Genomic DNA, 72,089 nt, shown 5'->3' on the forward strand with positions numbered 1-72,089 from the left:
ATTTAGAACAACGATGCTTATCAAGAATGTAGCACTTTGAGCCAAATACTTGAAAGTATCCAACTTGGGGTTTGTTACCGGTGAGGAGCTCGTATGCCGTCCTGCCGAGTAGCTTGTGAAAATACAAGCGATTTGTTGCATGACAAGTTGTCTCAACCGCTTCCGCCCAAAAGTGCTTTGGCGTTTTGTACTCATCAAGCATCGTTCTTGCCATCTCGATAAGAGTCTGGTTCTTCCTCTCAACAACTCCATTTTGTTGAGGTGTGTACGTAGCCGAGAACTCGTGTGAAATCCCTTCTTCGTCAAGAAAGGTGTCCACATTTGCGTTCTTGAACTCTGTTCCGTTGTCGCTCCGAACCTTCTTGATCTTCACGTCAAACTGATTTTGGGCCTTCCTAGCGAAGTTTTTGAAAATCTTCTGGACCTGTGATTTGTCATCAAGAAAGAACACCCACGTAAATCTTGAAAAACCATCAACTATGACTAGACCAAATGAGTTACCACCAAGACTCTTGTAGGCATTTGGACCAAAGAGATCCATGTGAAGTAGCTCGAGTGGTCTTCTTGTGGTCATGATGTTCTTTGCGCGGTGACTTCCTCCAACTTGTTTTCCTTCTTGACAAGCACTACAAAGTCTATCCTTGTCAAATATGACATCTTTTATTCCAAGGATATGATCACCTTTAATAAGCTTATCAAGATTTCGCATACCAACATGACCTAGTCTTCTATGCCACAACCAGCCTTTAGAAGATTTAGCAATTAAGCAAGTTTTAGGTTGAGCCTTTTTAGTGCAATCAACAATGTAAATATCTCCTCTACGTATACCAGTAAAGACCATTTTATGATTGTCTCTACGAAACACTTGGCAATCTACTTCAGTGAATAGAACATTGAAACCAAAATCAGCAAGTCTGGAAACTGAAAGTAAATTGTATCCAAGGGATTCAACGAGCATGACATTTTGTATGGAGCTATCATGTGAGATGGCCACCTTACCAAGGCCAACCACCTTACCCTTTGAATTATCACCAAAAGTGACATATTTTTGAGGGCCGTTGTTTTCAGCAAGCTCACGGAACATCTCTTCATCTCCGGTCATATGATCAGTACATCCACTATCAACGACCCATTCCTTTCCTCCAGCCATGTAGCCGCGAAGATTTGCCATAAGACCAAAATGTCTCATTGCATCATCAAGATCATCTTCATCATAGTATCCATGTTCAACATCATCTTGTGATTGATCAATTCCTAGAGAGGGTAATTCATTAGATAAATGATCATCACAATGGTTACCTTTATGAATTCTAATAGCTTCGGATATGATATCGCTAATGATCCCAACATTTCCTATGGCACGCATGAGATTGGTAATCTTAAATAGACAATCACCAAAGCTAGGATCACTAGAGTTCATCTTACTCAAGGTAATAGACTTATGGAGAATTTCGTCTAATTTTTTCAAGGAATAATCTGGAAATCGTTCCTCAAGAAATTTCCATATAGCATAGGCACAATCAAGAGTAGGCAAACTAGCAATCAAATTTTTGGGCAATCCTCTTATGATAAGATTGATGGTTCTAAGATTGCGAATCATGTCAAGATCTTCTTCGGGTGTGGGATGCAAGGGATCAATATGAGGTGCACGAGGACTAGTAATGTACTTGTTCAAATGATATTCATTGAAAATCTCAAGCATTTCATTTTTCCACTCATGAAAATACTCTCCATCAAGAATAGGCACTCTATGTCTAAGACTCCCTAAAGTAGACACATCCATATTCCTCCAATGGTGTTTAAACTAAGGCAATGGAGACCAAAGCTCTGATACCAATTGAAAGGATCGAGAAGAGGTGTCTAGAGGGGGGTGATTAGACACTAAGTGCCAAAAGTTGAAGTTTTTAATATTCTTATGTTTAAGTGGAGTTTAAGCACAAGTTTAACAAACACAATACATATCAAGCAAGCATGCAATGAGTATATGAGCAGCGGAAAGTAAAGCATGCAACTTGCAAGAATGTAAAGGGAAGGGTTTGGAGTATTCAAAAGCAATTGGAGACACGGATGTTTTTGTCGTGGTTCCAATAGGTGGTGCTATCGTACATCCACGTTGACGGAGACTTCAACCCACGAAGGATAACGATTGCGCGAGTCCACGGAGGGCTCCACCCACGAAGGGTCCACGAAGAAGCAACCTTGTCTATTCCATCATGGCCGTCGCCCATGAAGGACTTGCCTCACTAGCGGTAGATCTTCACGAAGTAGGCGATCTCCTTGCCCTTACAAACTCCTTGGTTCAACTCCACAATCTTGTCGGAGGCTCCCAAGTGACACCTAGCCAATCTAGGAGACACCACTCTCCAAGAAGTAACAAATGGTGTGTTGATGATGAACTCCTTGCTCTTGTGCTTCAAATGATAGTCTCCCCAACACTCAACTCTCTCTCACAGGATTTGGATTTGGTGGAAAGAAGATTTGAGTGGAAAGCAACTTGGGGAAGGCTAGAGATCAAGATTCATATGGTTGGAATGGAATATCTTGACCTCAACACAAGTGTAGGTGGTTCTCTCTCAGAAAATGTGTATTGGAAGTGTAGGTATGTTCTGATGGCTCTCTCCACGAATGAAGAGTGGGTGGAGGGGTATATATAGCTGAGGGAGTCCCGGATTAGGGGGTGTTCGGATAGCCGGACTATACCTTCAGCCGGACTCCAGGACTATGAAGATACAAGATTGAAGACTCCGTCCCGTGTCCGGAAGGGACTTTCCTTGGCGTGGAAGGCAAGCTTGGCGATGCGGATATTCAGATCTCCTACCATTGTAACCGACTTTGTGTAACCCTAACCCTCTCCGGTGTCTATATAAACCGAAGGGTTTTAGTCCGTAGGACAGAATCTCAACATACAACAATCATACCATAGGCTAGCTTCTAGGGTTTAGCCTCCTTGATCTCGTGGTAGATCTACTCTTGTACTACCCATATCATCAATATTAATCAAGCAAGACGTAGGGTTTTACCTCCATCAAGAGGGCCCGAACCTGGGTAAAAACATTGTGTCCCTTGTCTCCTGTTACCATCCGCCTAGACGCACAGTTCGGGACCCCCTACCCGAGATCCGCCGGTTTTGACACCGACATTGGTGCTTTCATTGAGAGTTCCTCTGTGCCGTCGCAATTAGGACGGATATCTCTCCCCGTCTTTAAAGACGGCGCTGTTATTAAGGGAGCCTTGGCTGTGGGCCAAACTCTCCGGCTAGGCGGTTTTCTTATGACCGCCTGTTCAGCTGTTGTGCCGACGGTGACCTCTCGGGTCATCAAAAGCAATCTTAACATCAGCTCGGAATTCGTCGAGCAGTTGGATCCAATGGGGCTCTCTTCCATAAACGAGCTCTTGGATTGCATCACCGCCCTGGGGGTCACTACGGATTATGACCAGGTTGGGCTTAAACCCGATCTAAGAGAGATTAATTCTCCCCAAGTCACCCATCATGTTGCCGTGGTAGAGGCACAGTGCGGCGACCCTTCATCTATCTTAAAGACTAGCTACGTCCGGATTCCCGATCCCTCCAAGCCGGATACCCGCGGAGGGGAGGACGTAACTCAAGACCTGAACTTAGAATCAGGTAACGGGCTAGATTCATTGGACAACATCCAAGAATCCAAACTTCAGAGTTCGGAAACTCCTTGGGTGAGGTTTCGGATTTAATTCCACCCACCCACCCGAACATAAGCGATCTATCCCAAATCAAGCAAAAGCCCGAAGAAACAGTACATCATTACTGGGCGAGGTTCCTCCTGATTATGAACAGGATAAAGGACTGCCGCGAGGAAGACGCAATCTCAATCTTCTGCAATAATTGCACGGACAAGGGAATCCTCAATGCCATAAGTCGTCGTGATATTACACGCTTTGCTGACTTGGCGTCCATAGTACAAAAGTTCTGTGAGATGGAAAGCGCCTGGAAAACCGAAATAAATTTTTTGGACAATCCGGCCCTGAATAGAAACCCCGTCCGAAATAAAAGGGTGCATCATCGTCAGACACCCGGGTTAAAAACCAAAAAACCAAAACCCTCTACAGGGCATGGAACCGTACTGGAGGGATGGCTTAATGGACCCTGTAAAATTCATAGTACAGAGGACGCCACACCAACTCACAGCCTTAGAGCATGTTGGATACTCCGGCAGGTGGCGAAAAGGGGCGAAGCTCTCGTAATCCCGGAGGCCGCAGAGAGCCACCTCGGGGATCCCAGTACAGTCTTAACAGTCTTCGAGACTTTCGCATCAAATAATATGCGAAAAGAACACTCCGCAGCCTCGCCGAAGTCTATCAAGTAGCAACAATAAACCCATGGAGTGACACGGCTATTACTTTTAATGCCAGTGACGGACCTAAATTCCGAACAGCTAGAGCACTAGCCGCATTGGTCCTCAGTCCAATTGTGGACGGCTTTCGCCTCACCTAGGTACTCATGGATGGAGGCAGTGGATTGAACCTCATTTACGAGGAAACCCTTCAAAAAATGGAAATAGACTGGAACCGCATCGAGCGAAGCAGCACAACCTTTAGAGGAATAATTCCCAGTCGGGAAGCACGCTGTATAGGAAAAATCACACTAGATGTGGTGTTCGGCACACCGGATAATTACAGGTCCGAAGAGGTCACGTTTCAGGTGGCCCCGTTCAGTAGCGGATACCACGCTCTGCTAGGGAGGGAAGCATTCACAATCTTCCAAGCAATACCTCATTACAGGTACATGAAGCTCAAGATGCCCGGGCCGAACGGAATTATCACTCTCGCTAGTGATCCGGACATAGCACTCCGCCCCGAAAACAAGACAGCCGCATTAGCCCTTGAGGCACTATCCGAAGCCCTAGCGGCTGAGGAACTAACTGCGCTGCGCTCCACGGTCAACAGGGACGATGTGATACTCGACAAAAGATCCAAGTCCACCTCCTTCAAACCAGCGGACAAAATAGTCAAATTCCAGGTCCATCCAATGGACCCCAATAAAACAGCTTCCATCGGGGCACGATTGAACCCTGATGTAGACGCTGCACTGCGAGAGTTCCTACGTGAAAACTAGGACATTTTCGCCTGGCACCCCTCAGACATGCCAGGAATCCCACGCAGGCTGGCCGAACACAGCTTAAATATCCTAAAAGGATTCAAACCCGTCAAACAAGCTCTTCGGCGTTTTTCTGAACCCAAGAGACAGGCCATGGGAGAGGAGCTAGCCAAGCTATTGGAAGCCGGATTCATCAGAGATATAAAACATCCGGACTGGCTAGCAAACCTGGTTATGGTACCAAAGAAGGACAAATCCTGGCGCCTATGCGTTGATTTTAAAGACCTTAACAAGGCTTGCCCAAAGGATCCCTTCCCCCTCCCCCGCATCGATCAAATCATCAACGCTACCGCAGGACACGATTCGTTGTGTTTCCTCGACGCGTACTCCGGCTACCATCCAATCAAGATGGCCGAGTCACACCAAGCCGCAACGGCATTCATCACACCATACGGCCCATTCTGCTTCAACACAATGCCCTTCGGGCTCAAAAATGCCGACGCAACGTATCAGCGCATGATTCAGACATGTCTGGCAAACCAGATCAGCAAAACAGTGGAGGCATACATGGATGATGTGGTCGTAAAAACAAGACATGTCGAATCTCTAGTAGACGACCTGAGGCTTACATTTGATAACCTCCGAACATATGACATCAAGCTCAACCCGGAAAAATGCGTTTTCGGTGTTCCGGCCGGAAAGCTCTTGGGCTTCATTGTATCCGGTAGAGGAATTGAAGCAAACCCAGCCAAAATCCGAGCTCTGTCACAATTGGATATCCCAAAAGACCTCAAACAAATACATAAGCTAACCGGATGTGTGGCGGCTCTAAGCCGCTTTATCTCCCGCTTGGGAGAAAAGGCACTACCCCTTTATCGCCTTCTTCGACGCACCGAACACTTCGAGTGGACGGATGCCGCCACGGCCGGACTCAATGAAATAAAAGGCATATTGGCAACAAACCCAGTCCTGGCCGCACCAAACATCGGCGAACCAATGCTATTATACATTGCAGCAACCCATCAGGTTGTCAGCGCAGTACTCGTCGTCGAACGGGAAACGGACGGACACAAATTCCCCCTTCAAAAGCCGGTCTACTACGTGTCCACGGTCCTCACTCCATGCAAATCACGGTACCCGCATTATCAAAAGATTGCATACACGGTATTCATGGCATCCCGGAAGCTACGACACTACTTTCAAGAGTGTTCGATAACAGTAGCCTCGGAAGTACCACTCAGCGATATAATGAACAACCGCGACGCAACGGGCCGGATTGCAAAATGGGCCATCGAGCTCCTCCCGTTCGACATAACTTATAAGCCATGGCGAGCTATCAAGTCGCAAGTTCTGGCCGACTTCGTCGCAGAATGGACGGAGGCCGAACTCCCTAAAGAGTACGGCACATACTCAAACTGGATCATGCATTTCGACGACTCCAAAATGTTGGCCGGACTAGGGGCTGGCGTTGTTTTGACGTCCCCCACAGGAGACACATTTCAATATGTACTCAAGATTATGTACACGGACTCCAACAATGCAGCCGAATATGAGGCCCTTTTACATGGTCTCCGGATGGCAGTATCCATGGGCATTCAACGCCTAGACGTGCGCAGGGATTCAAACATCGCGATATCCCAAATAAATGGAGACTTCGATGCCAAGGATCCAAAAATGGCAGCTTACCACAACGCCATCTTAAAAATGTCAGCTCGGTTCGAGGGACTCGAATTCCATCATATAGCCCGCGAGAACAATCAGGCGGCAGACGTCCTGGCATGCATTGGCGCACAACGCGATGTAGTCCCCCCTCCCTCCAATATCTTGTTGGAAAGGTTGTTCAAGCCATCCGTAGTATGGGAAGGGGAACCTGGTAGTACCAGCCCGGACCCAACCGCACTTCTCGACACCGAACAATCTGACATAATCGGAGGCTCTGCCAATGAAATTACACCTTTGGCCCATGTAATAATGGCCATCATCGCCCCGTGGACAGAGCCACTCCTCACCTACCTTACTAGGCAGGAGCTCCCAGAGGACCAAAACGAGGCACGCTGCATAGTGCGGCAATCCAAAGCCTACAAAGTCCATGAGGGAGAGCTTTATAAGAAAAGCGCTACCGGAGTCCTTCAAAGGTGCATCTCCGAAGAAGAAGGGCGTAACCTTCTGGCTGAAATTCATGCCAGACTCGGTGGTCATCACGCTGCAGCTCGGTCCCTTGTAAGCAAGGCTTTCCGTACAGGCTTTTATTGGCCGACGGCCCGGGCAGACGCTCAGGACTTAGTCCAACGATGCATTGGTTGCCAGCTTTTTGCAAACCAAAGCCATATGCCACCCACCGCCCTCCAAACTATCCCCATCACCTGGCCTTTCACGATCTAGGGGCTTGACATGGTTGGACCCCTTAAAGGTGGAACCAATAAGAAAAAATACTTACTGGTCATGGTGGACAAGTTCACCAAATGGATCGAGGCCAAGCCTGTTAAGACGGCCGAATCCGGACCGGTGATAGACTTCATATCCGGGGTCATACACCGTTATGGCGTCCCCCACAGCATCATCACTGATAACGACACGAACTTCACGGCCGATGAGGTAAAACTCTGGTGCAAAAACATGGGCATCAAGCTCGATTATGCTTCCGTCTATCACCCACAAACTAACAGTCAGGTCGAACGCGCAAATGGTCTAATCATGAGCGGCATCAAACCCAGATTAGTGCAATCCCTTAAGGAATCTAACACGCACTGGGTAGAGGAGCTAGACTCCATACTCTGGGGGCTGCGGACAACGCCGAATCGCACCACCGGATACACACCCTTTTTTATGGTGTATGGCGCAGAGGCAGTCTTGCCCTGCGACATAATTCATGACTCACCTCGAGTGCGCATGTACGAAGAAAGAGAAGCTGAGCTCGATCGGCAGGACGGCTTGGACGCCTTGGAGGAGGAGCGTGATGTGGCAAAAGCCCGCTCCGCATTCTATCAACAGCAGGCTCGAAGATATCAAAGCAGAGAAGTGCGGGCCAAAAATTACAACGTTGGCGAATTAGTTCTGCGCCTGCCGGACAAGAAAAAGGACAAACTCAAGCCCAAGTGGGAAGGTCCCTTCATAATTGACCAAGTCCTGACTGGCGAAGCGTACCGCCTGCGAGATGCCTCGGATAACCGACTCGAGCCGAACCCATGGAATGCAGCCCGTCTCCGAAGATTCTACGCCTAGCGCCGGACTCTGTGTTCATCTCCTTCCTCTGTCCACTTTTTACATTTTCTGTCTTATATTTCTCTCCTTCCCCTCTTTTCGATTATAGCCCTTAAAGGCTCATCAAGTGACGCGCTATCCGTGCTCATTAAACCTGGGGCTTCTCCAACAGAAGCTTATTTATACGGGCTTCATGCCCAACACATGTGTCAAACTTCCGCATGTACCTTTTATTCACCATTATATGCATCGATATGACTTAAGTTTTGGCCAAGCTGGGTTGCCTGACTCCTGTGCTTACCCCTACGTTCCCGATTGTTCGGATAGGTGGTAAAGGGAGCACCTCTGCGATTGTTACTGCCGGGTCAGCCGGACGTGTACCTCAGATTGGGTGAAGCCTAAAGCTAGCGTTCTTAAGGGAATATTCGGTCGGTGAACTAAAGATGACCTTTTTTATTTATTTATGCGCCCCAGACGCTTTTCCTGCATTTGCAGTCCGGACATGCACTTTAGGGCATGCCTCCCAGAGAAAGGAACCCCTAACAGAACTATTCTCTCTGGAAGATGTTTCTTACTAACCATGTAATATAACATAACTAGTTGGGCACTTGTCTGATAAAGCACTAATGACCCCTACGCCTGGTCTCCATGCATACCCCGGTTCTTACATAACCGCAAGGGTATTCGGACACACTCCGGACCGTCAAGTCCCGAGGTCGAAGCGAAAAGGTCGGCAACGAGAAACGATCTACAATCCGGCTAGAAGGCATTACAAATGTCAATCGAAATTACATAGTCATTATGACTGATTGTATTCCTCTTCAATACCATCCAACAGGCTGTCTAACTTACAGTCCTGCTGGGAATACTTTGCGGCCAATTCTACTTGGTCATACACTAAGCTTACAGGGATCTCCTTCCCATCGGGCCCCACAGGTCCGACCTCGGCCATGTGGTTTGGGTCAGACTTCGTGTACCGCGTCTTGACCATGGCCCAGGCCTCCCTAGCGCCTTGACGGCAGGCCGATATCTTCCACAATCGGAAGCGCCGCCGAGCTCCCTTAAGCTTCTCCGCAAGCTCTCCAAGGCCCTCGGGCATGGAGTGGGAAGACCATAAGGCTTGGGAAACGCCTCGCATCGCCTGCCGAACTCGCTCGTGCAGTTGCGAGAGCTCGGGAAGAAGGTCACCCGTAGAACCGGGCATCTCCTCTGCAGGACGACCTGTTAGCATACCTACAGACATTACTCTGTTAGTCGACTTCCTCGCCGAACTCTTTTCTTTCAAAGTTTCGTTTAAGCACTTACTAAATATGCCGCGTCGAAGCCGCTGATTCTCCTTAGTGGATTCTGACAGCTGGCCACGAACATCTTTAAGTTCAACGTCCAGCTTGGTGTTGGCATCCTGAAGGTCATTCTTCTCCCGCCTCACCCTTGTCAGCATACTCTCACCGGCCTTTAGCCGGCGCAAGAGTTGTTGCCTCTCCGGATCTAGTCCGGCGCCATCTGTAATTTTATTTGTTAGATTGGCACACACGCCGCACAACACTTATCTTCTTGAAGCACATATTACTAGAGGGGGTCTCTTTGGGCTCCCCGGTCGCGGCTAGTGCGGCCTCAAGTTGGGCTTTGCACTCTTTTAGCTCCTGGGACAGTTGGGTATTCTCCTCTGAAAGAACCTGCATATTACATGATCCTTAAATCAATTATTCTAACTGTTTCAAGTCCCGGGGGCTACTGATATATACAACCATTAAAATTCTTACCCGTGTGTCTTTTACATATTGCTCCGTGGCTCTGGCTAGACCATTTTGAGCGGCACGGAGATATGCATCTCCAGAATTAAAGGCATCTAACGCCTCTTGGGAGAAACAAGCGTCGCGGAGAACTGTCCGGCGGCACCGGTGATTCATGGCGCTCTCCACCTCGGAACGGGTGGCGGACAACCTATCTGCATCCTCTGTCGGAGGAGCATCCATCGCGTGCCTCGTGCTTGCCTCTGCCTCCGGACCAGGCTGTGGAGCCTGGCTAGTGGACGCACGATTGGCAACCTCTCCGGATATAGTCCGGCGAGGTCTCTTTGTCCTGCACAAGGGCATGAGTGTTAACACGCCTTACGAGAACAACACCTGGGAATAAGTAGGCGCTCTATACCTTTGCGCCGGCGCCTCAGTCTGGACTACATTTCTTTTTACCCCACAGGGCCCTGCAGCTCCTCGTTGGCTAGTCGTCGCAGGCGCGGCCTCCTACCTCTGGAACCTCCCCTGCAAAACACGGTTGTCAGGAAACTGAAAGCATGTGAGGATGGATCCCTTTTTGAGGTACTGGGATTTCGGTCTCACTTACTTGGGAGGCCGGGATTAACCCTGGGTAATCAGCCGTAATGGCTACCAAGGCATCATCCGTACTCAGTTGATGGAACACCCCATCAATCAGCTCCACGGATAAGTCCGGATCCTCTTCGGAGGCCGGATCGAGGGCTCGCTCTGGATGCTCGGGCTGTGGAGGCAGACTATTTATGTCCTTTACCTCCTGACGCGGTTCCTGCAGTTAAGTCATTAGATGTAACGCCCCGAGACCGATGTGCCAGGTGTCGTTCAGTTATTCACCGTTGTTGCCTTGTCATTGCTTGCGTGTCATGCATTGCATATCATGTCATCAGGTGCATTTCATTTGCATACGTGTTCGTCTCATGCATCCGAGCATTTTCCCCGTTGTCCGTTTTGCATTCCGGCGCTTCGTTCTCCTCCGGTGGTCTTTTCTACCTTTCTTTTGTGTGTGGGGATTAAACATTTCCGGATTGGACCGAGACTTGCCAAGCGGCCTTGGTTTACCACCGGTAGACCGCCTGTCAAGTTTCGTATCATTTGGACTTCGTTTGATACTCCAATGGTTAACCGAGGGACCGAGAAGGCCTCGTGTGTGTTGCAGCCCAACACCCTTCCATTTTGGCCCAAAACCCACCTTACTCTGCTCCATCATCTAGAGCGTTCGATCACGATCACGTGGCCGCAAACCGCACCTCATTTGGACTCTCCTAGCTCCCTCTATGCCTATATATACACCCCCCTCCGAAATTCGCGGTTCATTCTTCCCCTAACCCTAAAAATTCTCAGATCCGCGCCGCCGGACGTTTCTTCCCACGCCGGACATGTTCGCGCCGCCCGCCGCGACCAACCACGGCGTGCCACGTCAGCGCCGCCGTCCTCTCTCTCCTCCTCCACCGCGCCAGGCCCGCCGGGCCCGGATCGGACCCGCGGAGCCCAATCGGTCGCCGCCGCCCGAGTCTCCCCGCCGCCACTCAGATCCGCCGCCGCCCGAGTCTTCCTCCGCCGCCGCCTCCGAGCATCGTCGCCGGCACCGACTCTCGCCGCCTTGCTGCCTCCGTCGCCGGATCTTCACCACCGCGGTCGGAAACGGACGGATCCCGTCCGGATCCGCACCTCAGGGGCCTCCTCTGCTCCTCCCCGACGGCAAGCCGCCGTTGCCACCTCGTCGTTGACCTCGGGCGCCGCCGCCCTTGCCTCCTGGGATCCCATCGGGATCGAGGGAGACGAGCGCCTCCGCCTCCTCCCCGCATGGGCCGAAGCTCCAAGGCCCAGCATCGCCGGCCCAGCTTCCCGCAGCCAGCGCCAGGCCTCCTCTCCAGTCGCAGGCGCCAAGGCCCAGCGCCGCCTTGGCCTCCCAGGCCAGCTCCATCCGGCCCAGCGCGCCGCCCCCGCCTCGGCCTGCTTCCCCTCCAGCCGGGCCGAAGCCGTGGTGAGAGAGCACCCAGCGCCCCATTTTTTCCCTTCTGTTGTTGGGCTTGCCCAGATTCGGCCCGATTCATGTTTTTTTCTGCGGAGCGATTTTGCCCATTTATCCAGGGATTGCCACTTTTGTAGAATAGTCCCCCTAGTTCATGCATTTAATAACTCACTAACCGTGCATCGGATTAAAATGTTTTAGATATGAAACTTGCTCAGAATTTTGTGTAGGATAATAATATCCAACTTTCATCTATGTTTAAAATATTTAAAATGTTGTTTGCATTAATTTGCTCCTATGCCATGCTAAAATGATTTAATTCATAACTAAATAACCGTAACTCCGAATTTAATAAACTTTATATGTAATTAGGGTAGAATTTTGCCTAGTTTATCATGGTGGCCTTACTTTGCATGTTTAACAACCCTAAAATTGTGTTTAGGGCAGAACAGGACCTAATCTAAAATATGCATATGAGGAATTTCCGGAATTGTTGTTCGTTGCTTCCGGCCTCATTTAAACTTGACTAGATAGGTAGTTTTGCTTTGCTTCACCTCTTGCCATGTTAACAACATTTAATATTGTTGGGTACATAAACGAGATCGAACTAAATAACTTGATGTGGTGTTTCGTCAATATGCAACGAGTTGCATAATGAGCTCCACTTAATTTGTAGGATTGTTTGTGCACTTTGCCATGCCATGCATACTTAAACCGGACATGCATCATACTTGGTTGTGCATCATGCCATGATTATGTGGTGGTTGTTTACTATGTTGTTTGCTCTTTTCCGGTGTTGCTTCTTCGGGTTGGTTCCGTTAACGTCGAGTTTGTGAGGACCCGTTCGTCTACGTCCGTTTGTCTTCTTCATGGACTCGTTCTTCTTCCTTGCGGGATTTCAGGCAAGATGATCATACCCTCGAAATCACTACTATCTTTGCTATGCTAGTTTGCTCGCTCTTTGCTATGACAATGCTACGATGCCTACCATTTGCTTGTCAGCCTCCCAAATTGCCATGTCAAACCTCTAACCATGTCCTAGCAAACCGTTGATTGGCTATGTTATCGCTTTGCTCAGCCCCTCTTATAGCGTTGTTAGTTGCATGTGAAGATTGGAGTCGTTCCTTGTTGGAACATTGTTTTACTTGTTGGGATATCACGTTATATCTTATTTAATTAATGCATCTATATACTTGGTAAAGGGTGGAAGGCTCGGCCTTATGCCTGGTGATTTGTTCCACTCTTGCCGCCCTAGTTTCCGTCATATCGGTGTTATGTTCTCGGATTTTGCGTCCCTTACGCGGTTGGGCTATAATGGGAACCCCTTGATAGTTCGCCTTAAGTAAAGCTCTTCCAGCAATGCCCAACATTGGTTTTACCATTTGCCACCTAGCCATTTTCTTTCCCTTGGGTCGGCCAGCCCAAGGGTCATCTTTATTTTACCCCCCCCCCCAACCCCGGGCCAGTGCTCCTCTGAGTGTTGGTCCAAACTAGAGTCCTGTGCAGCGCCCCCTCGGGGAAACTCGAGGTTTGGTTTTAGTTTTATGGAGCGCTCATCTGAGTGTGCCCTGAGAAAGAGATATGTGCAGCTCCTATCGGGATTTGTCGGCACATTCGGGCGGTGTTGCTGGTTTAGTTTTACCCTGTCGAAATGTTTTGTTGTACCGGGATACCGAGTCTGATCGGAACGTCTCGGGTGGAGGTCTATTCCTTCGTTGACCGTGAGAGCTTGTGATGGGCTAAGTTGGGACACCCCTGCAGGGATTTGAACTTTCGAAAGCCGTGCCCGCGGTTATGGGCAGATGGGAATTTGTTAACGTCCGGTTGTAGAAAACCTGAACTTGACCTTAATTAAAATGAATCAACCGCGTGTGTAACCGTGATGGTCTCTTTCCGGCGGTGTCCGGGAAGTGAACACGGTTGTTGGAGTTATGCTTGACGTAGGTAGTTCAGGATCACTTCTTGATCATACTTTTATCGACCGTGCTTTGCCTTCTCTTCTCGCTCTCATTTGCGTATGTTAGCCACCATATATGCTAGTCGCTTGCTGCAGCTCCACCTCATACCTTTACCTTACCCATAAGCTTAAATAGTCTTGATCGCGAGGGTGCGAGATTGCTGAGTCCCCGTGGCTCACAGATACTTTCAAAACCAGTTTGCAGGTGCCGATGAGTCCGTGCAGATGACGCAACCAAGCTCAGGAGGAGCTCGATGAAGATCTTGTCCTTTGTGTTGTTTCGTTCTAGTTGATCAGTAGTGGAGCCCAGTTGGGGTCGATCGGGGACCTTTGTCGCATTTGGGGTTCTTCTTTTATTTTGGTTCCGTAGTCGGACCATGAGTGTATTTGGATTGATGTAATGCTTTATTCATGTAATTGTGTGAAGTGGCGATTGTAAGCCAACTATGTATCTCTTTCCCTTATTATATTACATGGGTTGTGTGAAGATTACCTCACTTGCGACATATGCCTTCAATGCGATTATGCCTCTAAGTCGTGCCTCGACACGTGGGAGATATAGTCGCATCGAGGGTGTTACAAGTTGGTATCAGAGCCTTCCCCGACCTTAGGAGCCCCATTGCTTGATCGTTTTTAGCGGCCGAGTTGTGTCTAGAAAAATGTTTTGAGTCATTTAGGAATTATATATCGGAGAGTTTAGGAATTCTTTTTACTTCCCAGTCTCCTCATCGCTCTGGTAAGGCATCCTGACGTAGAGTTTTGACTCTTCTCTTCTCAAATTTCACTAAAAAAATTTAGGATCACGCGGGTATCTTGGAATCGTTCCGATGGTTTATGATGAGAACATTGTCTTGGTGCCTCCTGTCAGGGGTTTAGTGGAAGTGTCCCGGGGAGTTGAGCTCTGAGGTGTTGTCGTCATAATTTTATCGTTGCAATTCTGGAATACCTGAGTTTAGTACGCCGACATCGAAAATCTCTTTTATGCAGTTCGTTGGTGAGATAACCTCGACGCCACCCAGTACTGGGGCGGGAGTTCGGGAGTATCGCCATAACTTGTATAACGGATGCTTTTCGAAGGTTGAGGTAGATGATTTCCGAAGGTTTCTTGGTTATGTGTTGAAGGATGGATACAGCTGGATGTAGGATTTGCTAGTTTGGGTGAGATATTATGCTTCCCCTGTATCCCCAACACCTGATTGCATAACCGGAAAATTTCGGGAGTTTCATAGGTGGGAAGTCAAGTAGCTCTTAGGATATCTTTTCGACAGATGTATGATATGAAATTGGGGTTCGACGTCTAGTGGTCCGCCTATTCACGGTCGGTTTTACAGTGGTCTCGTTGTGTCTTAAAGAGTCCTTGGCTATGCCTACTCGGGGACGCTTCGTATGTCATGTGCACTGCCTTGTACATGATGGTGATGTACGATTGAGCCCGTGTAGGCCCCACCACGAAAACTTCGGACGAAATCTCTATGTTTGTTCTGGCTTATTCCGCAAGCCAACCCTTTGTTTTGTTTTGAGTTGTGATATTCGAGTTGCTTCAATGTCAAGTGTTGATTCCATACCTTTCCCCAAATGGTGTTCTCATACTCCGATGTGAATACTAATCCTTCTGGATAATCGAGATTGTCATGCCAATTTCTTTTAAACCAGCATGTTTCTCTTCAAGTGGATCCGATCATTTCAACTCCCGCAAGATCAATTATCACTTCTTCTCAACGGTGTTTGTTTCATTCGTCCCAAGCTGCCTTTGTTTTCCCCTCCCTCCCACCCTTGTTTTCTTCAAGGACTCAGATTTCTAATAAAGTAACCATTTTATTCTTGTGAAGTCTCTTCTTTCTTTTCAATCAATGTTCTTATCCGGTGATTCTCATGAAGATTCTAATGGAGCTTCAAGTTCATCATTCTTCATTCTTTTTCTTCTCCGGTGTTGTCAATTCTAGTTTTTGGTGTTGATCATATCCTTTTTTTCCTCTTTTCAAGTACCTTCTCTTACCGGTGCACCTCTTAATAATTAATTTCTCGCTATTCAATTGTTCCGGAGTGCTCAAGATATCTCAATGGGCTCGTCTTGTCATTCAAGATCCGTTCAACCTATTTCGAGAAATATTATATCATTCAAGCCTTTTAAATTCAACCGGTGCATTCTCCTTTTCAAGTAATCATTCAACGGTGTTTCTTTTGAGTGGGCCCTAACCCACAGGTCTTTTCCCAGGATCTTACCTGACTCTTATTATTTTTCCCGAAGTTACTCTCAAATTCCTTTTAAATTTTGACGTAAGAATGAATTTATCATCAGTCAACTGCCTTCTCCTAGATCTTTCACAATTCTTTTCATCGTTGGCTCTACCTCTTCGTTTGATTCTTCCGGAGTGTCTAAATAATTCATGGTGGTGTCTCTCATCGTCTTTCATAACACTTGAAGACCGAAGAAGAATTTTTCCTCCATATCTTGCTCCATTCTCTCCAAGATTCATGGTGCTAGCTTTATGCCATTCTCTCTTAATTGTTTTTGGTTGTGAGAATTCTTTTCACCCTTCCGGAGCAATTTAAGAGTCTCCTCAGTTTGTTATCCGGAGTCCATCAATTCAGATTTATTCATTCTCAATTGTCAGTTATCATTCTCCTATCTTGACGGTGCATCAATCAAATATCCTCTAATCAGTTCTTGATCTCTTCGTTTTGATGTATCTAAATCCCCTCAAGCTTCTTCGTGCATTTGCTAATTCTTCCCGGTGTTTTCTTTATCTTTTCTTCAATCGTTTTCAATTCTTACGGGGGTTCGTTCAAGAGCTCTCGTCATTCGTTTTCTTATCATTTATTCGTTGTTTCAACCCTTCCGGTGGTTCGTGCAATACTTTCTCAAGTTTGCTCCATACCTATCTTAACCCTTTCTACGAGAATAAGTAATATGTCAAATCTGTTGATTGCCATCAATTTAATTGGTAAAGGATACGCATAACATAATTCTTATTCTTGTTCCATCCAAGTGATTAATTCCTTTTTCCGGAGTGGTTCATTATATCATATTCTCAGTTCGAGATGCTTTACCTTTTCTTTATCGGAGTTCCAAGCTCTAATTATCATGGAGATCCATCTAAATCATTGCAAGGATTCACCTTGTGTTTTCAATTTCTCTTTCTTTTCATTCCTTTTGTTTACCGGAGTTCTTCATGAAGGTTCTACATGATGGTTCATCAAGGATTTAATTCTTTCTCGAAGTGTTCATCGAGATTCTTTTCAAAGTAGCTCAAGCTTTCTTCATCTTGCTATCCGGAGTACAATTTCTTTCTACCGTATCTTTGGAGGTGGTATTATGTCCTTGATAATTCCCCTTCGTGCTTCGTGAGTCACAAGTTATCAAGAATGAGATATTTTAAATCCATCAATCTCTTCTTTGGAGTTATCTTGGGTTATTTTTCACCTAAACCCTTCCCTAAGGATTGTTGCTATTTATGGTGCGTATAAATGACCCAAGTTCTTCATATATCCTTCCGGTGATAAGTTTCTCGTCTCCTTGTTCATATCAATCCAATTCTTTTTCCGTGAGTGGCAGGTTGTCACCTCATAATTCGAGATGTATTCCATAAGACCATATCAAACTTATCATTTTCGTTGTTGGTTTTTCAACAACTCCGTTCTAGCATTTATTGTAACCGTGCTCTCTCAAGATATTGTTTTCCCTTCGTCCGGAGGCATTGGATGTTGCTCTCTTCAAACCATCTTTTGTTTTGTCTAAGATCTTGTTCTTTTCATGATTGTCCATTTAACCGGAGTGTCGTGCCCTCTTTTCAAGTTCTATCTCCTTATCAAGTTCTTATTCAATTATTTTCATTTCAATCGGAGTGCTGCCCGAATTCGGTCTTCCTTGATCCCCTTCTTTAACCGGAGTGTTTTCAATAAATATCTTGCCCTTCAACCTCAAGGTTTTCCGCAATGTTCTTTGTCCCTCTTTTCTAACGGAGTGTTTTCAACTTCATTTATCTCTGTTGTATTCTTTTCTCCAAATGTCTTAACCTTTTCAAGGTTCGTGGTTTCACTCGTTTGTCAAAGAAGCAACTTAGTTTTACCTCTTCTCTTTCTCCTCCGTTTTTCCCTCCGGTGCCATTCTAGATCTCGGGACGAGATCCTCTCGTAGTGGTGGAGTGTTGTAACGCCCCGAGACCGATGTGCCAGGTGTCGTTCAGTTATTCGCCGTTGTTGCCTTGTCATTGCTTGCGTGTCATGCATTGCATATCATGTCATCAGGTGCATTTCATTTGCATACATGTTCGTCTCATGCATCCGAGCGTTTTCCCCGTTGTCCGTTTTGCATTCCGGCGTTCCGTTCTCCTCCGGTGGTCATTTCTACCTTTCTTTTGTGTGTGGGGATTAAACATTTCCGGATTGGACCGAGACTTGCCAAGCGGCCTTGGTTTACCACCGGTAGACCGCTTGTCAAGTTTCGTATCATTTGGACTTCGTTTGATACTCCAACGGTTAACCGAGGGACCGAGAAGGCCTCGTGTGTGTTGCAGCCCAACACCCTTCCATTTTGGCCCAAAACCCACCTAACTCTGCTCCATCATCTCGGTCGTTCGATCACGATCGCGTGGCCGAAAACCGCACCTCATTTGGACTCTCCTAGCTCCCTCTATGCCTATATATACACCCCCCCTCCGAAATTCGCGGTTCATTCTTCCCCTAACCCTAAAAATTCTCAAATCTGCGCCGCCGGACGTTTCTTCCCGCGCCGGACATGTCCGCGCCGCCCGCCGCGACCAACCACGGCGTGCCACGTCAGCGCCGCCGTCCTCTCTCTCCTCCTCCACCGCGCCAGGCCCGCCGGGCCCGGATCGGACCCGCGGAGCCCAATCGGTCGCCGCCGCCCGAGTCTCCCCGCCGCCACTCAGATCCGCCGCCGCCCGAGTCTTCCTCCGCCGCCGCCTCCGAGCCTCGTCGCCGGCGCCGACTCTCGCCGCCTCGCTGCCTCCGTCGCCAGATCTTCACCACCGCGGCCGGAAACGGACGGATCCCGTCCGGATCCGCACCTCAGGGGCCTCCTCTGCTCCTCCCCGACGGCAAGCCGCCGCTGCCGCCTCGCCGTTGACCTCGGGCGCCGCCGCCCTTGCCTCCTGGGATCCCATCGGGATCGAGGGAGACGAGCGCCTCCGCCTCCTCCCCGCATGGGCCGAAGCTCCAAGGCCCAGCATCGCCGGCCCAGCTTCCCGCAGCCAGCGCCAGGCCTCCTCTCCAGTCGCAGGCGCCAAGGCCCAGCGCCGCCTTGGCCTCCCAGGCCAGCTCCATCCGGCCCAGCGCGCCGCCCCCGCCTCGGCCTGCTTCCCCTCCAGCCGGGCTGAAGCCCGTGGTGAGAGAGCACCCAGCGCCCCATTTTTTTCCTTCTGCTGTTGGGCTTGCCCAGATTCGGCCCGATTCATGTTTTTTTTCTGCGGAGCGATTTTGCCCATTTATCCAGGGATTGCCAGTTTTGCAGAATAGTCCTCCTAGTTCATGCATCTAATAACTCACTAACCGTGCATCGGTTTAAAATGTTTTATATATGAAACTTGCTCAGAATTTTGTGTAGGATAATAATATCCAACTTTCATCTATGTTTAAAATATTTAAAATGTTGTTTGCATTAATTTGCTCCTATGCCATGCTAAAATGATTTAATTCATAACTAAATAACCGTAACTCCGAATTTAATAAACTTTATATGTAATTGGGGTAGAATTTTGCCTAGTTTATCATGGTGGCCTTACTTTGCATGTTTAACAACCCTAAAATTGTGTTTAGGGCAGAACAGGACCTAATCTAAAATATGCATATGAGGAATTTCCGGAATTGTTGTTCGTTGCTTCCGGCCTCATTTAAACTTGACTAGATAGGTAGTTTTGCTTTGCTTCACTCTCTTGCCATGTTTAACAACATTCAATATTGTTGGGTACATAAACGAGATCGAACTAAATAACTTGAATGTGGTGTTTCGTCAATATGCAACGAAGTTGCATAATGAGCTCCACTTAATTTGTAGGATTGTTTGTGCACTTTGCCATGCCATGCATACTTAAACTGGACATGCATCATACTTGGTTGTGCATCGTGCCACGATTATGTGGTGGTTGTTTACTATGTTGTTTGCTCTTTTCCGGTGTTGCTTCTTCGGGTTGGTTCCGTTAACGTCGAGTTTGTGAGGACCCGTTCGTCTACGTCCGTTTGTCTTCTTCATGGACTCGTTCTTCTTCCTTGCGGGATTTCAGGCAAGATGATCATACCCTCGAAATCACTACTATCTTTGCTATGCTAGTTTGCTCGCTCTTTGCTATGACAATGCTACGATGCCTACCATTTGCTTGTCAGCCTCCCAAATTGCCATGTCAAACCTCTAACCCACCATGTCCTAGCAAACCGTTGATTGGCTATGTTATCGCTTTGCTCAGCCCCTCTTATAGCGTTGTTAGTTGCAGGTGAAGATTGGAGTCGTTCCTTGTTGGAACATTGTTTTACTTGTTGGGATATCACGTTATACCTTATTTAATTAATGCATCTATATACTTGGTAAAGGGTGGAAGGCTCGGCCTTATGCCTGGTGTTTTGTTCCACTCTTGCCGCCCTAGTTTCCGTCATATCGGTGTTATGTTCCCGGATTTTGCGTCCCTTACGCGGTTGGGCTATAATGGGAACCCCTTGACAGTTCGCCTTAAGTAAAGCTCTTCCAGCAATGCCCAACATTGGTTTTACCATTTGCCACCTAGCCTTTTCTTTCCCTTGGGAGTCGCGCTCCTAAGGGTCATCTTTATTTTACCCCCCCCCCCGGGCCAGTGCTCCTCTGAGTGTTGGTCCAACTAGAGTCCTGTGCAGCGCCCCCTCGGGGAAACTCGAGGTTTGGTTTTAGTTGTAGGAGCCTCATCTGAGTGTGCCCTGAGAAAGAGATATGTGCAGCTCCTATCGGGATTTGTCGGCACATTCGGGCGGTGTTGCTGGTTTAGTTTTACCCTGTCGAAATGTCTTGTTGTACCGGGATACCGAGTCTGATCGGAACGTCTCGGGTGGAGGTCTATTCCTTCGTTGACCGTGAGAGCTTGTCATGGGCTAAGTTGGGACACCCCTGCAGGGATTTGAACTTTCGAAAGCCGTGCCCGCGGTTATGGGCAGATGGGAATTTGTTAACGTCCGGTTGTAGAAAACCTGAACTTGACCTTAATTAAAATGAATCAACCGCGTGTGTAACCGTGATGGTCTCTTTCCGGCGGTGTCCGGGAAGTGAACACGGTTGTTGGAGTTATGCTTGACGTAGGTTGTCTAGGATCACTTCTTGATCATACTTTTATCGACTGTGCTTTGCCTTCTCTTCTCGCTCTCATTTGCGTATGTTAGCCACCATATATGCTAGTCGCTTGCTGCAGCTCCACCTCATACCTTTACTTCACCCATAAGCTTAAATAGTCTTGATCGCGAGGGTGCGAGATTGCTGAGTCCCCGTGGCTCACAGATACTTCCAAAACCAGTTTGCAGGTGCCGATGAGACCGTGCAGTTGACGCAACCAAGCTCAGGAGGAGCTCGTTGAAGATCTTGTCCTTTGTGTTGTTTCGTTCTAGTTGATCAGTAGTGGAGCCCAGTTGGGGTCGATCGGGGACCTTTGTCGCATTTGGGGTTCTTCTTTTATTTTGGTTCCGTAGTCGGACCATGAGTGTATTTGATTGATGTATTGCTTTATTCTTGTAATTGTGAGAAGTGGCGATTGTAAGCCAACTATGTATCTCTTTCCCTTATGTATTACATGGGTTGTGTGAAGATTACCTCACTTGTGACATATGCCTTCAATGCGATTATGCCTCTAAGTCGTGCCTCGACACGTGGGAGATATAGTCGCATCGAGGGCGTTACATTAGACTACATATTTTATCATGGGAATGTAAAGCGGGTGGGCAAGTGAAATTGTTCACTTACCCAACTTGGAGGATTGTACATAGTAAATCCACCCTGTGGGTTGACGCGGAGGAATTCCTCCTCTTCTCCCTTGTATAAAGTGGACAAGATCTTTACTAGAGCGGCGGCCGAGTCCGGCCCCTTACGGCCGCAACGGGTGGCGTCATCTTCCCCGTTAAAATCCCACATGGGGTGACCTCTATACTGTAGCGGTTGCACACACCCCCCCCCCCGTATAACGCATGCGGCCATGACTCCAATCATGGTTAGTCCGGAGTGAGCCAATAACTTTATTCGACCCATCAGGTAAAGGACGTCCCTATCACTTTCTCTCTAAGAGCTCCGTGGACGCCAGCTTAGGCGCTTCTTCAGGGGAGCACTGCTAAACTCAGGGAGGCCGATCCAGATAGGATTCGGCAGCGTGACATCTTCTATATAGAACCATTCCGAAGGCCAGTCCTCGGACGCCTTCTTAGGGGTTCCGGATAGATATCCGGTCCCGGTGATGCGCCATACTTCGGCTCCGCCCACTTGATATATTGACCGCTCTTGAGAACGGGGCACCAGGCAGAATAACCTCTTCCACAACGCGAAATGAGCCTCAACGCCCAAGAATAACTCGCAAAGGGCAACAAAGCCCACGATGTGCAATATGGAGGGAAGCGTCAGGTTGTGCAGCTGGAGACCATAGAACTCCAGAAGCCCTCAGAGAAACGGATGGATTGGAAATCCAAGTCCTCTTATTAGATAAGGGACAAGGCATACCCGCTCTCCTTTGGAAGGATTGGGGGCGCTCTCCGCTTGCTCTCCGCCATCATAGGTGGCGAGTCCGGCTCGGACCAGGACCATATAGGCCGGAGGGAGGAATCCCTTGGTCTGAAGCGATACTAGCTCGCTATGCGGGATGGAGCACCTCTCCTAGTCCCCAGGCTTAGGACTGGAAGGGCGAGAGGAGGAGTCGCGACGGCTGGCCATGGTGGAATGGGCCTTTTGCTGGATGCACTCCGATGACTACTTGCGGAAGGGGGAAGGTGTGGTTTGGATCTGAATCCCCGCCCCTTTAAATGGGCGGTTCATTTACGCGGCTAGGGGTGTGAATGTAAAAACGCCCAGACTTTTCGTATTCATTTGACACGTGGAAGGTGGCCATTATTGGGCGTGGAAGCCAAGGAGCGTTACATTTATAAACCAGACATTATCCAGCAGGTACACGGAATTCGGAGGAGAACCCGCCTTGCAATGCCGAAGACAATCTGCGCACCGGACTCGTCGTCATTGAAGCCTGGTTCGGGGGCTACTGAGGGAGTCCCGAATTAGGGGGTGTTCGGATAGCCGGACTATACCTTCCGCCGGACTCCAGGACTATGAAGATACAAGATTGAAGACTCCATCCCGTGTCCGGAAGGGACTTTCCTTGGCGTGGAAGGCAAGCTTGGCGATGCGGATATTCAGATCTCCTACCATTGTAACTGACTTTGTGTAACCCTAACCCTCTCCAGTGTCTATATAAACCGGAGGGTTTTAGTCCGTAGGACAGAATCTCAACATACAATAATCATACCATAGGCTAGCTTCTAGGATTTAGCCTCCTTGATCTTGTGGTAGATCTACTCTTGTACTACCCATATCATCAATATTAATCAAGCAGGACATAGGGTTTTACCTCCATCAAGAGGGCCCGAACCTGGGTAAAAACATTGTGTCCCTTGTCTCCTGTTACCATCCGCCTAGACGCACAGTTCGGGACCCCCTACCCGAGATCCGCCGGTTTTGACACCGACAATAGCCTCCACACAAAATCTAACCGTTACACACAATTTGCCAAACTCGGTGGGACCGAATGGTTAAACTCGGTCGGACCGATTCAGCAAACCTAGTGACCGTTAGGATTTTCGGTGGGACTAAGATGCAACTCGGTAGGACCGATATGGTTAGGGTTAGGGCATAACGTAATCTTGGTGTGACCGATTACACAAACTCGGTGGGACCGATTTTGGTAATAAGCTAACCAGAGAGTTGGTCAGGCAAACTCGGTGAGACCGATTACACAAACTCGGTGGGACCGATTTTGGTAATAAGCTAACCAGAGGATTTGCATTGTAATCTCGGTAGTACCGATTGCTCAAACTCGATGAGACCAATTTTGGTAATGGACATACACAGAGAGATTACAATCCCATCTCGGTGAGACCGAGATCCCTATCGGTGAAACCGATTTGCTAGGGTTGTGGCAGTGGCTATGACATCTAAAACTCGGTGGCGCCGGATAGAAAGAATCAGTGGGGCCGAGTTTGACTTTTGGTTTAGGTCATATGTGGATGTGGGAAGGTAGTTGAGGGTTTTGGAGCATATCACTAAGCACTTTGACCAAGCAAGCCATTAAGCAACACCTCATCCCCTCTTGATAGTATTGGCTTTTCCTATAGACTTAATGTGATCTTGGATCACTAAAATAGAAAATGTAGAGTCTTGATCTTGGAGCTTGAGTCAATCCTTTGTCCTTAGCATCTTGAAGGGATTCCACATCCTCTAGTCCATGCCACTCCATTGTTGAACTTATCTGAAACATACTAGGTAAAAGTGTTAGTCCAACAAGAGATATGTTGACATTAATTACCAAAACCACCCAGGGAGCACTTGTGCTTTCACTTTCCCGCCGCTTGGCCTAGCGAAAATAGGCCTTTAGTACCGGTTGGAGCCACCAACCGGTACTAAAGGCCCATCCTATATATATATATATAGCACTTACGAAAATTTCAGTTTCATCCCCCACTTCGTCTCCAACCGCGCGCGCCGCTCGATCCCGTCGTGTCGCCGCCCGTCGCCCGTCGTCCGTCGTCTTCGTCGCTGTCCCCCGCCGCCGCCCGTCGTCATCGTCGTCTCGCCGCCGCTGCCCCGAATGCTGCCGCCATCTGTCGTCGTCGCCGTGGCGCCGCCCGTGCGTCTCTTTCCTCGCACCCGCGCGCCCCGGCCGGCCCGTACGTACGCTGGCGCCCCCGCTCGTACGTACGGGGCGGCGGCGTACGGGGCGTGCTGCACATACACACACACACGTACGTATACACGCAGTACACACACATACACACACATACACATTTTTTTTACTTATATTTTCTGTTATCTGTTTTTTAGAAAAGTTAATTAGATGATCGAATGTTAGATTAATGTCAATTGTTAGAGATGAATATAGCTAGATATTAATTAGGTATATGAGATTTGAACTAGTTGAATAATTAATATAACTAGTTTATTTTTAGTAAGAAAATAATCGAACTAGTTTATTTTTAGTAAGAAAATTTAGGTATATGAGATTTGATGATCTAATTAAAATATTATTTGTTAATGAGTTTTTTTGTTTATTTATTTTTTATATATATTTTTAGTTTATATAAATGTTAGATTAATGTCGAATGTTAGATGAATTAGATAGAAAAGTTAAATAAATATTAATGTCAATTGTTAGAGATGAATATAGTTAGATATATTAATGTCAAATGTAGATGAATATATATTTGAATTAGCTAGATATTAATTAATGTTAGATAGTAATAAGTGTTTAATGTTTTACCTATATGAACATAGGAAATGTCATCTGACGACGAAAAAGATTTCATTATGTGCGAACACTGTGAAGACCAGCGTGGCCTGTGCGACAGAAATTTCCTTGTTGATGATAGGCGCTTCAGCATCAAGCTGGATGAGACATTCGAAGTGGATACAGTAAGTCACAACGGCAATTATTTTTTGAATGCAAAACTTATAACTTTAAATTATAATTTTAAAACATGACTTATGCTTCATTTGCTTCAACTTATAATTTTAAATTTTCACTATTCTACTAGTGCATCCCCTGCCATGCAAGAATTTTTGTCTTGGATAAGATAGGTTTTAGTGCTATAGATGATATGGAGTTAAAGAGAGTTTACTTGAAGACCGAGCATGGGTATACTTTCAACGTCAAATTATACAATGGAGACACATACACACATTTTGAATGCAAAACTTGGCAAGCACTATGCAAGGCTTATGCATTTGAGCCTGATATGGTTATCACCTTTGATATTCATCCGGAAGATGATATTGAAGGTAATAGAGACATCTGGGTCGATATGCAAACGCCTCCAGTTCTACCATTATGTGAGTTTTTCTCAACCATGCATGCATATGTTTATGTCTTTGATATTGTTTATTCAAAAATAGTTGACAACTAATTTGTATTGTCAGCTTATTTCGGTTCAAGCAAACATGTCCGGCGCTTGGTAGACAGGACCTACTACTGCCCCGGGGCTGAACTAAACTGCGAGGAGATAAGTCATTATGTTTCATGGCTTGAGGATCTTCATACTGTCAAGACAAATTTTCTTCCTGCACTTAGAAATGTTAGTACTCAAAACGTGCGACCAATAGTGATCATATTGAACTACGGTCACATCTATAATGGAAAGATGGTAAGATTTTTACTATTTGTCCTTAGTGCATCTTTTGCATACATTATTTTTGAAGCTAAACTTTCATTGGTAAGTATATTAATTACTATATACTATGTTCTTCAACAGGGACTCCCGATGACAGTTGTGCCTCAGTGGATCGAGACAAAAGGTCGCATGTCAATGGTTAGCTTACGACCAAGATATCCTATTGCACATGAGTGCATTCAGGATTTCTGAAAGCGATGAATGCTTAATAGTGAAAGATTGGAGAAAAATTGTTAACGATCGCAGAGAAGTACGGCAAGGAGAAGCGCAAGCCATGATTAGGGGACAGATTCATCTGCATGCTCCAGTATGATGAATCGGGAGAGCCATACATGTTCTATGCTATTCTACCTAAGAGGGAGCAGCTGGAGTGATTTAGCTAGTTCATGCTCTTAGTACTTGTCCTCTCATGTCCGTATTCTCATCCTGAACTTAATTAATCTCAAATAGTGATTTTCTTGTGAACGCTTATAATATCATGACCATATTGAACTCGATGATATCTTTGCTTCTGTTATAAGTGAATGTTTCTTCTTTAAGCTAGTGTTGGTAGTGATTAGATAGCGGTAATGACTATGATGATTAAATAGTGGTAATGGCGACTACGATGATTTTTAGCTAACTAGTATATATATATATATATATATATATATATATATATATATATATATATATATATATATATATATATATATACGGCTGCGCTATTATAAGCGTGCGCGTATTCTTTCTTACCCTGCGCTCCGGCCGCTTTTAATTAGGCGCGCGGGTCACGTGGAGAAGGCCACTCTCCACCGCAAAAATATTTGAGGGTAATGTCATGTACAAAAGAAAGTAACACATTTAATTCTATTACCATGTGGTTGTCCGTTACGTCCTAATTCTGGGGTCACTATTCATTGCCAGTAATATATGTAGTATAGATGGTAATGGGCCTTGGATTTTTACCAGTCAGTGAGACATCGATGGTTTCATCTCTAAACATAGTAGTAAAACATTGCCGAGACATGTAGTAACATATTACTAAATGCTCTGTAGATAGGTTGTACTTTCGTTACTAGCAACCATCTGTGGACAGTCAATGCAAGTAATGTTGTTACTATTCCGTGCAGACTCAGTACAAGTTGGTTGGGCTACCATGAGGTAGGTAGTAATGACATTACTACATATTTTTACCTTTGTTACTATCGATTTAAGGAGGTATGCAGTAATGGCGTTACTAGATTTTTTTCTCTGTTACCAACGATTTACTGTTAGATTAGATAGTAATGACATTACTATATTTTCGCCCTTCGTTACTATCGATCTACCACATGGATGTAGTAATGGAATTACCATGTTACGATCAGTTTACCGCATCGACCAGGATGGTTGGCTTAGACTAGTTAGAGGAAGGGTCGGTTAGTGGTGCGCTTCACAGTGGTCGGAGCGTACGTTTACTTACAATGCGCTCAGGCTTAGTTTAGCGTGTCTATATATATATATATATATATATATATATATATATATATATATATATATATATATATATATATATATATATACTGTTGTTGGTGATAATATGATGCAAGAGTTTATTTATTTATTAATATGTGATGATGATGATGAGTTATTATATATATCATTTATGAAAGAAACCGCAAATTAGTTTGAACTGGATGGATCCTAGCTAAGTGATCAAGTATATATATATGCCATATCCATATCCATATCAAGTATAACAAGTCATTATAACGTAAAACAATCCTAAATTAAATTGATAACACAAATTTAAAGGAAAAATAAAAAATAAAACCAAAACCCACAAACATTTAGTACCGGTTGGTGTTACCAACCGGTACTAATGATCTACCGCACGCGTGGCCTGGCTCATGCCACGTGGTGGCACTTTAGCGCCGGTTCATGCCGAACCGGTACTAAAGGGGGGGCCTTTAGCGCCCACACCCACCTTGTCGGAGTCCATACTCAATGCTGCATCCGTATTGATCTTGACCACACCTGAATCCGGTGGTCTCCATCCATGACCTAGTAGCAAAACAACATGAGACTGGGGGATGTCCAGCAATGCCAAGTCCTCTCAAATCCGCCTCACCGAAGTAAAAGGCTCCAGCTAGTCATCATCATGAGTCACCCGATTTCTCGAGTGCCAAATTGCCCACATAACAGAGATCATTTGGGCCCTCTCAATGTCCGTGAATTGATCACCACTTATGATATCACGAGACCATGTGTCGGGATGTAACCACGGCCGTCTAATGCCAAAGAGGCCGTGGGCTTGCTCCCAGAAAAGTTTGGCATGAGAGCAATGCACTAAGAAGTGCATAAGATCCTCATCCATTGCATGGCAGATATTGCATCTGCTTATAGGTTTAATATGGCGATACCGAAGAGTGCACTCGTCTGGAAGAATGCAACGAATAACCCACCACCAGAATACACGTACCTTCGGCAAGACCTTGAGTTTCCAAAGTGACTTCCACATCCGTTCATCAGTTTGTGAGGAGTTTGTAACCGTCCCTTCCTCTTGAGCTGCACGCTCTTTCTGAGTCACGAGAGCACGGTAAGCATATTTTACAGAGTAGATGCCGCTTCTTTCAAAAGCCCAAGCTAGAAAGTCATCACCTCCACCACGGCATAAGGGGATATTTAGAATGGCGTCGGCATCTGGTTGAATGAACATACTGTGAATCAGTTCCCGCCACCAAGTCCAGTTGTCATGGTCGATGAGCTCATCGACGATGGCAAGGGTCGTCCCTCCCGGCATCACCGTAGGGGACAAAGAGGAGAGGCCTGGGATCCACTTATCTTCCCAAATGGAGATAGTGCTGCCGTCCCCCACCCTCTTAATGAGACCAACACAGAGAACTTCCCTCCCGGCGATAATAGCTCGCCAAATAGCTGAAGACGTCTATGGTACCGAAGCCTCCATGAAATCACAATCCGGAAAATAGCGCCCCTTCATCACTTGGGCACATAAAGAGTTAGGGTTTGTAATAAACCTTCATCCATGCTTGCCAAGTAGTGCCAAGTTGAATAACTCAAGGTCGCGAAAGCCCATTCCACCCTAACACTTTGGTGATGCAAGTTTCTCCCAAGATAGCCAATGCATAGATCGTCGATCAAGAGATCTACTCCACCAGAATTTAGCCATACTAGCAATGATACCTTTGCATACCTTCTTTGTCAGACGGAAGCAACTCATACTGAATGTTGGGATGGCCTGGATCACTGATTTAACAAGCGTTTCCCTCCCAGCGCAAGCTAGTAACCACTCCGCCCAGCCATTCATTTTACTCCTGGATCTGTCCCCGATGTGGTCAAAAGTCCCGCTAGTGATTCTTCCAACCGTAGTCGGTAAGCCTAGATATCTGTCACTGAATGCTTCGACATGAACACCAAGAATCAGCTTGACTGCTTGTCGTCTTGCATGCGGTGTATTGGGCGAGAAAAAGATGGCACTCTTCTAGCGATTAACTGCCTGACCCGAGCATGTAGCATATATCAATAATATCGAATTGAGCCGGTCCGCACTCTCCTGTGTTGCACTGACGAAGATGAGACTATCATTGGCAAAAATAAGATGACTCACCCAAGGCGCCCAATAAGATGCACGGATGCCCCTGTGGCCCTGTCAATATGAATACCACCATAATAATTGAGCAATGACGTGAGTCCTTCGGCACAAAGTAAGAAAAGGAATGGGGACACGGGACAGCCCTGCCGCAGCCCCCTAGACGGGGTGAAGAATGGCAGCAACTCCCCATTCACCCTCACCGATAACCGGACAGAAGAGACACACTTCAGTACCAGGTTCACGAACTGAGCACTAAAACCAAGCTTGACCATGATCGCCTCGAGGTAATGCCATTCAACTCTGTCGTAGGCCTTCATCATGTCTAATTTGACAGCACACAAGTAATTCTTTCCCTTCTTCCTTCATCTTATTGTGTGGAGACTTTCAGAGGCCACCACCACGTTATCAGTGATCAGACGACCAGGGACAAAAGCACTCTGTTCCTAACTAACAAATGCGTCCGTCAACTCTTTAAAGCGATTAGTAATCATCTTGGCAGCAATTTTGTAGGGTACAGGACATAGAGAAATCGGCCGGTATTGAGTGATGGGCTGAGGATTTCGTACCTTAGGTATAAGTTTGATAGACGTATCGTTAAATCCATAACGTAGCTCACCACCATTCAAAAAACCAAGAATCGCCGGCACTAGATCACCCTTGATGAGAACCCAGTGTCGTTGAAAGAACCCTGCGGTAAACCCATCAACGCTTGGTGCTTTGGATGGAGACATCTGAAAGAGGGCATCGCGGACCTCGTTCAGCTTGAAGGGTTTATCCAAGGAAATATTCATGTCCTCGGCCACACGTGTCGGGACAAACTGAAGCAACTCATTCATATCATTATAGCCTTGTGATGAATACAAGTTCTAGTAGAATGATTGCACCTCCGCCTTGTCTTCGGCCTCGGTCGCGCATGTAGAGCCATCTGAGCACTGAAGATGGGCAATGCGGTTCACCCGCTTCCGCTGCGCTGCTAGGGCATGATAATAGGCCGTATTACGGTCACCATTCCGTAGCCATGGCACACGTGAGCGTTGCCGAATCCAAACCTCCTCCTGCCGCATTGCTTCCCGCAGTTGCAGCACGGTCGCTCTTTCCTCATCAGAAGGCCCTTGACCAATGGACCTCCTCCTTAAATTTTCAAGTTTCCCTTGTAACTTTCGGACCCTCTTAGCGAGGCAGCCGAACTCCCTCGCGCCACACGCCCCAAGTTCAACTTGGAGCTGTTGTGTATTATAGATTTCTAGAAATGCATGGCCAATATGTTGTTATGTATTGACACTTGCGCTTATGAAATTTTTCACGTGTATTTTGAAGTTAAAATAAAACACTATAAAAATATGTGCATACAGTCATTGCTATGAATGCACACATGAACACCCTACCTCTATGAGCATCTCTGAGAGACTGACCCGATGGGTCTATTGGAGATACGAGCTTGAGCTTCTCGACATGCCAACGTCTAGTAGTCACATCAGTGATCCCACTTAGTGTGATAGAAGATGACCCCAAGAAATTTCCCGTGTGGTCATGACAGAGTAAATACGCTGCGGAGAAAACCAGAAAATAATAACAGTAGCACAGGGTATGTGTGTAGCAGTAGCATGGCCTTAGCAGTAGCGCGTCATAAAAAACGGCGCTGCAACATTTAGCAGTAGCTCGGTATTCTAAAACGCGCTATTGCTATATACGGACAGCAGTAACGAGGAGGCATCAGCGCTACTGCTAAAAGTTAGCTGTAGTGTCAATACCAGTAGCGCGGGTACCCACACTACTGCTAGGTTTTTAGCCCCCGCTACTTACGGGTCCGTCCGTGATGCCCCCAGGGCGCAAGCAGGGAAGAGAGCCGGAAGTGGAAGGGTCCGCAGAGGCTGCGTCGAGGAAAGGCCGCTGTGTGCATTCCCTGTTTGGAACCGGAGGCAGGAGCTCCCGTTGGTGGACCAGCGGTCAACAACAGGTCAGGCGGAACCGGAATCTGCTTGACTTTGCTGACGATGGACAACGTTTGTTTAACTAGTGATGAAATGGCCTCCCCGCACCAGCGGCAAATTTTGGGGGGAAACAGAGGGAAGCATTTTCTTGTTGGTTGAATACAATAGGGAACGACTGCTGAAATAATTTCTTTTCTGATACACCGGAAGAAGTGCACGCACATGCACTTATGGACGTGGCGCCGGCCGGTCATCAGGTGAACGGTATCAGCTAGCAGCGCGTTTAATTAATTTATCAAACCAAAAAAGAGAGTTTGTGCAGTGATGAAAGAAACCAGATTCTTTTAGACCAAAACCCCCAGTCGATTCTCTCTCTTTTTTATTGAGAAACTGCGCGGTCGAAATACAGGCAGCGTGTGTCAGGATGTGGGGCCATGGGGGTGGGGGTGGTGCGGTGTGTGTGTGGGCGTGCTCCTAGCTTGTTTCAAAAGAAAGAAAAACCCTGCGTCCCTCCTCCATATGCTGTGTGGTGCGGTGTGTGTGTGAGAGAGAAGAGAGAGGGAGAGAGAGAGAAGGGAGGGGAAAGAAGGAAGGAGCCCCAAATCCTCCCTCCTCCTCCTCCACCCCGGCGACGGCATGGAGAACCAGCCGCCGCCGGCGCAGCGGTAGGGCTGGCCCATAGGTCGGGCAAAAGGGGCGACCGCCCCGGGCCCCAAGAGGGGAGGGGCCCAACTAAAACTTACACTAGTAACATCTATTAAGTATACATTACATCTGAAAGATTATTAAATGGATAAAATAGAGCCTCAATTAGCATAAGTATAAGTTCACACCACATACTGATAAGTTATACCACGCTTAGGCAAACCAATCTGACTGACGAAGCTGAGTTCAAATACATTAGTCTCTCTTTTACGATGCATGTCTTAGTATCATAATGAAAATTATGATATCTCGATTTCAATGGTTAAACCAATGCACAATTTTTAAATCGATAAACATCTAGGTATCTCATTTGCACCAAACCAAACCAAGTGAATCTGGACGAGCATGTTAGGTAATCGAATCATGCGTAAAAGTATAATCAACAACATTTTTGGTTCTTAGAATTACTGAACCTATCATGCAAGCCACATTTTCTATGCCCTAGAAGTTTCCATGAATATGACCGCCTAATATACATTAGAAATTGCTGTAAAAATATTTATTAGTATGTCTATAATTTATAAATCTCTATCATAATATTCAATATAACATGAAAAGATATACGAACACACGCATGTATATGCAAATGTGTATACACTACATCGTTTATGAAATATTAGAAAAATAAATATGAAAGATTGTCTTAACAATAAAGAAAAGTTTTGGTACATCATAAATTTTTCATTTTGTAGAATTAAAATTTTCAATTATATACATTACAGATGCATACCAATTAATAATATAAATGTTAGTTGAAAACATTTTATGTGGCTAAGTAATAAAAAATATTAATTACAATTGTAATATGCTACACTTAGTTTAAAATAAGTATAAAAGTTTAATATAAAAAATAATTATGTTACATCGCCCCGGGCCCAAAAATACATTGGACCGGTCCTGCGCAGCGGCGGAAGGTGAAGCGCCTGCCACGCGCGACCGGCCCGATATGCTCGCCAAGGCAGCGGACCGAACTTGTAAGCACAACCTCTCCCTCCCCCTCCTCCCCCCAAACCCCTGTCTTCTCCCAAGGGCGTTGTAGGTGGCCACATCGGCACTCTGCTTTCTCATCGCTAGCGTCGCATCGACGTGCTGTGCGTTGTTGCTAGTATGGGGTTAGTCGGTGTTGAGCTGAAGGCCGTGACGCCGTTCCAGTTCTTGGTGCAGCGCCACGGGCCGGGGCGAGGACCAAGCTGCGCGTCCTGAGCGCTGCAGCGCCAAGACAGGGCGAGACCTCGTGCTCCCAGCCGCGGCGATGCACGGACACGAGCGGGGCGAGACGCGCTGCAGCCCAGCCCGCATACGACGGGCGGGGTCGAGGCATCTCGTCCAGGAAGAGCGGGCATGGGGTTGGGGTTTTAGCAAGTCCTCTATTGTACTATCCGTCACTGTGTGTCTGTCTTCTGCTTGGCCAAGTTGCCTACTTTGCATAATTATAAATTCGACGCGATTCAACTGTTTCTTCTCTGCATCAATACCCAAGTATCGCACTTTATGCTGCAAAAAAATTGCTACTGACAACCGGAGATGCTAGTCCCTGCTCCTGCATTGTGTTTTGCACATTTTTCACTTGTACCGCTTATTTGTGCAGGAAATCCCAGTCATTTTCTTCAATGTGAATGGTCGGGCAAGCGACTATGTCACATTCATGAAAAAAAGGGTCAAAAGGAGTGGTCTCATCGCGCCGTTGAAGTACAATAGTGTCCCGGTGACACCTCATCGAACCCCCAGCTGCAAAGAGGGTGCTGAGAAGGAGGATGATGAGAAGAAGAAGAAGAAGGAGGAGGAGGAGGAGGAGGAGGAGGAGGAGCAGGTGGTGGTGATGGATGAGGATGATAAGGGGAAGCAAAAGGTTGAAGAAGGAAGTGAGTGCAACATAGATCTCAATGAGTATGAGCAGGTGGAGGATGAAAAGAAGGAAGAGAAAGAGGAGAGTGAGGAGGAGAAGAAGCAGAAGGAGGAGGAGGAGGAGCGGCAGTGGGAGGAGGTGCTCAAGAAGGAGAGAGGAAAGAAAAAAACAGGAAGGAGTTATCACATCATTCAACTATATCACTCAGGTGATCCATCAAAGGCGGTTCAGTTACTGGTTTGTGACTTCGATTGTTACATGGTTGGCTTGAGACGGCTGAAGCCAGACGGCACTTGGGGTCGCTGGGGAAGACTGAGGGGTGAGCATATGCCAAGCTGGCTAAATTCGGAAGAGATAGCCATCTATGGCTCCCACACAAAGAAGTAAGTAATTTCACACCTTGGTACTCACCTCTAGTGACCACGGTGCTCTAAATTGTCTCTAACAAGTAACAACCATGTTGTTGTGTATAGGACCAAGATTGGAGGTTCAAACAGTATAATCAACATGTTCTATACATTGGCCCGTGAGGATCGCAGTTTGGATGAAACCAGGGAGGCAATTCTTCTCGCTGTGATTATGTTTTGTGAGGCACTGCGGCTATACTGGATCTGGCGGCTCATCATCAAAGCAATTGCTGCTGACATTGAGGCAACAGCCCTGGAGTCTTACTATTGGGACATAATCAATAACTGGGGTCAACTCTCAAAGTTGGCATTGCATCTTGGCAAGTATGGTTCTGTAAAGCCTGCTATCCTTGAGCGTCTCATGAAAAAATGTCGTTACTCTACCATCGATGACATCATTGGGCCCAAGGGCGACTTGGCGCTGTTGATGAGGGACGATGTTATTCTGCTTGATCAAGCTACCAATGAGTTGCTGGAGCAAGATGGTGCCGGAGAAAACATTGAAGACCCCAAGTTTGGTTAGGTAGTTATCTGTAAGCCAATTGATGCCTTGCTCAGGATTTTGGTTTTGCTTCTCTTGGATGATCCTATTACTATTCTGCTGCTCGGGTGTGTGGTCGCCCTCTCCTGGAGCTACCACGACGAAGAGAATCAAGAAGGTGTCGTCGCTGGTGTCAGTGGAGTCCCCCAGGAGCGTCTTGGTGTAAATAAGTCCCTGCCTGCGTGCAGACGTTTTGCTCTCTGTTTTCAGGCTTACCAGTTCCTAGTGTTGCTTGGATGATGTTTACATACTTCTCTGAGCCCCTCCCCTGATCTTCTAAAGAAAACTATTCTGTTGCTCCTATGCATTGGCATGTTAAACTGCGATTGACATATCGGATGTAGAATTTAGTATCGGCTGTACTGTCATGCTGAATTGCCATTCATTGCTGCCTCCAAGAGATTGTACACTTGTGCTGCCTCTCTTTATACTGCAGCTTTTGTTTGACATTCCATGATTATGTTCATTTGCTTAGTTTAGCTTTGTTATGTCAGTTTGCTGGTAGTGTTGGCTGATGGTGTCTCCTTCTGTATAAAACCTGTACCTGCAATATCTGCAAACGCAGCGCTGGAGGCAACATGCAGTGATGCCCAGGCAACACAAATGGAACTTGTTGTGCCAACAGGCCCATAAAATGTGCACAGATACAATATATTTCTCACTCTCCTTTTGTTTCTATTCGAACAACAGAGGGCGCCACCAACCACCAATAAGGTTACATAAACTGATCTTACACTGAACTTTCAGTGGAATGCATTCTCTTTTTCTTCACAATTAGTCATATATATAGCCCACTAAATTATCTATCAATCAGTTCCTTGGCCAATTTTCTATTGTCAGTAGTATCCTCGTCAGATTTTTGACAAGAAAACATGATAACATGTAAATCAATCATGGTATATTGGCAGCAGTTAAGCAAACAGATATGATCTGGAAACAGAACCTTCTACAATGTGGCCAAATAAAAGCGAAAAACTTCTGAGCTAAATTTGTGAAGTTGCTCCATAGGGCAAATTGCTCTCCCATTGAAGGTGCAAGCATTGCAATGATTCCAGAGTCAGCTTTTAACTGGTAGGAGGGATAGCTTGATGCTGATGGCTAGCCACAAGAAGTTCTTCCAATATTCATATTTGCCATGCTCCCATCAGGGAAAGGTTCAAGCCAATTTCTCAGCATAGTAACATCTCCACGATCAAGAAATTCCTACTGAAGATTATTTCTGCAAATCTATCATCATATATAAATAAAATAGAACTTGCTCTAGTATATAGCATAACAGATGGCACCACATGGAAAGTTTTCTGCTACCGCCTACCAGTGCCTACACCACATGAAATATCTCGAACAACCAGGTGTGAAATACAAGTATCCCCACATTCAATTACCTTCAGCAAACAGGACTTAATCCTTATTAATAATTTGTCCAACAATTGAAAAGGAAAACGATATATGTCATGTGAGTAATTAACTACGAATAAGTGTGGATAGTCATCAGAAGAGTCTCCATTATGATTGCCACAACGAGTAAACTAACAGCTCAGTCAACCCCAAGTAAGTGATTTTGTTTGAAGAAAACTGATTCTTTACCATCGATGAAGTTATAAACATATATCTAAGACCTTCTTGATCATTCTTATTCCATGAGTATACATGTTAGCAGGGTGAGTTAATTTTTCAATGGCCATGGAAGTAGCAGATCGAAGATGAAAGTGAAGCTACCAAAATCTGACTTCATATCAACGGGCAGATCCCACAATTAATATCAAATTCCACCGTGACATATTCACACATAGCATCCCGTGTAAGAAATTTTATCTAAAGGACACATTTTAGCAATAAGTGGGAGCAAAAGAAAACCCAAATTACCAGCATATATGTTTTTTGTGTGCAAAACATGACAGCAAAAAAGCGGGCAAAATTAACCGAAGATGAGAAAGGCATTAGCAAACAAACTTACCAATGCCATATCATTTAAAATGAGATATCCTGATTATATACAATGTTATTATTCTCACATAAGTATCTCCACAACAACATATTAAACATTGTTCAACATCAAGAAGACGTCAAAGAAAACAATTAGTTACCCTATGCGCTCCTCTAGCCTGTGGAGCATAAGATGAGTTACTGGCCGTAGGCAATAAGTTACAATAAGAAGCTGAGTGCAATTATGAATTCTGCCGGCAATGTAGAATTGTTTCTATCTTCCAACACTTCAGAAAGAAAGAAAAACACAAGGGTTTTACCATCTGAGAGGAGTCTGCTCCGGCAACAATAGCACTGTTTGCACCCTAATCATGCTCTTCCAATCTCCAAGTGGCAGCCATGCTTCTTCCAACGTGCATCTCTACCTCTTGCAGCTTCTCCCAGGGTACAGATCGGACTGATTAAAATGACCAGGCTTCTAAGTGTCCCCTCGCTGTGTCAGTCCTTCCAGCCTGTAAAACTGGAAACGACAAGCATTTTAGCAGCAACTCAAGTAAATACAAAACAACTATTATCTGATAGCAACACAAAATCCTTACTGTTCAGGGTAGTGCACTTGGTTGAACGAAATTAAGAGTAAAAAATCAGTATTGATCAACATAGTGTTGTCAAATCTGTTGCACCTACAGAAATTGCCAGTTCACCACAAATTAAGGTTACATAATAAGAAAGCTAAGTAACCCCTTTACTCAACATTGTGTTAATGGTCAACATCACATTTAGTTAATGGCCAACGCATAGATCAAGACAACAGCGTTGGATTCCTTGTTCAGAAATCAACTAATTAAGAACATCAAAGCATACGGCACCAAGTAGTAACCATGCCAATTCAAAATCTCAGTGCACCATAATCTTACTGCAATCATTCATTCACCATCCATTATGAGGCTTTTTTTTCTAGTGAAACAACTATGGCTTTGTTTAATATATGAAATATATCAATGGGGCCTCATAGTTAATCATCAACAAAGGGGTACGTAGGGTAGAATACTTCACTTGAAGAGCAGTCATAAGGGCATCAGCACAGCAGCTTCTAGCACAAGTATGGCACTTGATAAGCTCTCCTACGCTCTCAACTATAGTGTTTTAACACATAAAGCAGATATTGATCTAACTCCAAATCATCAAGTTAAGCTCTACATATACAAGCTAATCAATGAATTCTTCTGAATTTACAGGCCGGTCAATTTATTCTTTGTTGTTTCTTCAGTTAAATGGTGACATGGAAATGCCACCGGCATGAAGACACAGCTTACAACGATGGGTTAATTAGCTGAATTATACTTACTATATTTAACAACGCGGTCAATTCCGTCCCCAACACCGCGACCAACACCGCTTAAGGGCTTGTACAACGCTACACGGTGGACGGGTGCTCCAACTGCCACCTAGGTTCGCATGGTCCCAAATTGACGCAACGTGCTGCTTGCAGACTAAAGCTACATCCTGCGGAAGAGCCAACCTCTTCAGATGTGAAAAGCGAAGAAAGGAAGAAAAAGGCATGCTGCGCTGATGCATGCAAGAGAGGGATAGAGAGAGCAGAAAACCAATGCTATGCATGTGAAGGACAGTGGGTCCGCTACATAGTGTGGCCTCTGTTGAAGAGAATTTTTCTAAAATGATGGCTTCATTACTTTTTGATTAGTTTAAGAGCTGAGGCAGTACCAGGGTGATGCCTCCATTGTACATGCCCTAACGCCGCCCCGCTCAGCAAAGCGGTTGCTCTCCCTCTCCTTCCCGGCAGCGCAGCAAGAGAGCTTCGCATTCGCCAGTGACCCCGCCCTGCTTGAGACCTCACCCCGCTGCTGCAATCGATTCCGCCCCGACTAACACCGCCTCCACCCCCGGGCTCAACACCATCGTGCGCGACCTCGCAGCCCGGGAGGCGGCCGCCATCCCTCTCCTTCCCGGCGCGCAAGGCAGGAGCTCAGGATGGGAATGGACCGGCCCGGACCTGGCCTTGGACCCAGCCCTTGTGCCCAAGTCCAACTTGAGGGGCCACGGGCCGACCCACGTAAAGAAGAGCCAGTGGCCTCGTTGGACCGATGGGTATTTCTGGTTGATGCAAATTTTTGTTTTAACAGATGTTAAAATTAGCCTAAAAAACAAGATGTTAAAATTAGCCTAAAAAAACAAGATACTAAAACTACCCACGGTTTAATGGAATCTGATTAGTGTAAGAATTAATAAGATTTCTAGTGCATGGTTAATAGAAAAAATTAAACCGTTTGCTTGTGGATTTATACGTGCACATCTTATCGAAACATATCAACACAATTATGTTGTTTATATACTTGAGCGTTCATGAGAAATTATATGACATACCGCGTAGCAAAATCAGGTCCTACGACAACATCAGCGCAACGGAGATTGCATCTTTTGTGAGACATAAGACTATAAGGTGGGCCGACCCAACTGACCCGTTCGGTCACCCAATGCCGGCTCTATTGATCCGAATCTTGTTTGAGACCGATCCATATGACCCATTGGCCTTAATTTTTTTTGATCGAGTCAGCGACTCTGCGGGCCAACCCGGCCCATTCCCATCCTGAGCAGGAGCACTCGCATCCATCGCTCGACCCTGCCAAAATTCCATCAATTTGATATGTTCCTCGCTCAGTCGTTCGTTTCTTTTCTTTATGTTCTTTCTTTTTCAATATAAATATACCCATGCACATCTTAGATTTGGTTAATATCAAAGCAAAAAAGGATACAATGAACAGTCAACTAAACACAATACGATCAGTAAAAAGAATAAAAGTATACTCAAAATTACACTGGCCTTCTTGTACGGTCACCTGTTGGAGATTGAAAATTACATTGAACCAGCAATAAAAGATAGGGGCACCTAGAAATGCCAAAGGACAATGTTATTACATCAAGCCTGTTGTTGTTGGGGAAGACAACCATTGGATCGTCATATCAGGCTTTGAAGATGCCAATACCTACTCATCCATTGGGACGAGATCTAAATCGTTGAAGCAACATCGGTTGGAGCACCACCTCACGCAGCACAACCTTGCAATCCATCACCAATGGTTTAGAGAGTTGGAGAAATCAAACCATGTCGCAGAACAACACGAAAAAGATGTCAAAGTCAACGCACCAACAAATTAGGGGATACAAACTCTCACGGGCCCTTCATCGATGCCGATCGGATGTCGTCGAGCTACAAAGAAACTTGAGAGGCCTAATTCCATTATGCAATAGCCACCACCACCTCGTCAATGCCTAAATGGAAATAGATCTGAAGGAAAATAAAATGAGGCAGATGGGTCACCACTCTAATTGTTTTGTCCATTTTGCATCACTTTTTGTTCCTTATTTTTTCCATAATAGTCATAGGATTTTTAGAACTTCACCATGCTCATGCACCATTTTAAGTGATTTTACCATGATCTTAAATGAGAAGGATATTATCTATTTTGGGGTCAAAATCATGCTAATTGACGTCATAATAACCTTCCATACAAATAGAAGATCATGTGGGAGGAAAACCAACCGCACATGATGTTACAGAGGAGAAGATGGTATGTGAAACAAGCATAGACACTCGTATCGTACGGTGCCGCCACTCCTTGGCTTACTACTTCAACCTCATCGGATCTAAAAAGGATGAACATAGAGGCCAGAACTACAAACTAGAAGTAGAAAACCTAACCTCTAGACCTCTGGAAGGAATCCAGAGGGGGAATTATCAAAAGGGCACCACTATGCCATCACTTCAGAGACTCCGACATCGATCTTCATCATCATTGTCATCCACATCTTCAGCATCAATCCCTTCATCATCCATCTCTTCGTAACAGCGAACCCTAGTTTGGATTTGTATGTGTGTTACATTAATCATTCATCTGATATTATCCACTCTTGCGGAGTGGGGAAACTCCTAGGCTTCAAACTATTATACCACTCCTCCGCATAATCTTATAATCAAAAAGGAAATATATTGGTTATTAAATATTCCCTATTCGCATCTTTCTTAACAAGGATACCAACAATTGAGTTGATCTTAGTGAAGTGATCAAGTGCCTTTTCATTTTCATAGCTATGGAAAGGATCAAATTCAACCAAAGTAATTATCTCGAGTTAAATATATAATTCATAACCATTATCTTTTATGCATATATGAGAGGTACCAAACTTAGTATCAGGAACAAAAGTGTTTCAGAAGTTTTTTTAATAGTTCAATCATACCATCGACCCAGCTTCATCATCGTAAGCTATAATTTCTCTAGTGAATTCTTCATCAAGTTCTACAGGCGTAGTGGGTAGACCAATTTATATCGCTTAGTACGTGTGACATTTGATGTTTCATGTTTTTAACATTCTCAAGTTCTTTAGCTTTAGCAATATGAGGCTAAAAGATCTCCAAGTGGAACAAAAATATCAAGCATATTAGAAGCATCATCATAATTTTCATGAGAAGCACAAGTAGTATCAACTACATGTGACATATCGGAATGTGAAGGGTGTGTGCTTGATAGTGGTTTTGGTGATGGTGGTGGTGGTATATCACAACTCGACTTAAACACAGTAGGTAAATCAAATATAGAACCAGTACATAAGTATGTACCTTGTCTTGTCTTGGAAGAAATGATCTTTGCTTCCCCATGATGGAGAACTAAATTCAGAAAACAAATAACTCTCCAAGTGAACTTATAAATAGAGTTATGCTCTCCCGCAATGGTGCGAGAAAATAGTCTTGATAACCCACAAATGTAGGAGATCGCAACAGTCTTTGAGGAAAGTATCAACTTAAATTTATTGATTTGACATAAGGAGAGGCAAAAAATATTTATAAGCCTTAGCGGTTGGGTTATCAATTCAACCACACCTAAAAAACTGTTACATTGAAAAATCATATGTGATAGCAAAGATGTTAACTAGGGCGTAAGTTTGTGTATACCTTATTTCTAAAGTACTATTAATTTTTTGGCAGATCTCTTAAACTAAATAATGGCTAGTAGTTTTCTAAAGAAACTATATGTATTTCTGTTTTGGTCGAGCTAGCAAACTACTAAGGATAACAAATGCGACCCACAGTGTATTGTAATTAATCAGTTTATATAGTCCAATTCAATTAGCTTTTCAAGTCTAAACATTACATTGCTTTAGCGTTGATCAATGACGGATTGACGGGTGTGTCATGCGACGTACGAGCTCATTAACCTTGTTAGTGTATATAGTGCCAAATACAAGGTGGCGACAACTTCGTGTCATGAAAAATCCCGAAAGAGAAATTGTTAAGGGTTTCAGGATGGAAGATAATTATATGCCAAGGGAGGGCATAAGGTCCCAAAATTTTCATCCGAAGGTAATTTGGGTATTTTCCCCAAAAAAATCCAAAAACTTTACTTTTGCACAAAATAACTCCATGAGGGAGTTGTGTTGAAAATAACGCCAGTCTGAATTAGTTTTATTCAAAATTACGCAAGTTAGAGAGCAAAACAAGCAAACATGCCTAAAAAAGTAGATACATTTAAGACGTATCAACATTTATCAATAGAAGTTACAACTTTTAAATATGGCGTATAACTTGGCCGGTTTATTGGATGCAATCAACTGATCATTAACTCAAATAGTATGGAAGCCATATAAGCTATGAATGAAGGTAGCATATTTGTAGGAACTGGGGCAATCGATTTTGCTGACTATTATCATATTTGAGTTCCTACATATTATCTAGAACACTATTATAGAGAGGCTGCTAACTGACATACGGTTGCTAGATCGCCCCCCGCCCCCCCGCGTCGCCCCCGCCCGGGCGACTCGGGCGGGATCCCAACCCTAGCCGCCGGGGCTCCCCCTCCTTCCATCCCTCCCTCCGCCGCCGCCGAAGGACGCCGCCGGCCTTTTGCCCGGGGGCTGACGGTGGTGGCGGGGGCCTTTCCTCTCTCCCGCGCCATGGGGACGGTGCGGAGCTCCGCGGCGTGAGGTGGCACGGCCGATCTGGCCTCCGTGGCGTGGCGGGCCTGCCTTGACCGGCGGCAGCGCGGCGGCGGCCTCGTCCTAGGGCGATGGTGGTGGCGGTTGCGGCGGCCGGCCCTGCGTCGGGCAGCGGCCTTGGCTGCGTTCGGCGGTGGTGGCCGGATCTGCAGCGGCGGACCATCTGTCCTCGGATCGGCGGTGGCGGTATGGAGGGCCTGGTGGTTGGGTCGGCGCCATGTGTGGTTTGCCCTCCGGAAAGATTCGATCTGCCCGGTGCGGCTTGCTCGATGTACGGCGGCTCAGATCGGCGGCGACCCGTGCACACAATACGTGATGGAGGTTCTTCGAGCGGATCCGGGTGAAAACCTTGTGCTCGGCTTGTTGCCAAGACCGGCGTCGGTGGCACCCTGTGGTGTCATTACCTTCTTGAAGGCATCGCCGTGGAGAAGCTCTAGACCTCTATCCGCTACCTCCGGGGGAAACCCTAGATCAGTTGATCGGATGACGGCGACGCGTTGGTGTCGTTTCCTCCTTGGGGGCGTCATTCTTGGAGGCGTACACGGGATCGAGGGACCAGCGGGTGCCTTATTGGTGGAGCGGTACTTCATCCTTCACATTGATGACGGCGAATCTCGGCGGCGTGGTGCAGTGGAGACTCGGCGCCCGATGCGCGGGGATGGACTCGCGCAGGTGGAGGTAGTTGTTTGGCGTCAAGGTGGCGTCGATGACGGAGTGGCCTGACAAGGTAGAAGCCTCAATATCTGCTCTGAAGACGGACCTGTGAAAGATGGCGGCGACGACACATGTGAGTGCGTCAGACCAGTTTATGCCCCAGACCCGGTATGTGGCTAGGCTGGAGCTTCTGGCTTTTGATGATAGGTTTAGGTGAGTAGACCGGGTATGTGGCCCAGGTAGCATCCCTTCATCATATGGATAGGAGTAGTGGCATATGTTGCCAAGATGGCGGATTCAGGCATATTGTTGTAATACTTTGTAAGGTCCTCGAGAATAATCAATAAAGTGGCCGTATGCATCTCCCAGATGCAGAGGCCGGGGGTCATCCTCCTTTTCTAAAAAAAAAACTATTATAGAGAGGCAAACTTTGTAGCTCATGAGCGTGCTATTTTAGCAAAATCATCAACGCTGATGCACCACCAGCTATTACCCTATTGCTTCTAAAGGATGCAACATTGATCGCAAATGAATAAAGAGGTGGTGTAATGAGCATATCTCTTGGCCTTTTCTCATGACCGCCTAGGGAACTATGGCTTCTTCGCCTCCCATCGGCGCCGCCACCGACGCGCCTCGTCTCCTGAGGCCTTAGTGCTATGGAGGCGTGGTGGATCTCGGGCCTTGCCGATGAAGGGTTCCTACTCCGTAACTGAGGGAGGACAACAAGTTTTGCCCGACTCGGGTGAGGTAGGGACAATGGCGACAGCACGCCTTCGGCTCGATCCAGTGTTTCTAATCATTGCTCGGTAGTCTACGGGCCTGGATGTAATTTTTATTATTTCTGGCATTTTTTGTACTGCCATGGCAGTTGATGAATAGATTGAAAGTCCCCCTGCAAAAAGAGGCGGTGTATATTATTATTATTATTATTATTATTATTATTATTTTAAGTAAATAATGGAGTAGATATTTTTTGAGGGGAGAGTAAAAAAGAGGCGGTGTATATATATAATGTCAAAAGAAGAAGTTTTCCTTATTTTTTTTGAGCTACAGAAGAAGAAGTTTTCCTATCAGGGACGGGGCGGTGATTGGGCTTTCGGATCCAAATCGACCCAAGTATAGGCGGGCTGGCCAGAGAAGCCCAACCGAATACCCGGCATAGTTCCCTAGCTGGCCTCATCCCAAAGGAAAATCCCCCACCCCCACCCAGAGGAAGCTGTAGTACGGAGTAGAAGATAGATCGATCTAGGGTTTTCTTCCGTCAGGAGAGCGGCGATGGCGGAGACGCAGGCAGAAATCGATTCTTACATTGAGCTTTACTGGGCTGATAGGATGGAGGCGTTCTTGGAGGAGGAGACGGAGAGAAGGGAGAGTGGTTCCGGCGGCGAAATGAAGAAAAGGAAGACGGCGGCGGGAGTAGGCTCGAAGAAGGCGGCGGCGGCGGAGGATCCGGTGGAGGAGAGCGACAACGAAGAGGGGCAAGTGGAGTCGATCAGTATAGCGAAATCGAATCTGGCGAGGACAAAAAAGATTCTAAACGCAAAGATTGCCAAGCTTGTGGGAGTGGAGAGCGGGGAGGGCCCCCATTATAAGACCAAGACGATGACCGAGGAAGACGTCGCGGCGGCAGCCATGTACAGAGCCAAGGGGGAGGAGGCGCACATGAACCAGGATCGGAAGGGGGAGCTGGACGCCGTCATCAAGTGGATCGCCACGGGAGATCCCGAGGCAATCAGGATCTCGGACCAGTGGATGGCTGAAAATGTGGAGGCCATGAAGCTGGAGCCAAAAGATCCTACCGACTGGCTGGCCGAACAAGCCAAGGACTACCGTGAATTCTGGGATCTTCTATGGGCCGGCTCCTTCGGTAAATGGGAGGATATCAGTAAGCAAACCCAAATCTTCCCCCTATCTACCTTCTGATCAATTGCTCTTGGAAATATCTAACCAAATAGTCTTGATCGATTGACATCAATCTGCAGCGCTTATCCAACCCATGCTTTACACGGACGAGAAGCCTCCGCAAGATGTGTACCCCATCCGAACTCTGCAGGTCTTTTCGGTCAAAGTAGCAGCCATCACAGAGGAATTGGGGTGGCCGCTGCATGTCTTTGGTATCGTTGCCGCACGCGACTCGTTGGATCACAATCGCAACATTATCTTTGGCCGTCAAAGGGATAACTGCCAAACCATCGACAGTGAGGTTTGTATATTCGTCTCGACAGTTATTTGGTGCCTATGTTACCTCTGTGAACATTATTTGTTCTGGTATTCACATGACTTCAAATTATATACAAATGTACTGGGCTATTGGGAGATATATGATGAAATTACTCTCTACTGTTATTTGGTGCCTATGTTACCTCTGTGAACACTATTTGTTCTGGTTTTCACATGACTTCAAATAATATACAAATGTACTGGGCTATTGGGAGATATATGATGATATTAGAGATTTAAATTACTTATTTTAGGCTTTGCGGAGATGAAATATACATACCCTCGGCATATGTTAACATCAGTGGCTTTTGGTTTCTCTGAACTATGATTACAGTTAATAATTCATATCAATACAGATATGCTCCTTCCGTTCCTAAATATTAGTTTTTTTAGAGATACCAATATGGACTACATACAGAGCAAAATGAGTGAATCTACACTCTAAACTACGTCTATATACATCCGTATGTAATCCATATTGACATCTCTAAAAGACTTGTATTTAGGAATGGAGGGAGTATAAGTTTGCGGGGGTCTGTGATATTGCTACCAAGTTCCATGCATGAACTAGGTGATTCTAAACCAGCCATTGTAAACCTGATTGTTACTAGGAAATAGCTTCACGAAAAAATGGTACTACCTCGTCCGGTTTATAGGGCTTATCTTGAAATTTTAGTTTTTCTGTTTTATAAGTCTCAAATTTTTAGTTTTTCCGTTTTACTCAATTTGATTGTTTCACCTTGGTTGGTGAGATTTTTGAATTGAGCCCTATAAACCGGAAGAGAGGGAGTAGTAGCTATTGCCAATGGTTATGAGAAATCATACCAAATGATCAATCCATGGAGTATTATAAGTATACTAGTGTAAGTGGGAATCATTCCTTTTCTTTTTCTGCAAAAAATTCTAAGTTCTTAAAGGATGCCACATAAGAAATCAACGACATGAAATCACATGTATGCTTGCATGGTGTTCAATTTTGTTTGAGTTGACTTACGGGTTCGAGTATAATCTTTGTGCATTTCAAATGTCAAGTTTGTGTAAATTTCTTCCAGGCCGATATAGGGGAATAGTGACTGCACTTTTTACCCTCTCTTGACTGTTTCCCTATGAAAATAATTGGCCCTTGACAATGTGCCCCCACAGCGGATAGGCAGATTCTTGAGTCTCTTTCCTCCTCCAGTTTGTTTGAGACCAGTCACCAGTATTCTATTTTTTTTTGTACTTGATAATTTCTTGTGTTCTCCTGTGAAATTCTGCTTGCAAATGTTTTAGCACTGTTTTCAATCTATTGGCAAAGGAATCTCTTTAGAAAATTGCTTTAGAGTATATGCACCCCTTAGCAAAAAAATATTGTTTGTCTCTAAATCGTTTGCATCCTGTGTACAGTTTCCTAGTATATGTTTTGATTATGCTGTTCAATGTTTGCCTCTCCTTTTGCTTTAGTATATATACATATTGTTAGTTTAAATTGGTTCTTCAAAACGTGAGGGTTTTGAAGATCAACAATGCTTGCTGACCCAATTCGAACTTATTTGCTGTTACAGTCTTGGCAAAGTCTGCCTTTTAGTGTTTGCTACCAAAAGATATTTACTTCAAGCTCTTATTGATAAGTTTAGCTTGATAAATGGATTACTTCTCCATGGATGCATTGTTCCTTGGTGTCAGCATATATTGGTTTTCTTCCAATCCAGTCGTTCCAGTTGTATTTTTCGATAAATAACACATAATTTGTTTTGTAAATTTTGCATGCAGAATCGATACCTGACACTGACAGGTCCTACCCGTGCTGTTGTGGTTGTGGATCCTGTGTTCTTTGAGGTTGACTTGCGAGTGAAGGGCAGAACTGAATCTGAGGATAGAGCTTTGAGCTATCTAGTTGTTAATTGCCATGAGTCTGGCTGTCGTGAATCTTACATGTTTAAACGTGTCGAAACTAGCAAGCTTAGCACAGTGGAATTGACATTGGGTGACATGGCTGAATCTGTGGAGGCCACCATCAGTGTCAGAGTTGTCGATGGGGAATGGCCAGAAGGCTTTGGAGGTCTAATTTCTGCCCGTACCGCCAGTATCAGTGACATAGAAATCAAGTTGCTTGCTTTCGATTAACTGCCAGTTGCAGCTGATGGCACGATACAGCTTTCACGCCGTGTTTTGTCTGTCGAAGCTGATGGAATGCTGAGAGTCTCTGTCATGGCAAATGGTTTGGAGGATCAAACTGTTGAGGGAGATTCTAAAGCATTCAAAGCCAGGGAAGCCTCCAGAAACACGCGTATGCTTCAAGTTCGCTCTTGTAAGCTGGAGGTCACCATCGCATGGTCTCTTGTCCCGGCTATGGTCTAGGGAGGATGTAATGGCTTGGGGTGATGTGTGTTTGTGTTTAATGTTATGCAGTGAAGCTGTTATTTCTGGAGTGATGTGTGTTGTTAGGGGTACCTTTATCCTGGTTAGATTAGTGTCAAGTACTATATTATATGTAACGTGGGCAGATTAAGATAGATTTGACTATGTAATGTGGGCAGATTAAGTACTATGGAGTACTTGACTATGTAATGTGGACAAGTTAAGTTTGATTTGACCATGTAATGTTGGCAGATTAAGATAGACTTGACTATGTAATGTGGGCACATTAAGTTGCTCCCTCCGATCCATATTAATTGATGCACAATTGTTGGTATAAATTTGTAGTACTAAAGTTGTATTAAGTGTATGCCAATTAATTTGGATCAAGGGAGGACTAGATTTTATTTGCTGTTTTTTTCATAGTAATAGTAAATTGTTTCGATCAACGATTCTTGCATTGAGAGAAGCAATGCCAAGTTGTGGTCTTGGTCTCGTTTGGCCTGGAGATGGCGCGAATGAAGGACCCTTAAAAGTAGAGGGACGGTAATCATTGCTTAAAGGTGCATGGAAATGGAAACAGTATGCAGTTTCCGTCAGTCACTAAACACTTCTTGTAGAGGGACGGTAATCATTGCTTCTCCTGATGCAAGTAGATCCAGTGCTAATCCTGTTCAAAACGGGGTTGCCAGCCTCCCACTCTTATAGTGACGACCATGTCAGCCACACACGTCACTTGCCACTGGAGCTCTTTTACTTCCATTCAGCAATTCGAATTTTGAACGTGCGTCGTGCTCACAAACAAGATCGGTACATGGATGCATGTTAGACAAGTGTCTACAGCCCAAGACCAAATCTAGCACACAGCAACTCTTATGAGACATTTTGCAATACATATATGCTTATACCCAGGTAAAGAAGCAACCAACACGTTCAAGAAAGCAGTTCCATTTCATAAATTAAGGAAACTTCATATTACACAAGCAGAAGTTTTTTTTTCATCAGCAAAGTCATCATCGCTCCTCTCGAAATTCAGTCCTCATTTCTCAGTAACATCCAAAGGCCTTGTGCATGTGGTCCGCCGGTGCCCTTCCATACCACAATTCTTGCATCTACCGGGCTTTCGTGGTTTCTTCAGGGCATCCCGTCTCTCAGGGCATGTAGTTTGTTTGTGCCCTTCGCATCTGCATATACTGCAGAATCTGTTTCGCCTACTGAGTCCCTCGTACGATGCCTTTTCTCTACTATTTGTTGATCTTCCAACTCCCCTCTGCTTATCCGGTGCTTTTAGACCGTGCAGACCATTCACATTAACAGAGTTTCCAGTACTGATGCATTTTTCAGCACCGTCGCCACCCAGGTATGCTATCTCATCATTGCCAAGCAATGTACCAGGAGTTAAGCCGGCCATTCGGTCGTGGAGACCCAAGCCGACCCTCTTCTCGGCCAAAGGTGCACCACTCACCAGCAGGGCGTCCAAACCTTCATATAGGTGATCGTACGCTGTCGTACTCGCATCATCCATCCTCACCACCTCCATGGCTTTCAGGTACAGCTTCGAGTGTCTACAGGTAAAGGACATGTTAGCTGAGTTGTCTCTCTGATACTGAGCCCGGTGTTGCGACAGTATGTCCCTCGCGTCCTTTGTGCACCGCTTCACTATATGCTTAGCGGGGATCTCTTCGAGATGAAGTATTTCCATCACCTGTGTTGTTGGAAAAATAAGCAATTAGTTATGCTTTGTCGAGAAACATTTTTCATCCTATCAGGATAAAATTTGCTGCGGAAGTTTACCCTCGGAACATGGCTGCACAACATCCCAGTGTGCTCGAACTGACCACATTCACATGTAAACTGTCATTGGTCATCATTTATGTTCACTTCATACTCAATCTGCTCCATTTTTCTCTCTTGGCTGCATTGTTGTGGACTGCAAGATATTTCCTCATCTTCTCTATTTTCTGTGACATTATAGGCAGTAGCTTCGGTTACTAGGCGCCTAAACTCTTCGTACATCGCTCTTGTGTATATCCTACTTGCATGCCGCTCTATCGCCAAATTAGTTCTCCTCACTGCTCCACCCTGTCAATACCATTGAGCATTTTCTCGGAGTTAGCAGTACTAACAAATGACATTATATTTACTCGATCTCGATAGAAAACAAATGCTCCCCGTCTTTTAACTTAAAAAACTAAAGGAACGAATTACTTACTATCATTGTCCTCTTCTCCTCATAGCTATCCTCTCGCTCTCGATCAAACTACAGCCTCATGTATTGCCTCACAGAAACGTGCATTGGACTCGCTGGTGGCATGTAGGTCTTCAGCATGTGATTCACACTTTCGCTGCGTTGAGTGCTCATCATCTTGGCGCAGAAAACCCCCTCGAAGTACGACTTCCCCACTTTTCTCTAATCTCATACAACTGCGTCATGTATGTATGGTTCCTCAAATTGTGTTTATATAGCAAAATACCCCTGCCTCGAACTCATCTATGGTTAACATGTAGTTCACAACCTTGTGGAACTCAGCTTGAAAATCAGATTTCTTCGTATGCAACAGCCCTAACATCTCCTTTGCTTTCTTCAGGACATGCCATTTGCACCACCTGTGCACCGTGCCTGGATAAACCTTCTTTATGGCCAATTCCATGGCTCGGTTTTGGTCTGCAAACACAAGTCGTCAGCTATACATGAAGTGTGACTTTTACCAACACAAGGGTATCGTGCTGTCCATGACTTACTTGTCAGAATAGTCCTTGGAGAAGGTCCTCCCATCATCTGCATGAACTGCAAGAACACCCATTCGAAACTCTCTTCTTATCCGTCCCTCATCAAGACACCATCAAGAATTATACTCTGAAAATGATTGTTCATCCCAACAAATAGTCCAGAAGGCATGTCGTACAGGCTTCCTGTAAGTGGTGTCGAAAGTTACGGCATCCCCAAAGAACCTGTACTGCATTCTGCTGCTCCCATTTGTTCACATGACGTTCTTCACTTTACTACCTATTTTTTGCCGGAACTTTGTATGTAAAACCGGGGTCACCATTAACAATGTCCGCAAACACCTCCAAAGTCTTCTGGACATCATCCTCCGCCTGCTCACGGCTTATCTCCCTGCAAATGTTCCTTAGAGTCCTTTTTGTAAATGTTTCTCGACTGATCCGAAATAGCTGCAAATTATGCTGCAAACCTTACCAAGATTCACATTATTCTCCCTCATCTGCTTTTATCAAATCCTTAGTGTGTGCTTGTGTGAGGGCCAGTGCACCTTCTCGCCCATCGTCGGTGACATGGAGTGGTTGTGGCTTTCACGGTGCTCAGTAATATACCAACTGTTATCCGCAACGCGTAGCAATCTAATCAAGGCTGGACACTCGCACCTGCACGACCTGCTATTCTCCATCTCTGGCTTTCCCTTCAGGTTGTCCATACAGATCGCAAGGTCAGAACACTTATCTAGAATCTCAAACAAAAAACTACACGGAATTCAAAACTTACCGAACAACCGCAGACGATCTCCTGCATGCATTTAGTTCTCTCTGCATTCAACCGGCTCTTGCCATATCTAATACCAAAGCCAATTTCCCACGAATACAGATTGTAAAAGCTGTATGCTTCGCCCAACGAATCAAAACTCAATCCTAGTTCAGGTCTTATTACACTTTTTGTTGGTTTCTCCGTGTATTTCCGAATTGACTGCTCCAAAGCACTCATTCGAGGTGGACACGGACTCCGGTCTGGTGGCGCACTACCCAGTCTTAACCTGCATTTCAACGTTTCTTCAGTATCGATATAAATAGCTGTTCTCTGATTAAGACCGGCATCAACTATGTTGTGGTTTTCACTCACTAACGTAAGATCTCTAACATTTTCTTTCAGTGATGCAAATGGGTCGTGGTGGCATATTTTCTTTTTTTGTTCTTAACTACCTATTCGCCTATTTCAGGTCTGAAATAGAAACCATGTTCTAAAATTTTCACCAACACATGCTTTCAAAAGATTACGAATACAATTTCTGAATGCTACGAAACCACGATTTCTTCTCTTCATACATTTTTGTCCATCCAGGGGCCTGGGGATTGATTCTGTAAGTAGATTGCGTGGACCTCGCCGGGGACGACTTGTGCCGTCGGTGAACCCCAGCGCGAGCAGCATCGTTGCAGTCGCCGCCAACCTGCTGACCACATTCAGAGCTAGCACTGGAATAAGCCTGGACCGCTCGCTCCTGCTCCTCCATTCGCTAACAAAACCAGAGGAGCCGGATCCGGCTGCTCATGGCTGTCCGTGAATTCCTCAAGCAGGGGAAACCTGTCAAAATAGATGCGACCATTGGCATCCATTGACAGTCATTCCACATGTAATCTACTCCCGTCCTATTTTTTTATCGGATCCAGAATCATTTACCTGTCAACAGCGTCGAGGAGGAACTCCATGCCCGCATCTTCCATTGTCTCAGCCAGCTCCGGCCGTAGCCTAGCTAGCGTCACCTCAAGGGACAACTTTGCCGGGCATTACGCTGGGGTGCGGCGGCGGCGGACGGATGGAGTCGACCGGAGGGAAGGGTGTCGAGGGCGTGCTGCCGCCGCCACCTCAACTTTTACTTTTTTTCTTGAGGCAATCTTGCGAAGCTTTATTCAACCCGTCACAATGTTTACAGGGACTAAAGAAAGACCTTCCGGATGGCCCAGCTATACATGACACCCTCCTTATTGGAGCTCCTAAACTCCTAAACTCAACTTTTACTGAGGGTGTGGGGGGTGGTTGGGCGGCACGGGTTTCCAGAACACGCGCATGTGTATTGCACTCGTGACGGCCCAACTTTTCGCCCGACGACCTGTTCCTCTTATCTGTTCCATGGATCGGGAAAGACATTAACGTCCTGGTCCATGGACCAGACGCCAACCACATCTACGGGTCCATATCATGCGCACTGTTTCGTACCGTATTTCACCTCCATGCGAATTTCCAGCGGACCGCGTCTGACACGGCTGACCTCCTTTTCCAGATCCCGAGCGAGGAACGGAAGGCATAGATATCGGGAGCAGCTGGGCACGGGCACCAAATTGCCCCTCCCATGCTATGCTACTTTCATTCACCATGACGTACACTGAGAATTTCATGTTGTCAAATGAAATTAGTAGAGAAACACAATCTCTCGGAGTCACTTACGCAGCAGAAACTATTACATTTTGATTGTTATTCCCGGGTTAAGTTTTGAACATTGTTTGATTGTTATTGTCTTTCAAAGTCACTGCTTCCAGAAGTAGGCGTAAAGGCATGATTAGTTCCACAAATCTCTAGATGGAGGTAAGATTTGAACAACCACGTACAACATCACATTTGACACATGAGGAAGGTACAAACGGGTGTTATAATCATATGTAGATGGGTTTCGCTGGTACAACCACCATTGTCAACTTCTAATAAACGTGATCGACTCAATTTTGTATCATCTTTGGGAATCATATAACCGTTAAAAGTGAGTGACTGTTCATCGGAACTGTTTATAGTCTGAATATTCATAAGGTTCGGTCGATGCCCGCCTCCCCACAAAATTGACTTGCATGTTTCCCCGCAAAAACCTCTCCACGCCTACTTTTATTTACAAACACAAAGAGCGCTATTCTTCTTTAGTTAAGTAGTCCCCCCTCTATGAGACCGTAAGATCCTGGTGGAATTGAAGGCTCGCTTAATAATAGGCAAGAGGGGACCCTTTCTTGCCCAACCCTACCTACATCAGTAAAATTAGAACCGAGAAAGACAATGTTCAACACACGTGAGACAAAATGAAGGTATGGGACGGCTAGTTCACCATGGAAAGAGAATTCCATACTTTAGTTTAGTAGTCTTCTTTGTTTGAAAAATGTGCAGTGGAAAGGGATGCTAGTCGGCTTTGGCGAAGTTGTAGGCCCAAATAGATCAGATCAAGAGTGATTCCTCACCTATCCTGTCAGGGGCCAAGTCAAAGGCTCGAGTATAGATTCCCTATATGGCTATACTCATGTGAAGAATCCATAAAAACAGACCGGGAAGTATGTTTGTCCACGAAAAAAGCTCGTTCATGATACCATGAATTCCCACGTTCCTGCATGCCTTAAGCCAACAGGTCCCATACTGTAGTTAATTGGAGCTGCTAGCCACTCGATCGGCCAGCTCCATGTTCTCCGAAGGCAGCACAGGTATCTTAGGTACACATTCAGAAGCGGCGTTTTTTGTTATGAACACATTCAGAAGCGGCATTTTTTGTTTAGAAACAACGTTTACAAAATTCTGCATTTCACTGAAATTTTTGAATATTTTTTAGGTTATGTGAACAATTTTTTAAAACAGAAACGTTTTCCGAAATTACTTTTTTTTAGAAGATAAACATTTTCTGAAATCTACTAACGTTTTTTAATACATGAACATTTTCTGAACCTGTGAAAAATATTTACTAAAAAAATATTTTTTTGAAAACACGAACAATATTTGGAAAACTAGAGCGCATTTTAAAATTCTGAACTCATTTATAAAAAATAGCGAAATAGAAATTATGATTTTTATAAAAAATTGTTCACATGAGAAAATTTTGAAACGCTGAACTTTTATTAAAACACAAACAAATTTTGAAATTCTAAACATTTTTTAAAAGAGTGAAGGAAATACCAGTGCTCAAACGCTCAGATGGGTTGGCCCATCCTACGATTGTGTGTGCGATTGCCTGATTATTTGCCGTGACGTGCGGCAAATAGGGAATTTCGTACTTTCGGGGAGTAGCGTCAATTAGACGGCACCATGCACAGGCCGCCAGACTAGGCCGGCCCTTAGGTCGCGAGGGAGCTGGCTTATGGTTCGGTTCTAGGTTGTGTTAGTTTTGGAGGATTTTGAAATGAGCGGACCGTTGGGCGCTTCCCAAGGCGACGGACTGCGCTCCCCGCCTCGGTCGCCTCCGGCCTCGGCCTCAGGGGGCTGGGAGGTGGTCAGGCGCGGCGCTTGGCCCTCTCCGGCGGGGACGGGGCAGACCGAGAGGGATAGCGCGATGCTGGCTCCGGTAGGCGGTCGGTTTTGGGCGCTGGCTGCGGACGAGTCGGAGGTCGAGGAGGACTCGGATCCGGCGACTAGGGAGGGGTTCCTGATGCCGACGAGGCCGTCACTCGGCGACTTTGTGGCCTGTGCGCTTTCGTCGGGGCCCGGAGTCGTGAGAGCGCGTCGCCGCTTCGCTCCGGGAGGCCGGGGCTCGCGCGCAGTCGAGATCAGAGCTTGGCGTCCCTCCACGTCGGCGGGCAGGGGCTCGCCGTCCTCTGGGGGTGCCGCGAGGGACATCCGTGTTAGGACGGCGGCGACGCTTCTCGCTCCGGTGGACTCGGAGGTGGAGTGGCCGTGCCTTACGTCGTCGGCGGGGGCCGGACGGGCGGCGGAGGAGGAGGCGGCGGCGCCGCAGGCTGAGGAGGGTGGCGCGGCGTCTCCGAGGGCTAGGGTTGGCAGCGTCGGGCCCGGGGCCGAGGTGGGCCAGCGAGGTCGCGGGCCGGCCCAGGAATCAGGTTCGGCAGGCGGTGAAGGGCCGCGCTCTGGAGGAGACAGCGAGTCCCGGGGGAAGGGAGGCCTGGCGATCAGTGGGCCGGTGGGTTCCGTCCAGCCCATGGCGGGCCTGCCTCGGCCTTGGCCCATCCCCGGCTCCTATTTATGGGTGCGCCGCGGCTGCCTTGACCCCTCGCTAGGGTTTCCTGCATCTAGATCGGAGGTGCGGCGCTGGGCTCGCCGTGCCAGATCCATCCAACTCATTTCCCCACCCCCCCTCTCTCCATTTCTTTTGCGGCGGTGGTGATGAACGGGCGGCGCGCGGAGAAGAGGCCTATGGAGCCCCCGATCTCAGATGGGGAGCGGCGCCGGGAGCGCGAGCTGCGGGAAAAGGCGAAGAAGGAGCAGCGAGCTAGGAATGGTGGCAGATCTGAGAGGAGCTATGAGCCGGAGGGGCGCGAGGGGGAGTGGGGTCCCCCTCCCCCATGGTGGATCCAGCAGCAGGAAAGAAGGAAGAAGAAGAAGGAGATGGCTCGGCGTCGGGAGCTGGAACGCAAGCCCGCGGATCTCCCCAGATATGGTGGTGGCCACGGAGATCCGCTGGCCAAGAAGGCCCGGGCGTCGTCCGATCCCTTGGCTGTGTCCCTCCCCCCGGGCGCGAAGGGCACCGTGGGCGAGCCCATTCCGGTGGAGGACGGGTCGGAGGTTATGGAAGTGGAATGTTTCAAGTGTGGGAGGCTTGGTCATTTCCAGTCCAAATGCAAATTCCAGCCTTTGTGTGTGCTCTGCAAGGAGGAGGGACATGCTTCCGCTCATTGCCCGACGAGGGGTCGGCAGCCTAGCCTACAGATTATGGGCAGTGCAATTTCAGGGGAGGGCTTTTTCTGCTTGCAGTTTGAAGAGGAGGAAGAGCTGGAGGGCCCTCGGCTCCCCTCGGTTGGAAACGCGGCAATCCTTTCCGCGGAGCCAGGCAGCCTCAACCTGCGGGTTCTCATTCAGGAGCTCAAACACATGGTCACGGGGGACTGGGACTGGCAAGTCACGCAAGTAGGCGAAGACGATTTCATGGTGGTGTTTCCCTCCGCGGACCTTCTTCACATGGCCCGGACCAGTGGCAAACTCTTCCTCTCCATTAACGACATCACTGCTAGGGTGCGGGATGTGGTCCATGAGGTGCTTCCACCAATGGTGATGCCAGAAGCTTGGGTGCGGCTCCATGGGATTCCTGAGAAGCATCGCAAGATTGAGCGCATCAAGGAGGCCTTTAAGATGCTGGGCCGACCTATTCTGGTTGATGAACTTTCCCTCATTAAGTTGGGTCCGGTGAGGATGAAATTGGCTTGCAAGTCGCCGGCAAAGCTGAATGGCACGGTGGAGGTCTGGTTTAATCACGAAGGATATCAGATCAAGGTGGAGCTAGAACGGATGCCCAGAAGGTTGGGTGAGGGCGGTGGAGCCTCGGGGGCGGGCCCATCCGCTCCCCCGCCAGACAGCCAGCAGGGAAAGGGCGACCCTAGCAAGCAAGGGCCTTCCGCGGGCAAAGCCCCCAAGGCAGCTGCCATTGGGGCGCCCATACCTGGGACGGGGGCGTCTCAGAAGGAGGCAGCCGGTTCCGGCGCGAAGGTGGGGGGCCAAGATGTGGTGATGGGCGAGATGGCGGACGACCCCGAAGACAGCATCCAAGACACTTCTATCGACACCGAGACATGGGAAAAACTGGGTGTGATCGCGACTCAAGACACGGCTGTCAGCCTTCCCCCCCTCGCCCGCTCTCTGGATCCGTCTTTCGAGGTCCTGGGCTCCAGCCTGACAGCTCCATGTGCGCCTCTCCCTCTGGTGGCAAGGGGGTACGGGGCCATGCCGGGCTCCCCACCCCGAGGGGGGGGGAGGGCTCGGGGCTGGAATGCGTCCTCATGGACTCGGACCCAACTCCGGCCTCTGACAGGCGCCTGTCGAGTGGCTCTGGCCGACAGGCCAAGAAGACTGCGGGGAGGAAGGCGGGGAGCAAGACGGTGGTCTCGGAGGTTGCGGGGTCGGTTTCGGCGCTGGGAGGCGATTTGGGCGCGGCTCTGGTGGCGTCAGGGCCGGCAGTCAAGGCCAAGCGTACTAGGGCAACTCCGGTGTCGTCTCGGGCTCCTAGCGCTCGCGCCAAGGCCAAGCTCGGAGACATGACCTCTCTGGAAAGTGCAAAGCTTCGTGCTGCTGACAAGAACATGGACACGACAGGTAACCTCCTCCCCTCCTTTAAGATTTTGAATGCTTTCTCTGATGAGCATCTCGCCGAGATTCTGCATGATAGTGGCGTAGCGCTAGACTCCTCGTCTCTGGATTTGATTTCTTTATTGCGTGCGCGCGAAGAGGCCCAGGCTGCCCTCGCGGAAGCAGCTGCCAGGTGTGCGGCTGCTCAGGCGGTCGAAGCCACGGACGCAGCATCAGTAGGGGCTGATGTTGTCGACATGCCCATGGAGGGAGCTGAGGCCGAGGCGGCCTCGGTCTTGCCTTCTTCCAGTCGAAAGCCGGCTAGGAAGCGTGTGGCCAAGGCGGTCTCCTCCCGTGGAGTCCGCTTGCGTAACAGGATTATCTAATGCGTTATTTCTTCTGGAATATCCGCGGATGCGGGCACGTGGGGCGTCGCACGCAGCTCCGCGAGTACATGTCCAAAGAACTCATTGACTTTGTGGCGCTCCAGGAGACTATTAAAGCCGATTTCTCCTTTAGAGACCTTTTGGCGTATGATCCGCTCCAGCGTTTTGATTGGTTCTGGATTCCGTCTGTCGGCCTCTCTGGGGGTCAACTGATGGGTTGCAACAAGGATGTGTGTGAGGTTATATCGTGGGAGGGCGGCACGTTCTATATAGCTGCCACTATCCGTCACCGGGTCTCCCAAGCTTCTTGGGTGATCGCGAGTGTTTATGGGCCGGCGGATCACGCGAGGTCCGCTATTTTCTTAGATGAAATCACAGCTATGGTGGGGGCCAAACAATCGTCCAACCTACCAGTGGTGGTAGGAGGTGATTTCAACTTGATCCGCTCGGGGGCGGACAAAAGCAACAACAATATTGACTGGGCTAGGGTGTCCATGTTCAATAATGCCATTGCGTACGCTGCCCTTCGGGAGATCGCGCGTACTGGGGCCAGATACACTTGGACTAACAAGCAACGTGAGCCAATCAGATGTGTCCTGGACCGTGTCTTTTGCACTAGTGACTGGGAGGCGCTGTTTCCTCTCTGTACTTTAGTGGCGGAAACGCGCATAGGATCCGATCACGTCCCGCTGATTTTGTCCTCAGGGGAGGACAACGTGCGCCGTAGTCATAGATTTTTCTTTGAGACAGCTTGGTTCGAACATGAGGGTTTCAGCCAGCTAGTCACAAATCGCTGGTCCCAGACCGGCAACCAGTTGGGGCGTCAACGAGGACCAGTTGAGTTCTGGTCCTCAGCGGCTGCGGCTTTGCGTGCTTTCCTTAGGGGCTGGGGAGCTAACCATGGTAGCGAGTCCAAAAGGGAGAGGGAGCGCATTACGGCAGATATAGCCCTCCTCGACTCGCAGGCCGATATTAGAACCTTCTCTGGTGACGAATGGGAGCTTAGATACTCTCTTGAACATCAGGTCCTGGCTATTCTCAGGGCGGAGGAGGAATACTGGCGCCGTAGGGGTGGTGTCAAGTGGGTAGTGAAAGGCGATGCAAACACAGGATACTTTCACGCTTACGCTAACGGTCGCAAACGGAAGAGCACTATCCTTAGGCTCCAATCAGAACGTGGGACGCTGATATCTCAGAACGATATAGCGAAGTACATCTATAGCTTCTTCGTTGAGCTGTTGGGAACAGCTGAGGTGAAAAACCTAAGTCTTAGGGCAGACTTTTGGGGCATGCACGAACGAGTCTCGCAGCAGGAAAACGACGCCCTTATGGTGTCCTTTTCGGCCCAGGAGATTGATTGCGCGCTTGCGGGTATGAAGAACGACACGGCCCCAGGGCCTGACGGCTGGCCGGTGGAGTTTTTCAAGCGCTTCTGGCCGCTGCTTAGGGACTTATTCCAAGCGATCATAAACGGCTTCGCCCTAGGTACGGTTGACCTGTCTCGTCTGAATTACGGGGCCATCTGCCTAATCCCCAAGGTCAAAGGGGCAGAAGCTATTACACAGTTTCGGCCGATTACGCTCATCAATGTTCCCTTTAAATTGTGCGCCAAAGCTTATGCTTCTAGGCTAGCGACGGTCGCCCAACAAGTCATTAGTTCGAGCCAAACTGCTTTCCTGAAGGGTAGGAACATCCTGGAAGGGCCCATTGCTCTTACGGAGATTGTCCACGAGTTAAAACGAACACAGGAGCAGGGTGTCATCATTAAGTTAGATTTCGAAAAAGCTTATGACCGCGTAAATTGGGAGTTTATTCGCGAGGTCTTCCTCAAAAAGGGTTTTGAGGCAGGGTTTGTTCACCGGATCATGAGCCTGATCTCGAGTGGCAACACCTCGGTCATTGTTAATGGCGAGATGGGGAAATATTTCCGTAACAGGAAAGGGCTTAGACAGGGCGATCCCATATCCCCACTTGTCTTTAATTTTGTGGCAGATGCAATGGCAGCCATGTTGACCAAGGCCAGGGAGGCCGGTCACATCAAGGGGTTAGTCTCACACCTCATCCCGGGTGGAGTGACTCACTTACAATACGCAGACGACACCCTGCTGTTGTTTAAGCCAGATGATCACAGTATCGCTTCGATTAAACTTTTGCTACTAGCCTTCGAGCTCCTCTCCGGACTCAAAATCAACTTTACAAAGAGCGAGGTCATAACCATGGGGATGGACGACCAGCAAAGCTTACGTACCGCAAACCTCCTTAATTGCAAGCTAGGGAGCTTTCCAATTAAGTACCTAGGGCTTCCAATCTCCAACCGCAAACTTTCGATACTAGAATGGGAGCCCCTGTACGGGAAAGTGGCCAATAGGGTAAGCCCGTGGCGAGGGCGCTTCATGTCCTCCGCTGCAAGGCTCATTCTCACAAACTCGAGCCTCTCTTCCCTTCCCCTCTTCACTATGGGGATGTTTTTGCTTGCCGATGGGGTACATGCCAAGCTAGACACGCCTAGATCCAGGTTCTTCTGGGAAGGAACTGGCATCAAAAGGAAGTACCACCTCGTCAAGTGGGCGGCGGTTTGTAGGCCTAAGAAATTTGGGGGATTGGGAATCCTAAATTCCAAACTTATGAATGTTGCCCTTCTAGCCAAATGGTGGTGGCGGTTGACCCAAGATGAGTCGGGGCTCTGGGCAAAGCTGCTTAAAGCCAAGTACTTCCCGCATGGGAACCCATTCACAGCCTCGGCCAACGGATCCGTGTTTTGGAGAGGGATTCAAGCGGTGCGGCCTGCTTTCGATTTAGGGGCCAATTTCCAGACCAACAACGGACTATCCACTAGGTTTTGGCTTGATCACTGGCTGGGCGATTCCCCCCTTTGGCAAAGCCATCCCTCCTTATTCAGGATCGCCACAGATACTAACATCCTAGTTGGGGAGGTGTTACATGTAGACCCGCCGGCGATCCACTTTATGAGGGCCCTAACAAACGAAGAGCGCATCTCTTGGGACGGGCTGTCCCAGCAATTAGGCGCCCATCGCCTTCGGGCGGGGGCTGACACTGTCAAGTGGAGTTTGACAGCATCCGGGAAATTTACAGTGAAGTCCTTATATAACAAGCTAACTGGAGGGCCAGTGCTTGACATAGCAAAGGGTCTGTGGAAGGCAGGCCTGCCCCTGAAGATCAAGATCTTTATGTGGCAAATGCTCAGGAATAGGCTGCCTACTTCGGACAACATAGCCAAACGGAACGGTCCGACCGACGGCACATGCGTGATCTGTGGGCAAGGGGAAGACGCGAATCATGTTTTCTTCCGGTGCCACCTGGCCAGGTTTATGTGGAGTGCAGTTCGGGAGGCCTTCCACATAGACTGGAACCCCGTTTCGGGGACACAATTGGTATCGATTCTAAAATCCACTAAGGGGACCTCTAGCAGAATCGCCTGGCGTTGCGTAGGGGCGTTACTATGGGCACTTTGGACGACGCGAAACAAAATTACGATTGAAAAGAAATTTCCTAACCACCCTGCAGACATGATCTTCAAATGCCACCTATTTTTGCAGATGTGGACACCGCTGGGGAAGGAGCGCGATGCTGAGCGCATGACAGAAGCCATGGAGCATATCAAGTCAATTCAGACGAGGGCAAGACAAAACATGACGAGTTGATGATGCTTTTGGAACCTCCTGCGGTGTTTAGTAGTTTAGGTCATTGCTCTTGCTGATCCGCCATGGTGATTATGTAGCGATGAACCTTGCTTTTGCTGCCCTAAGGGGTGTGTTGCTGAACCTGTTACTGTGTAACCGTTAAACCTGGATGCCTTTCGAGCTTTATTAATTTAAAGCCGGACGCTTCTAGCGTCTTCGTTCCAAAAAAAAAAGGTCGCGAGGGAAATCAGGGAAAATCACCGAAAAAAGAATGGTAGTGCGATGGATCGAACGTTGTAGCTCTCGCTACTGACTGCTCGTCGCTAGCGACAAGAGCTGATAGGCTTCAGTATCTAACTAGGAAACTTGCACTACAAGAAATATCCATCAGCGACTGGTTTACTATAGTGAACAAGTCTTTTTCTACTATTTCTTTATTTTTTCTTCAGTTATTTATTTGTTTATTTTACATTTTTTCATTATTTCTTTTTTCTTTTAAAAATTCACGCACTTTTATTTTTTAAATCAATACATGTTCGCCTTTTCAAATTTATCCATAAAATAAAAGTATTTGCATTTCTTTTTTAAAATTTATGAACTTTTTTTAAACACAAAAATTTATTAAATTTGGGAACAAAAAATTTAAAAACATGATTATTTTTTGAAATTCCAGAATATTTTTAAAATTGTACACAATATTTTGGTATTCCAATTTTTCTTTCAAATGTTTGAACTGGTTCTAAAAAGAATAATAATGTTCAAAAATAAGAAAAATAAACTAACCAAATAGAAAATAAAAAAAATGCTTAAGCCTTCGCCCAACTAGGCGACGACATCTCTCCCTTCGGGCTCGTGTTGGGGAAAACCCTATTTGCCTCTTTATTTTTTGAAATAAATGCAAGCATCAGGATTTGAACCCTGGTGGCTGGGTGTTAAGGCATATCTTTCTAGATGTAGTTTTGGTGATTGATGACAACATGTTTGCGGACTAATCGTGTGCTTTGAGCATTTCAGAGATTCATCCTTTGGCACAAGACGATTTCTTTCCCCTCGGAGTGTTATTCAAGACGGTGTAGCTCTTTCGCTTCGATTTTGGTGAACTAGTTCCGTAGGAGTCATCGTACTATCAAGAGGGGGTCCGCTTTGGTAAGGCTAGGGTGAAATCAACACGTACACTTCCTTTTCACACCCTCTGAGATTTCCCGCTTCAATGGAGAGCTCTTTCCCCCTTTCTTTGTGCTTCATCTGGTCCCAGTGGTAGTACCGCGGTGCCCAGTGGTAGTACGCTTAGGAGTCACAGGCGGCAGTACCGCTCCGCAGCGGTAGTACCGCCGGTGGGTCCTCAGCCGTAGTACCGATGCGTTACCAGGCTCCTACCGTGTCGATTCGAGGGGGTCACTTCTTGTGTCGGATTGTGCGGCACTAAGCAACGACAGTAGAGCGGTAGTGCCGCTCATGAGCGGTAGTACTACCCTACCACCGCGGCAGTACCGCACTGGGTCCCTCTCCTGCTCTCTCTCTCTCCTGCCCTCCAGACTGCACGGCAGTACCGCCTAGGGGAGCGGTAGTACCGCTGAGCACAACAGTAGTATCGTTGCCTCCTGCGGTAGTACCGCCCTTTGCGGGGCTGTTTTGGGGGGTAACAGTCGGATTGTTCCCCCACTATATAAGGGGGTCTTCTTCCCCAAAATTGACTCACCTCTTTCCCCAAAAGCTGCTGGAATTTTGTCTATTTTGGGCCTAGCCCAATAGCAGTTTCAGAAATTCCTAATAAATCCTAGAGGCCCACGCAGTCCATTCGTGCAAGGCAAGAGGTGGAACTAAAGTTTAGTCCCACATTGCTAGTTTAGAGGGAGTTGGGCCTCTTTATAAGGGAGGCTCTTTCTCCACATGTATGAGGGTGAGAACAAGAGGGACATCCACGCGCGCTCCTCCTCCGCCGCCCGCCTCGCCACGACGCGCCGCAGGTTGCGGGAATGAGCCGATGTCTAAGGTTTTGCCACGCACGACGGGTATACGAAAGGTCACGCGGGAGCTGAAACATTTTCTATAGTGGACACTGAATTCAAACGACGCGTCTCTTCGGCCGCTGCCTATTCGCTTCGTCTCCCTTTGTTGCTTCACCTCCCGTCGCAGCCTGTTCGCGTCCGTCTCTTGTGCCTATAAAAGGGAGGTCGCTCCTCCCAGAGAGATACACCAGAACAACGCAATACTCTCGCCTCCAAGTTCCTGCCCACTGAGCTGCTGCTACGATCTTCCTCATCTCGGCTTGCGGCGTGCACCGCAGGTCGGGACAGTAGGCCTCCGGAACCGCACCTTTTGAGTCCTGTACGGGAGAAGGGTGATAAGGTTTTTGGGGAGCGCTCCGCGCGACTACTGGCTTCTTCATCACGGACTCTGACGACTACTTCCCCGACGACGACTTCTTCCCTGATGTCGACAACCTCATCGACGACATGGCTGGAGAGGATGTCGACCCCAAGTCCAGTGTTTCTGCTGCTGCTGTCCCGTATGTGTTCTTGCTCTTTCTGTTAGATGTCCTGCCACAGTTCTTTGCTCTAGTTTCTGCCCTACATATGATAGGTTCTACTTCATATATGTGATACGTCTCCAACGTATCTATAATTTTTGATTGCTCCATGCTATATTATCTACTGTTTTGGGCAATATTGGGCTTTATTATCCACTTTTATATTATTTTTGGGACTAACCTATTAACCGGAGGCCCAGCCCAGATTTGCTGTTTTTTGCCTATTTCAGTGTTTCGAAGAAAAGGAATATCAAACGAAGTCGAAACGGAACGAAATCAACTAGAGAAGTTATTTTTGAAAGGAAAGCTACCGGATGGACTTGGACCCCACGTCAGGACAGAAGGGAGGTGCTCACGAGGGTGGGGAGCGTGCCCCCCCCTAGGGCGCGCCCCCCTGCCTCGTGGGGCCCCCGAAGCTCCACCGACGTACTTCCTGCACCCATATATACCTATGTACCCTAAAACTTCCAGACCAGAGATTAGATCGGGAGTTCCGCCACCGCAAGCCTCTGTAGCCACCAAAAGTCAATCGGGACCCTGTTCCGACACCCTGCCGGAGGGGGGGGGGGGAACCCTCACCGGTGGCCATCTTCATCATCCCGGCGCTCTCCATGACGAGGAGGGAGTGGTTCACCCTCGGGGCTGAGGGTATGTACCAGTAGCTATGTGTTTAATCTCTCTCTCTCTCTCTCTCTCTCTCTCTCTCGTGTTGTTGATTTGGCACGATCTTGATGTATCGCGAGCTTTGCTATTATAGTTGGATCTTATGTTTCTTCTCCCCCTCTTCTCTCTTGTAATGGATTGAATTTTCCCATTGAAGTAATCTTATCGGATTGAGTCTTTAAAGATTTGAGAACACTTGATGTATGTCTTGCCGTGCGTATCTGTGGTGACAATGGGATATCACGTGATTCACTTGATGTACGTTTTGTGATCAACTTGTGGGTTCTGCCCAATAACCTATGCATAGGGGTTGGCACACGTTTTCGTCTTGATTTTCCGATAGAAACTTTGGGGCACTCTTTGAGGTTCTATGTATTGGTTGAATAGATGAATTAAGATTGTGTGATGCATATCGTATAATCATACCCACGGATATTTGAGGCGACATTGGAGTATCTAGGTGACATTAGGGTTTTGGTTGATTTGTGTCTTAAGGTGTTATTCTAGTACGAACTCTAGGGCTGTTTGTGACACTTATAGAAATAGCCCAACAGATTGATTGAAAAGAATAACTTTGAGGTGGTTTCGTACCCTACCATAATCTCTTCGTTTGTTCTCCGCTATTAGTGACTTTGGAGTGACTTTTTGTTGCATGTTGAGGGATAGTTATATGATCCAATTATGTTATTATTGTTGAGAGAACTTGCACTAGTGAAAGTATGAACCCTAGGCCTTGTTTCCTAGCATTGCAATACCGTTTACGCTCACTTTTATCGCTTTCTACCTTGCTATTTTTATATTTTCAGATTACAAAAACCTATATCTACCATCCATATTGCACTTGTATCACCATCTCTTCGCCGAACTAGTGCACCTAGCTATACAATTTACCATTGTATTGGGTGTGTTGGGGACACAAGAGACTCTTTGCTATTTGGTTGCAGCGTTGCTTGAGAGAGACCATCTTCATCCTACGCCTCCCACGGATTGATAAACCTTAGGTCATCCACTTGAGGGAAATTTGCTACTGTCCTACAAACCTCTGCACTTGGAGGCCCAACAACGTCTACAAGAAGAAGGTTGTGTAGTAGACATCGAGCTCTTTTCTGGCGCCGTTGCCGGGGAGGCTAGGTAAGCGGCACTCGCACCCCGTCAACTAAGCTCTTTTCTGGTGCCGTTGCTGGGGAGGTTAGTGCTTGAAGGTATATCTTTAGATCTTGCAATCAAATCTTTTTTTTCTTGTTTTAGCACTAGTTTGGTTTATAAAAGAAAACTACAAAAAAATGGAATTGAGTTTTCTCATACGCTTCATCTTTTTAATATCTTTCGTGAGTATGATGGAAAGGAAAATTGTGCCAAAGTGTTAGAAGAAGAATGCATTAGAATGTTTGGCACTAAATATTTATATGATGAGCATGATTGCAATGTTGTTAGTATGAATTCCTTGAATATCCATGATGCTAATGATATGCAAAGCCACAAGCTTGGGGAAGCTATGTTTGATGAAGATGGTATTTTTTGTCCCCCAAGCTTTGATGAGCAAATTTACTATGATGAAAGCATGCATCCTATCTATGATGATTATTGTGATGACATGTATGCTTTAAAGAATAATGATAACCATGAAACTTGTCATCTTGATCTTAATTTTCAATCACATGATAGTTATTTTGTTGAGTTTGCTCCCACTATTATTCATGAGAAGAAATTTGCTTATGTGGAGAGTAGTAAATTTTCTATGCAAGTAGATCATGAAAAGAATGCTTTAGGTGCTGGTTATATTGTTGAATTCATTCATGATGCTACTGAAAATTATTATGAGGGAGAAACATATGCTTGTAGGAATTGCAATAATATCAAGTTTCCTCTCTATGTGCTTAAAGTTTTAAAGTTATGCTTGTTTTGTCTTCCTATGCTAGTTGATTATTGTTCCCATAAATTGTTTGCTCACAAAATCCCTATGCATAGGAAGTGGGTTAGACTTAAATGTGATAGTCATATTCTTCATGATGCTCTCTTTATGTTTCAATACTTATCTTTTGTGTGAGCATCATTGAAATCATCATGCCTAGCTAGGGGCGTTAAACGATAGCGCTTGTTGGGAGGCAACCCAATTTTATTTTAGTTTCTTGCTTTTTCATTCTGTTTAGGAATAAATAATCCATCTAGCTTCTGTTTAGATGTGGTTTTATGTTTTAATTAGTGTTTGCGCCAAGTAGAACCTTTGGGAAGACTTGGGTGAAGTCTTTATGATCATGCTGTAAAAAAACAGAAACTTTAACGCTCACGAGATTAGCTAAAACTTTTTACTGGAGAGTGTTATTTAGTTTATTCTTTTTGAAGATGATTACTAGACAAATTCCTCAGGTCCACCAATTTATTTTATAATTTTTGGAGTTCCAGAAGTTTGCGTTAGTTACAGATTACTACAGATTGTTCTGTTTTTGACAGATTCTGTTTTTCGTGTGTTGTTTGCTTATTTTGATGAATCTATGGCTAGTAAAATAGTTTATAAACCATAGAGAAGTTGGAATACATTAGGTTTAACACCAATATAAATAAAGAATGAGTTCATTACAGTACCTTGAATTGGTGTTTTGTTTTCTTTCGCTAACGGAGCTCACGAGTTTTCTGTTAAGTTTTGTGTTGTGAAGTTTTCAAGTTTTGGGTAAATATTCGATGGACTATGGAATAAGGAGTGGCAAGAGCCTAAGCTTGGGGATGCCCAAGACACCCCAAGGTAATATTCAGGGATAATCAAGAGCCTAAGCTTGGGGATGCCTCGGGTGGCATCCCCTCTTTCGTCTTCGTTCATCGGTAACTTAACTTGGAGCTATATTTTTATTCATCACATGATATGTGTTTTGCTTGGAGCGTCATTTTATTTTATTTAGCTTTGCTTGCTGTTTGAATAAAGAATCAAGATCTGAAATTCTTAAATGTTAGAGAGTCTTCACATAGTTGCATAATTATCCGACTACTCGTTGATCTTCACTTATATCTTTTGGAGTAGATTGTTATTCCTCTAGTGCTTCACTTATATCTTTTAGAGCACGGTGGTGGTTTTATTTTGAAGAAATATTTGAACTCTCATGCTTCACTTATATTATTTTGAGAGACTTAAATAGCATGGTAATGTGCTTAATTCTAATATGCTAGGTATTCAAGAATAGTAAAAACTTTCTTATGAGTGTGTTGAATACTAAGAAAAGTTTGATGCTTGATAATTGTTTTGAGATATGAAGATGGTAATATTAGAGTCATGCTAGTTGAGTAGTTGTGAATTTGAGAAATACTTGTGTTAAAGTTTGTGATTCCCGTAGCATGCACGTATGGTGAACCGTTATGTGATGAACTCGGAGCATGATTTATTTATTGATTATCTTCCTTATGAGTGGCGGTCGGGGACGAGCGATGGTCTTTTCCTACCAATCTATCCCCCTAGGAGCACGCGCGTAATACTTTGCTTTGATAACTAGTAGATTTTTGCAATAAGTATATGAGTTCTTCATGACTAATGTTGAGTCCATGGATTATACACACTTTTCTTCCTTCCACCATTGCTAGCCTCTCTAATACCGCGCACCTTTCGCCGGTATCATACACCCAGCATATACCTTCCTCAGAACAGCCACCATACCTACCTATCATGGCATTTCCATAACCATTCCGAGATATATTGCCATGCAACTTTCCACCGTTCCGTTTATTATGACACACTCCATCATTGTCATATTGCTTAGCATGATCATGTAGTTGACATCGTATTTGTGGCAAAGCCACCGTTCATAATTCTTTCATACATGTCACTCTTGATTCATTGCATATCCCGGTACACCGCCGGAGGCATTCACATAGAGTCATATTTCGTTCTAAGTATCGAGTTGTAATTGTTGAGTTGTAAGAAAAATAAAAGTGTGATTATCATCATTTTTAGAGCATTGTCCCAAGTGAGGAAAGGATGATGGAGACTATGATTCCCCCACAAGTCGGGATGAGGCTCCGGACGAAAAATAAAAAAAAGAGAAAAAAAGATGCCATAAAAAAGGGCCCAAATAAAAAATGAGAGAAAAAGAGAGAAGGGACAAAGTTACTATCCTTTTACCACACTTGTGCTTCAAAGTAGCACCATGATCTTCATGATAGAGAGTCTCTCATTTTGTCACTTTCATATACTAGTGGGAATTTTTCATTACAGAACTTGGCTTGTATATTCCAATGATGGGCTTCCTCAAATTGCCCTAGGTCTTCGTGAGCAAGTGAGTTGGATGCACACCCACTTAGTTTCTTTTGATTGAGCTTCCATATACTTATAGCTCTAGTGCATCCGTTGCATGGCAATCCCTACTCACTCACATTGATATCTATTGATGGGCATCTCCATAGCCCGTTGATACGCCTAGTTGATGTGAGACTATCTTCCCCTCTTTTTGTCTTCTCCACAACCACCATTCTATTCCACATATAGTGCTATATCCATGGCTCACGCTCATGTATTGCGTGAAGATCGAAAAAGTTTTGAAAATGTTAAAGTATGAAACAATTGCTTGACTTGTCATCGGGGTTGTGCATGATTTAAATACTTTGTGTGGTCAAGATAGAGCATAGCCATGCTATATGATTTTGTAGGGATAACTTTCTTTGGCCATGTTATTTTGAGAAGACATAATTGCTTAGTTAGTATGCTTTAGGTATTATTATTTTTATGTCAATATGAACACTTTTCTTGAATCTTTCGGATCTGAATATTCATATCACAATTAAGAATAATTACAATGAAATTATGCCAAATAGCATTCCACATCAAAAATTATCTTTTTCATCATTTACATACTCGAGGACGAGCAGGAATTAAGCTTGGGGATGCTTGATACGTCTCCAACGTATCTATAAATTTTGATTGCTCCATGCTATATTATCTAATGTTTTGGGCAATATTGGGATTTATTATCCACTTTTATATTATTTTTGGGACTAACCTATTAACTGGAGGCCCAGCCCAGATTTGCTGTTTTTTGTGCCTATTTTAGTGTTTCGAAGAAAAGGAATATCAAACGAAGTCGAAACGGAACGAAATCAACTGGAGAAGTTATTTTTGGAAGGAAAGCTACTGGATGGACTTGGACCCCACGTCAGGAGAGAAGGGAGGTGCTCACGAGGGCGGGGGCGCCCCCCCTAGGGCGCGCCCCCTACCTCGTCGGGCCCCCAAAGCTCCACCGACGTACTTCCTGCATCCATATATACCTACGTACCCTAAAACTTCTAGAACGGAGATTAGATTGGGAGTTCCGCCGCCGCAAGCCTCTGTAGCCACCAAAAGTCAATCGGGACCCTGTTCCGGCACCCTGCCGGAGGGGGGGGACCCTCATCAGTGGCCATCTTCATCATCCCGGCGCTCTCCATGACGAGGAGGGAGTAGTTCACCCTCGGGGCTGAGGGTATGTACCAGTAGCTATGTGTTTGATCTCTCTCTCTCTCTCTCATGTTCTTGATTTGGCAAGATCTTGATGTACCGCGAGCTTTGCTATTATAGTTGGATCTTATGTTTCTTCTCCCCCTCTTCTCTCTTGTAATGGATTGAGTTTTCCCCTTGAAGTAATCTTATCAGATTGAGTCTTTAAAGATTTGAGAACACTTGATGTATGTCTTGCCATGCGTATCTGTGGTGACAATGGGATATCACGTGATTCACTTGATGTATGGTTTGGTGATCAACTTGCGGGTTCCGCCCATGAACCTATGCATAGGGGTTGGCACACGTTTTCTTCTTGATTCTCCGGTAGAAACTTTGGGGCACTCTTTGAGGTTCTATGTGTTGGTTGAATAGATGAATTGAGATTGTGTGATGCATATCATATAATCATACCCACGGATACTTGAGGTGACATTGGAGTATCTAGGTGACATTAGGGTTTTGGTTGATTTGTGTCTTAAGGTGTTATTCTAGTACGAACTCTAGGGCTATTTGTGACACTTATAGGAATAGCCCAACGGATTGATTGGAAAGAATAACTTTGAGGTGGTTTCGTACCCTACCATAATCTCTTCGTTTGTTCTCCGCTATTAGTGACTTTGGAGTGACTTTTTGTTGCATGTTGAGGTATAGTTATATGATCCAATTATGTTATTATTGTTGAGAGAACTTGCACTAGTGAAAGTATGAACCCTAGGCCTTGTTTCCGAGCATTGCAATACCATTTACACACACTTTTATCGCTTTCTACCTTGCTGTTTTTATATTTCCAGATTACAAAAACCTATATCTACCATCCATATTGCACTTGTATCACCATCTCTTCGCCGAACTAGTGCACCTATACAATTTACCATTGTATTGGGTGTGTTGGGGACACAAGAGACTCTTTGCTATTTGGTTGCAGCGTTGCTTGAGAGAGACCATCTTCATCCTATGCCTCCCATGGATTGATAAACCTTAGGTCATCCACTTGAGGGAAATTTGCTACTGTCCTGCAAACCTCTGCACTTGGAGGCCCAACAACGTCTACAAGAAGAAGGTTGTGTAGTAGACATCAATATGCAACTTCATCTAGTGTCTGCTCTAGATGTGTTTAGTACAAGTTCATATATGCAGATGCTATTTACCTTCACTCTGTCAGATTGCATGACTTGCTTTATCTCTGCTATATTAGTCATGGTTT

At 46.2% G+C, this 72,089-nt stretch overlaps 2 protein-coding genes across 2 annotated transcripts; one reads left to right on the forward strand and one right to left on the reverse strand.

Moving 5' to 3' along the window:
- The first annotated feature begins 45,137 nt into the window (after positions 1 to 45,137).
- Positions 45,138 to 48,789, forward strand: LOC123189430 (uncharacterized). Its single transcript, XM_044601845.1, has 3 exons — positions 45,138 to 45,838; positions 45,936 to 46,156; positions 47,926 to 48,789. The coding sequence occupies exons 1-3, from the start codon at positions 45,229 to 45,231 to the stop codon at positions 48,277 to 48,279; spliced, it is 1,185 nt and encodes a 394-aa protein (XP_044457780.1). The 5' UTR covers positions 45,138 to 45,228; the 3' UTR covers positions 48,280 to 48,789.
- A 668-nt stretch (positions 48,790 to 49,457) lies between these two features.
- LOC123091269 (uncharacterized) lies at positions 49,458 to 50,737 on the reverse strand. Its single transcript, XM_044512757.1, has 2 exons — positions 50,305 to 50,737; positions 49,458 to 50,215 (listed from the first exon to the last, which is right to left on the reverse strand). Exons 1-2 carry the CDS (start codon positions 50,326 to 50,328, stop codon positions 49,550 to 49,552), a joined length of 690 nt encoding a protein of 229 aa, XP_044368692.1. The 5' UTR covers positions 50,329 to 50,737; the 3' UTR covers positions 49,458 to 49,549.
- Positions 50,738 to 72,089: the final 21,352 nt, after the last annotated feature.

The sequence above is a fragment of the Triticum aestivum genome, chromosome 1A, assembly GCF_018294505.1.
Source record: "Triticum aestivum cultivar Chinese Spring chromosome 1A, IWGSC CS RefSeq v2.1, whole genome shotgun sequence".
In the NCBI taxonomy this organism is placed as follows: domain Eukaryota; kingdom Viridiplantae; phylum Streptophyta; class Magnoliopsida; order Poales; family Poaceae; genus Triticum; species Triticum aestivum.

Bases quoted from the DNA above. Each gene is read 5' to 3' on its own strand.
- LOC123189430 (XM_044601845.1), top strand. From the start codon at position 45,229: ATGGCGGAGACGCAGGCAGAAATCGATTCTTACATTGAGCTTTACTGG. The intron at 45,839-45,935 runs GTAAGCAAACCC...ATCAATCTGCAG, and splicing joins CGGTAAATGGGAGGATATCA to CGCTTATCCAACCCATGCTT. The intron at 46,157-47,925 runs GTTTGTATATTC...TTTTGCATGCAG, and splicing joins GCCAAACCATCGACAGTGAG to AATCGATACCTGACACTGAC.
- LOC123091269 (XM_044512757.1), bottom strand. From the start codon at position 50,328: ATGTTGTGCAGCCATGTTCCGAGG. The intron at 50,216-50,304 runs GTAAACTTCCGC...CCAACAACACAG, and splicing joins TGTGCAGCCATGTTCCGAGG to GTGATGGAAATACTTCATCT.